This window comes from Dendrobium catenatum, unplaced genomic scaffold (genome assembly GCF_001605985.2).
Source record: "Dendrobium catenatum unplaced genomic scaffold, ASM160598v2 original_scaffold_266825, whole genome shotgun sequence".
In the NCBI taxonomy this organism is placed as follows: domain Eukaryota; kingdom Viridiplantae; phylum Streptophyta; class Magnoliopsida; order Asparagales; family Orchidaceae; genus Dendrobium; species Dendrobium catenatum.
In genome coordinates this window covers 10,114-82,202 of record NW_021585223.1, presented here as the reverse complement: position 1 = coordinate 82,202, position 72,089 = coordinate 10,114, and the positions used below count along the sequence as shown (strand labels likewise).

Here is a 72,089-nt window from a genome sequence, read left to right as displayed (position 1 = left end):
GGTCAATAAGATCAAATTGCAAATCGAACTGGCTTGTCATATACATTAAGTATCTTTTACCTTTTCTTGAGTCCAATGTAACAATGTGGGCCTTGATGCTAAGTAACCTTGCACACACACACTTGGGGGAAAATTTCTATATGTTTAGTTAGTGTTTTCTATTTTGATCACATCATCCGGGATAATAAAAAAATTATCCTAGACGATCAGTTAAAAATAGAAACCCTAATTAGGACATCCTGGTTAATGCAGTAGTAATTAAGAGAATCGTCCTGGATGATATTAGCATCATCAGAGCTGATAGGCTCAAATAAAAAAGAATCAGTCGCCGGATTTATTTAGGCATGTGTTATTTTTGGGCATCGTCTAGAACATCATCCTAGACGATGTAGTATAATTATGCCTAAATTAATTTGGTAATTAAGAAAAGTAATTAAGGTTTGATTTCTTGATCATATCATCCTAGATGTTCGCAGGATCATCTGGGATGATCAGTTAATAAACCTTAGTTCTTCATGGATGATTCATAATCGGCCTAGCTCCATCCAGGGCGATGTTCTGGCCAATATATGATGTTTTGTACTAGTCATCTCGGATGATCTAGTTAATTTTTCATCGTCCAGACATCCATCCAGGGGGATGTTCTAGATAATTTGTGATGTTTTAAATTAATCATCCTGGATGATCGTGAGATCGTCCTGGACGATAAGGTTACTTTTTCATCATCCAGACATCCATCCAGGGCGATGGTCTAGATGATATTTGTCGAATTGAACTAATCGTACATGACAATATACTATCATCTTAGTCTATTTAAAAAAAAGGAACCTTCTAATCATCTACTCTCCCAAATCATCCTAGCTGATTGAACTAAATTTGAATTTATCGTACAAGACAATTGGTCGATTATCCTGGATGATATTTGACGATTAGTTGCAAATTAGGCCAAATTTGGAGCCCTTATTTAAAAGATCTTTTATTTTCTCTAAAGGAAATATTTTGTTATTGTCATGAACTGAGAGAGCCAAGAGGAGAGGGAGAGCAAGGGAGAGAGAGAGAGAGAGAGAGAGAGAGAGAGAGAGAGAGAGAGAAGATCTTGTGAAGGGGAGTTTGTGAGGGGTTGCACAAAGGTTGCTCTAAACAAAATCTGAGTCATCTTCTTCGGTCGTCATCCCTGGTTCCTTGGAGGTTCAAGAGAGATTTACTTTAGCAAATGATCAAGGTTCTCTGCCTGCTTCTGAGAGAAGCAAAAGGAGTTGGGTTATCTATCTACTTCTGGAGAAAGCAAAAGGAGTTGGGTTCTCTACTTGCTTCAGGAGGAAGCAAAAAGAGTTGGGTTCCCTTCCTCATCGGGGTCTGTAAAAAGGAGTTTTTATATGAGCTTCTTCGCCATGTTATGGGAGAAAAAGGAGAGATACTGAGTTTAGTGCAATACACGGAGAATAGGCTCCGGGAAGTGAATGTAGGTCATGTTGACCGAACTATTATAAAATCTAGTGTGTTCTTTCTTATTATTCTTCCATATTTAATTTTCACACTTTGTTTCTCTTATGTTGAATCTTGATTTGGTTGTGTTTGAGTTTTTGGTTGGAGAAATTTTTAAATACAAATTCACCCCCCTCTTGGTTAGCCTTGGAACTAGTTTATAAGACAAACTTTCAAGTGGTATCAGAGCGGGATTTATAAAATTGAGTTTTTGAAAACTTTTGAATTTTGGTTAATAGCTAACTTTGATATTCGTAATACCGCGGAAGGGTATTCTATTATCCGAACATATTTGTTTAATAATATTTCTTTTAATTTTTAGAAAACTCGCATGTCTATATTTTTACAATCGATTGACTATCGCATGTAGATGCTTGTTAAGGATGGTTATTCACCTCCATCAGGTGAAATTAATGACATTAAAAATGAAATTCCTTTTACTGAGCAACTTTTGATGATAGAGATTTAGCACAACTGAATGCAAAATACTTAAACTATTTTTTATGTGCTTTGAAATCTAAAGATAACATTCATGTTTCAACTTATTCTACTGGTAAAGAAATTTGGGATATATTGTGTATAACCTAGGAGGGAACTAATGAAGTTAAGAAATTTAGGTTGAATATTTTATTGCATGACTACAAACTTTTTTATATGAAACCTACTGAATCAATTTCTAACATGTATACTAGATTTGCTCAAATTATCACCTCATTGCATGCCTTAGGAAGAGAGCTAACTAACTATGAAAGAGTCAATAAAATTTTGAGATGCTTGTTTTATTCCTTTGATGCTAAGATTATTGTAATTACTAAATATAAAGATTTGAATACTTATTCTGTTGATAACGTACTTGGGTCACTCATTGCTTACGAGCAAGGAGTGAACCAAAGATAACTCGATACAGGTGAGAAGAAGAATGAGAAGACTGTGGCGCTGAAGGCCAATGACACGAACACTAATTCATTCGGATCTGAAAGCAATGATGTTGCTTTAATTACACGGCAATTCAAAAACTTTCTAAGGAAAAATCACCAGCACCATCAGAAATGGAATAAATGTAAGGGTAGCAAAAATTTTAAAAGTTCTTATGAGGTTGTTTGTTTTGAATGCAGGAAGCATGAACATGTCAAAGCTGATTTTCCTACTCTTAAGATTCATTCAAGCAAGGAGAAGGGTGAGGAGAAACCCAAGTTCAAGAAGGACAAGAAGTAATTCCAAAAAGCATTCTAGGTGGATTTTGCATCTATCTCCTTTGAGACTGAAGTTGAGGAGGAGACAACAAACTTGTGCTTGATGGCCAGTAATCACTTGGTCAGTCTAACCAAGAAGAGGTATGTAAACTAAGCTACAAATAATTTCTTGAAATTTGTAAGAAAATTCATGCATAATATAGAAAACTTAAGAAAATGCATACTAGTTTGAAATTGGAGTTTTTAAATTTGCAAAAAGTGTATGAAGTTATTTTAAAAGATCACATCCAAATTGATAGCAATCACATGTCTTTACTTAAAGAGTTTGATGAGTTAAATAAAAAGCGTATTGAACTAACTGATACACATGATTTCTTGAAGTCATCTCAAGTTGAGTTAAAAAACGAGTTTAAGAAGTTAGAAAAACTCAAAGCTTTTGAAAATGATAAACAAACTTTGCATATATCACATAATGTTAAAAAGAAGCATAACCATTTGAGTAGATTATAAAATCCTTTTCCTGATGTTAGATATTTTTCATGTGGCATGCTAGGACATATTTCACATACTTGCACTGTTCACCGTTGTACACATTGGGTGTGGAGACCCAATTGCATGATTCACAGCATAACACACATGCATCGTGTTCTTCCTTCCATAAGAAGGGATCCAAACTTCCTTGGGTTCCTAAAGCTGACATCTGATGATTTTGTAGGATTGCTCTCATAAAAGGCCTCTTTGGAGCATGTGGTACCAAAACAGTGGTGGCTCGTGACACATAATTGCATAAACTTGTTGCTTAATAAATTCTGATTTGCATGTTTTCTCATCTATTGCTCGTTATTATTTTTTTATTCATTCTTTTTAGTTTTTGAGTATTGATTTTTTATTTGCTGTTATTTTGTAGTGCTTTCATCTTTGTTGTTCTCTTTTTGTTTTTCTTTTTGGTCATAATTGAAATGATATTTTATGCCTTATTTAAAAAAAAAAATTATAGTCAATATATGACATTCCTAAATCATTTAAAGGGAGAAACACCGTTGATTATTTTTCTCCCTCTAACCTCTTTTAGAGGTGTAATTTTATTTCTAAATAAAAGTCTATCTTAAATTGACAATTGGACTTTGCAATTGAGATATTTTCTATCTTAAAATAATAATCTATCTTTTATATATAATGTTCAAAGTCTTTATATTAATTTCAAACTTTTGTAATATTGTCGTTGCATTTATCATATGAATTTGATTATGTTTTATGATTTATTTTTTTTTATATTAGAGAGTGAGTTTTTCTTCTCTAATATTTGGAATATATACTCATAACTAAGAGTATTTAAGAGTTTCGAAAGGGATCTTGCTTGTAAAAATGTCAAGGGCATAAAATGAGCCAAAAAAAAATGAAAAGATGCGCAATGACCACCAAAAAATGAAAGATATACAAAGTGTATCAAAAATCAAAAGATATGTAAAGTGCGCCAATCAATTGATAAGAGGCATAAAATGAGACCACAAAAGGCAAGCTTCATTCGCTTTCAAACCTTTAAATCTTAGACAAAATTCGTGTGTCACTTGATATTTTCAAATGCTTGATTTCAAATTAAGTGATTGTGATAAATTACTTTGGTATATTATTCTATAAGATAATTTTCTAGAACCATATTTTTAACGGATCTCTTTTTCTTATCCAATTGGTTTTTCTGAGTTAGGTCCTTTATTTTAAAGGAGGATTTTCCCTGGGAGAAGTTCAAGCTAGGGCTACCCAGGATCGATTATTCTACCATTTTTTGGATTTCGACGATATTAACTCATTGTTCTTATAAATGTTTTAATTCAATCACATGGAGAATTTATCATATGCGTGCTTTGATTGAAAATTAAAAAAATTTGTTTTCAATCATTTTGTCTTTTTTATTATCTTTTTCGTATTTTATTTTTATCTTTTAATATTATTTTTTTGTATTTTTGGGACTTCTCTGATCATCTCTATCCATTTCAATATTTTTAATCTTTGGGCGCACCGTCTTAGACAATATTTACATCGTCCTTGACGATACATTCAATCCACTCTCAAAATTTCATCTAACAGCTGATATGTCTTCTCTGTTTATGATCGTCCTAGATGATCTATTATCATCTTGGATGATTTGATCATCTTCTGCTTCAATTATTTACGATCATCTTAGATGATTCTCCTCATCTTGGACGATCTTCATAACTTCTGCTCTATTATTGGTGATCGTCCTAGTCTATCCACCTGTTTATCATAGATGATCTACATGGCAAATTTTGGTACACATTTTTAATTTCAATCGGTACGATCCATTATTGCCTATCATCCCGAATGATCCATCTAATCGTCCTGGATGATAAACTTTTTCAACGGTCATCCGGCATGACTCCTTGAGATGATCGCTTGTATCTTATCATCCCGGATGATGTCTGATCAGTCAAGACGATATTATCGCCTTTTTGATCAATTGTCCTAGACGCAATTATTTCTCCTGATTGTCCTGGACGATTTTGCGATTGTCTTGGACGATTCTACGATTGTCCTTGATGATTCTGCGATCATCCTGGATGATCGGTTTTTTTCTTTAAAAATTGAAGCATTCAAATGTTTTTTCTCACACAACCTTCCTTCAATCTTCCTTGCTCTTACTCTATTTTTCTTGCTCATGACTGCTGGAAAAAAGATCTTGTATGCCTACTAGAAGCTCCTCGAGGGCTAATCTGGACCCTCATTTCACTTAGGTAGCCGACCAAGCTGGGTATCTGTGATAAAAGATAGTCGGGATCACTTTATCCTGGACTATCAACCCACACACACTTTCTTATCATATTCTCGACTTATTTACACACATATCTCTGACCTTTATCCTTACACTTACTATCCCTTTCAATTCTGAATTACTGTTTGAATTCTTTGCTAGCCTCTGTATCAACTTCTCCTACACCGCACTTTAGTCTTATGTTAACAAGCATCCTGTTAAGATTACATATCAAGACTATCACAAGCTCCTATAATTGTCCACCACTAGAGACAAGCTTTATATCTTGTCTCAAGACCCCGATTATGATTGGGCACTGACCAATCACTTTATGAGGAACACTACTATCTCTTATCATGTTGGAGAGTCTAGCAGCTTACTCAAAGATGTTAAGACAATCCAACACATCCTTCGTACCTTAGTTCTTCCAAAACCTGGTGATTATATTCACATCACTCCACTCTTTTCGATCACTACTTTTTATATCATGGCCCACCATGAATTCAATGCCTCCGATCTAATTTTTTGATACATTGAGCACTTGACTAGTATTAGGGATCCAAGACAGAGGAGGAAACCTAACCTTGCACTCGGACATATCATAGCTTATGTCCTGAAATCCAAATACAACCTTAAATATCATGCCCCTCAAAACTTTCAACCTGCCTTCTACACCAATAATTCTTTTCACATTCTTTACAGTATTCGTCTCCACCTGGAGTATGAGGAACTTAAGGGAGCTGAGGAAGAGGCAGCTCCTGCATCTGTTCTTGCATCTGCTCTGCTCTGCCAGCACTCACAGAAGCTGGATCAGTTGGTGGAGCAATTTGACTAGTGAGAGACATAGTTCACATCCTACATTGCTGCACAGGAGCAGTAACATGCAGAGGATGTTTCTCACTTCGACTCATACGTAGCTCACCAGCAGCGCCAGCACAACCAAGAGAATGCTTGGTTTTGGGAGCAGTATGCTATTCTTTCTTATTTCTTTGATGTAGTTTATTTTTATTTGGTAGTTTCTTTTTTTTATGTCAAAAGGCGGAGAAGTTATATTGTGTATTGTGTTCATTTTTTTTTAGTAAAATTTGAACTTCTTATTTTACACTATTTTTGTGATGTTTTAATTGAATAGCTTAAATTATTTTTGTTTTCCATCATCAAAAAGGGGGAGATTGTTGTGAATCTAATTTCAAAGAATATAATTTTAATGATAGCAAATATTTCTATTTTTTACGACTGTCTTGCCTACTAATGTTTCAGGTCCACAAGATCAAATTGTAAATCGAACTAGTTTTAGATTGGGTAGATTAGGACTAAGTCAGATTATCATATATTTTAAGTATATATTACCTTTTTTTGAGTCCATTGTAACAATGTGGGTTCTGATGTTAACTAACCTTATACACACACATTTGGGGGAAAATTTTTGTCTGTTTAGTTAGTGTTTTCTATTTTGATCACATCATCCGGGATGATAAAAAAATTGCCCTTGATGATAAGTTAAAAATAAAAAATCCTAATTAGGGCATCCTAGTTAAGGTAGTCATAATTAAGAGAATCATCCTAGACGATATTAGCATCATCTAGGCTGATAGGCTCAAATCAGAAAGAATTAGCAGCTAGAACTATTTAGTCATTTATTTATTTTTTGTATATCGTCCAGGATATCATATTGGACGATGCAGTACAATTATGCCTAAATTAATCTGGTAATGAAGGAAAACAATTAAGGTTTGATTGCTTGTTCATATCATCCTGGACGATCACAAGATCGTTCGGGACGATTAGTTAACAAACTTTAGTTTTTCCTGGATGATTCATAATCGGCGTGGCTCCATCCTGGGTGATGTTCTGACTAATATATGATGTTTTGTTCTAATCATCCCGGATGATCGTAAGATTGGCCTGAACAATCTAGTTAATTTTTTATCATCCAAACATCCATCTAAGGCGATGTTCTGGATGATATGTGACATTTTAAACTAATCATCCCGGATGATCGTGAGATCATCCTAGATGATCAAGTTACTATTTCATCTTCTAGACATCCATCCAGGTCGATGGTTTGGATGACATTCATCAAATTAAACTAATCGTATATGACAACATATTATCATCTTAGACGATCTGAATAAAGGAACCTTCTAATCATCTAGACTCTCCCAAATCATCCTAGTTGATTGAGCTAAATTTGAATTGATCATACGGGATGATCGATCGATCATCCTAGATGATATTTGATGATTAATTGTAAATTAGGGAAAATTTGGAGCCCTTTTTTAAAAGATCTCTTATTTTCTCAAGAGAAAATATTTTGCTACTGTCCTGACCTGAGAGGGCTAAGAGGAGAGGGAGAGCAAGGGAGAGAGAGAGAGAGAGGATCTTGTGAGGGGGAGTTTATGAGGGGTTTCATAAAGGTTGCTCCAAGCAATGATCCGAGTTGTCTTCTCCGATCGTTCTCCCAAGTTCCTTGTTGGTTCGAGAAAGGTCTACTTCAGCAACTAATTAAGGTTCTCTGCCTGCTTCTAGAAGAAGTAAAAGGAGTTGGGTTATTTGACTACTTTTGGAGAAAGTAAAAGGAGTTGGGTTCTTTGCCTCATCGGGGTTGGTGGAAAGGAGTTTTTGTACGGGCTTCTTCACCTTATTGTGGCGACAAAAGGAGAGACACTGAGTTTAGTGCAATACCCAGAGGAGAGGCTCTGGAGAGTGGATGTAGGTCAAGTTGACAGAACAACTATAAAAAATGGTGCGCTCTTTCTTATTATTCTTCCACATTTAATTTTTGCACTTTATTTCTCTTGTGGTGAATCTTTGTTAGGTTGTGTTTGTGTTTTTGGTTGGAGAAATTTTTAAATACCAATTCACCCCCCTGTTAGTTAGCCTTCGGACTAGTTCATAAGGGTCTAACATCCCTGATGAACTTTCAGATACTGTATGAACCTAGTTTAAATTGATTGTACCGTATAATGTTTGTATCATACGGTAAGAACATAAGACAAATCTCTTTAAAATTAGCATTTCTTAAAGCCCACTATTTAAGCCTCTCATATTTTTCTTATGAGAGATATTTTTACTTCTTGGACTTATGGAAAGAAAGCCTTGAGAAGAGAGGGAGATTTTATATGGGAGAAGTTGTGAGGGGATTCATAAGGTTGCTCCAAGCAAGAATCTTGCCTAGTATCTACAAGTGTCTAACTGGATTTTTTGTGGCTCCTAAGAAGAAGTTCTTTAGCAAAGATCGTAGTTCTCTGACCATCACCTGAAGGGTGAAAATAGAGTTTGGGTTTTATGACCATCACCTAGAGGATGAAAATAGAGTTGAGGCTCTCTGCCTGCAAAAGATTTACGGTTCTCTGTCGCACGAGATGGTGAAACAGCACATGTAAAGGCTTCTCCACCTTGTTGTGAGAGAAAAAGAAGAGTCACTACGGTTTAGTGAAAAAACCTCAAGAGGGAGTTTTTGAGAAGTGGACGTAGGTCAGGTTGACCGAACCACTATAAATTTTGGTGTGTTTAATTTGATTATTTTCTGCACTTTATTTTTCAGCAATTATATGTATGGTTGAAAAATCTGATTTATTTCATTGTTGTAATATTTGCTTACTTCCACATCCACTATGTCGATTATTGTGTGTGGGTGTGAATTTTTTTAAAAGGATTTCTTTTTCCCTAAATAATTTTTTAAATATCCAATTCATGTCCCCCCCCACTTTTGCTAACCTCAGATTAGTTCTTAAAGGTTTAACAACCTTCATGAACTTTTAGTTACTTATAAATTTTATAATGTAATCTTATGGTTACCTTTGGTGGTTTGGTTAACAATCTTACGGGATTCAATTTGGGTCCAAATTTAGTGGGCATGGGCCTTGAGATCAAGTAACCTCGTGGCTCATGTTTCAATGGAATTGGTGTCCATTTTGTCCACCAACTAGGAACCCAAAACTCCCCTCCTAAATTTGACTTATAACCTTAACTAATTCTTAATTAATCCATATAAAATACTAAAAATTCACATAAGGACTCTAATTTCTCATAATTGAACCCTTAATCCATGAAAAATAAAAGGCCCATGATTAGACTATTTGATAAATTAATTAGATTAATTAATTAAAAATATTTTAAAAAAAACTATAAATACTTAGAGACATCCCCTTAGGTCATTTCTAACTTTGGGGAAAATTTCAAGAGATTTGGGATCGATTTGGATAAAAATCCAAAAATACCCTTAATTAAGTAATTTAAAAAATCCAAAAAACCCTAACTTTGAAATATCTCCAATAATTCCAGCAAAATCCAATTTGATTAAACTTAAGGACATTCAACTCTAATTAAAATTTACTATTTTTCAAAAATATCAAAATTCTAAAATTAAGTCAAAATAAAAAATTCAACTCTTTGGTCAATCGTATTTTAATACTAGGTCAAAATTTTAAGAAATTAGAACTTGATGTTCTAAATAAAGCAAACTTAGAGTCTAATTACTTATTTTAAGGTTTAATATTTAAGAAAAATGCTAACATTCTATTAATCACTTTAATTTAAAAAGTTAACTTTTAACCCTTTAATTAATATATCTAAAAAATTTAAAAAATTTAATAATTAGCTAAAAATTCCATAAAATAATAACTTGATTAATAAAATCGGTTAACAAACATTTTAATACACAATAAGCACTCGAAATAAGAAGTTTCTAGGATGGAGTATCTTGAGCTATGGGGTTATGTGTCTTAAGGAGGAATGGTTCCTCGAGCCTAATATGACAACACTATGAATGGATTCAGTGAAGTGTAAAATGTTAAAATTAAATGACTCTTTATTACTTAACTAAATTAAAATTCTTAATTCAAAGACATCAACCTAGTTTATAGGCTGGACTACCTTGAGCTATGGGGCTAAGTATTATAAGGAGGCCTCGTTCCTCAAGCCTATTGTGACAGCACCACAAACTTGTTGGTGAAAAATCTAAATTAATTTAAACTTTAAAACAACAACTATTCTTTAAAATGTATTTTAAAATATACCTTAATATTTTAATATTTGAACTCTAATTAAATTCTCCCCTTTTAACTCTTAATAAACTAAAACATTAGACAACTTTAACAAACTACCCAACTTATGATTTACCCCAACCACACAGCCTTTAGTACACATTTTAGATGGTTTTCTAGTGTGTTGTAACTTAGTTTTTTAAACTATCTTTTTATATCATGTAAGTTTTTGACGATACTAAAATACTATTGTGTGATTACTATTTCTCCTAACTTATATTGGAAAATTTTTATTTATGTAAACAAACGTTTCAAGGAAATAATACTATAGACTGCTGAAGACTTTAAGATAGATCATATTAGGGTTTCTTATATTTGAAGTATGTACTTTTTCTATTTTTTCTTGAGTCTGAGAGAGTGTGATTGTAATTGGGTAACCGTGCATAGAAATATTGGGGGAGTGAGTCAAAACTTTCATTTTAAAAAAATAAAACTAATCGTACTATATGATTCTTGAATCATACTGGATGATTTGACCTTAAAGTTCCTCCATAACTCATTTAATCAAATCATACCTTGGCAATTTCTTTTGAACTGTTTGTAATGTATGAACTTTGGTTTATATAGATGACATCCATAATACAAAATGGATATGTACCAGTTCGTCTCGAATGAACTCACCATTTTTTGAAATAATCATACTATATAAAGTTGAGGTCGTATATACAATGTCCAAAGTATGAAATGAGTGCGTACTAGTTTATCCCATACAAACAGGAAAAAATTTTGAACTATTTGTATTGTACGTAATTAGTTTCTTACAGACGACGTCCAGAGTATGAAATGGGTTCTTTTATGTTTGTACCCTACGAAGCTTGATTTGATTTAACTATTTATACTGTATGATGTAGGGTTCCTATAGACGACTATCGGAGTACAAAATGGGTTTATACAAAATAGTATCGAACAAACTTGTTTAGTTTTTAACTGTTCATACTATATAAGTCAGTTCGTACATACGATAGATAGAGTATGAAATCAAGTTCTTATAGGTCGTATAATAATTTTTGAACTATTCGTACATACGAAGTATAATCGTACTGTATGAACCAAGTTCATTCAACTTAAAATTTTTAATTTTTTGGATGATTTTTCTTGTCCTTCATATATAAGAGTCCTAAAAACTATCTACCCAACTTCTTCTGTGAATTTTCTCTTGGGAGTGAGAGTGAGAGTGTTTGGGAGTGAGAATTGAGAGATCTTGCAAGTAAAATTTATGATGGTTTCATAAGATTGCCCAAACGTGAGGATCTCTTTGTATGTTCTTCAAATCTCAGTCCTACTTCTTTGAAGACTCTTGAGAGAAGATCTTTGGAGAAGAGCTTATACTCTGCCATCACCAAGACGATGAGAAAGGATGCTGGTACTCTGTCGTCACAAGGAGGGTGAGAAAGGATGCTGGTACTCTGCTTTCACCACGATGGTGAGAAAGGACACTGGTACTCTATCTTCACAAAGAGGATAAAAAAGGATGATGGTACTCGACTACACTAGGGTTGGTGGAAGAAAAGTTGTTGTAAGGTCTTCTCTATCTTACTGTGGGAATAAAAGGAGAGTCACTTTGTTATAGTGCAATACCCGAAGAAGGAGTATTCAGGGAGTGGATGTAGGTCTAATTTGACTGAACCACTATAAAATTATGTGTTCTTCTGTCTTTATTTTTATAGCATTTTTATTTTATGCACATTTACTTTTTATAGTTGAAAAATTATTTTGAAAAATTTATCATTGTTAAAAGAACTTAAATTTATTTTCTAAATTACTAAGAAATTTTTAAATAATCAATTTACCATTCTCTTGGTTAGCCTTAGGACAAATCTACTAGGTTTAATAACATGTTCAAACTTTCATCTAGGACAATCAACTCTAGTCTTGGTGAGGTTATTATTTACTTTTTACTTATGTGTGCTGGGTTTTCTGAGTTTTTATTACATGTAGTGGTTGAAAATTAATTGATGTGAGTGTTTATTTACTTTAACTATAACTTTAAATTGATATAATGGATGATAGTTTATCTATAGGTTAGGACTAATCTGGTTGCTCATAGAATTTTCTGCAGGTGGCCATGCTTGTACAGGGAAATAAAGTGGGCTAAATAAATAATAATTTAAACTAATAAATTTGTTTGCAGGTGCTTCAACTACTTAGCCCCAAAAAAAATAAGAGCGTGGGCAAGTGTGTTTGAGTTTATAATTTAATGCACATATTTAAACTGCTTAGGATGTATTTTACTTTTAAATCCTTAGGATAATCCTGCAGGAGAGTCTAGATTTTTAATTTTAACATTGATAATAATTTTTTAAAAGTTCAAAGTTATGAAAGTTAGACGTTTGACTCAAGATATATAGATCCAAATTTGGGTTCCAAAGAGGAAATGACATATCTTAGGGTAGAGTCCATTTCCACTTGGAAGCCTAAATTTGGATCATTTCACTACCCAAAGTGAAAAGAATAACATCCCCTTCAGGGAAATAGTTTTCATTTTCATTTGGGTATCCATATAAAAATAATCCAAGGAGCCTGAAGAAGAGGAGAAGAAGAAATTAAAGACGAAGAGTATCTCACTCAAAGTCAACTCGCGTCAATCCTAGGATTAGAATCCAAGTTTTTTGTCTGTGGTGCCCACCACTTTTAATTTATAAAAATTGTGGGATGTAATAAAGGGACATTTTGCCTATGGACATTATTTTATGCTATTAATTCGATTATGATTAGGGTTTCCTGCTTTTCCTTTTTTTTTGTGATTGCATGTCTTTTTTGTTTTAGCCTGGATACGAGAAGGCTCGTGAGGGTACGCTAAAAACTTTTTATATTTAAAACTAATTAAAAATTTTAGGTTAACATAGAAACTCTAATGATCTAAGAAGTAATCACGGGACCATTGTAAGTCAACTTAAGAATATTATTGACTTTCTCTTCTTTATAAGGCATCTCCCTGCCTACGAGTTTTAGCAGACTACCTGACCTTTGAGGGTGCATATCAGTCAAGGGGATATTGTAAAATCTCTAGATAAAAATAAATTTTAAGCCTTTTTTAAAATCTATTTCATATATATTTTATGCGTTTAATCGAGTGGATCATCATCCATTGTATTATAAACTAATTAAAAATACTAAAATTTTAATTGCATTCATTTTAAACATTTTTCACCCAATATAAGTCAAGGGATCAATTTGGATATGCTCTAGGCATCGGTCCCAACTCTTAAAAAATTTAATAATAATGTCCCTACCACTCTTTCATAAAAATAATTGAACATATAGATTAATTGATTAGATAATTAAATGGCTGGGATAAGTCCATGTTTTGTACTGCACTAATTAGGTTCAGGCTACTATGATCTAGTGCCCAATTTAGATTTAGGATATTGGGCAAATTTTAAATCATAAGACTCCAATCTCCGGGAACATAATTCGAAATTCCTAATAAGTTATTCAACTAAAATTAAAGATTCTCTGAATCTAAAACTTAAATCCTAACACTTTGATTAGATTGGGACACTTCTAAATTATTTCAGAATCCCAAAGTGTCTTCTACTTCTCCTCCATTGACTCCAAAAATAAGTGTTCAAATTTGATATAATCCCTGTTCAAACTCCAAATTCACTTTCTTTGATATAACTCCTGAAAAATCTTTGAATAAAATTTCTACTGTTATTTTAATCGAGAGTATTTGTAGGGAATTCAACTTTCCTATAATGTAATTAACCTAAGCACTTATACTCATAGGAGATTTAAAACCCACATCAACTTTTCAAAAATTAATTTTTAAAACTCATTTAGTCTCCTTTGAAAAAATTAAAATCAATAACAATCATTATCATTTTGTTTAAATAATCAGCAATAAGTGATATATTCTTACATCAGGGAGATATATCATTTATCGTAGTATTTTTTAATATAAAAATAATGATATTTTTATCTTGGTTATGATAACCCTGAAAGTTCATTAGGGATGTTAAGCCCTATGAACTAGTCCCGAGGCTAACTAAGAGGGGGGGGGGGATGAATTGGTATTTTAAAAAATTCTTTAAAACTAAAAGAACGATTATCACAAGCCAAAATCACCACGGAAAAATAAGTGCGGAAAATTTAAAGTGCGGAAGCAGTAAAAAGAATACAAGGGTTTATAGTGGTTCGGTCAACTTGACCTACGTCCACTCCCCGGAGGCGCCCTCCGAGTATTGCACTACCAACATGAATCTCCTTTAGCCCCCACATCTAGGCGGAGAAGCCCTCACAAAAAACCTCCTTTTTGCCACACCCGGCAAGGCAGAGAACCCAACTCCTTTTGCTTTCTCCTGAAGTAGGAAGAGAATCACGATCACTTGCTGAAACTTACCTCTTCCAACCCTTCCAAGGACAAAAGACTCTAGGGAAGAAGAAGTGGAACAATACTAGGAGCAACCCTTGTGAACCCCCTCACAAGCTCCCCCTCACAAGATCCTCTCTCTCCCTCTCCTTTAGGTTTTCTTAGGTCAAGGCAGCAGCCAAGGATGTTAAAAAATGTTGAACAAGAGATCTTAAATAGAAGAGCTTCAAATAAGCTCATTTATTGCAAGTTGCCGACTTTATCGTCCAGGACGATATTGCATTAGTCCTGGCCGATCAGTATAAATCTCATAAGATTGGCCAGAGCATCGTCCTGAATGCAAATTGGACAATTGAAAATTTGCTTGATCGTCCTGGACGATCTCACGATTGTTCCGGCCGATCAGTTCAAATCAGAGGAAAATCATCCAGAGCATTGACCTGAATTTGAGCTGTCCGATCCAAATCGTCCATGACCAACCAAGGGTTTTTGAATGGATTGTCAAGGCCGATCTTGCGATCGTCCAGGATGATATGATCGTATCAATCATCCTTAATTACTCCCATGATTGCCGGATCGATTTAGGCATAATTATACAATATCATCCAAGCTGATCAAATAATCGTCATGGCCGATATCCAAAATTACAGCATACCTAAATTGATCATGGCGGCAATTTCTTTCTGTATTGAGCATATCGTCCTGGTCGATACAGGTATTGTCTAGGACGATCAGTTAATTACGGCTTCCTTAACTAAGAAATCCTGATTAGATCTTCTGTTTTAAACTCGATCGTCCAGGACGATATAAATATCGTTTGGGCCGATGTGAGTAAAAACACAAGTTCTAAATCTCTCAAATGTGTGTGTAGGGTTACTTAACATCAGTCACTTTAAATAATTACAATTGATTCAAGAAAGAAAAAATAAAATTACAGACTGACTCAACCCTAATCTACCAGTCTTGAGCTGATTCCGATTTTTGTCCGATTTTTGAATCCTAAAAATGTCAGCAGTAAAGGAAGTCGAAAAGAAGCAAGAGTGTTTGCTAATCATTAAAACATAATTCATGGAATCTACAACAAACCAAATACAGGTAGAACCTCATTTTGATCATTTGGGGCCATGTATAGTTCTCCATTGGATTTGACTGTTATAATCAGGATGAAATTTTCAGTTTCATTATATGAACCCATTAAGGAGTGATATATTCGCTTCTAAGGGTGATATATCATTCGTAGCAACGTGCTCGATTTTGAAACTCAAATTATGACTTAATTTTTTTTAAAAAAACTAATCTTAAAAAACCACATTTCAACACAAACAATAGAGCCTTTTACACTATGGTTGTAATTTTTGGAACTTTTGCACTCTCCAATATAGCATCGTTGCGCTTATAAGCACAGCTTCGCATCTCTCCAGTTCTGACAAAATTCAAATATTCATTTTTTTCATTTTAAAATAATTTTCATAATTATCATTATGTTATAATATTTGCTTTGGCATTTGTATGCTAAAGTTTTGAGAATAGATAAAAATAGAATAAAAGATTTCTTAAATTATTCTGGTTGAAAATATATTGAAGAGAAGTTCTAGGAGCATGATTTTCATATGGTTGACCTTCATTTTCTTTAGATACGATATTATGAGGTATGACATAAAAGAGTCCCATTGTTGAAAGGTCACATCTTGATCTTGAGCATGTTATTCTTTACTATTTGTGCGCTCTAGGTGAGAAAGATTTTATTTTGGACATCTATAAAAAATAAAAGAATATATTATTGCATGGAGGTAAGAATAATAAGTTTTTAAATGTAACACATTGTCCAGACTTCTAGTATAAGTTTGAGTTTCACTTCGGTTGTTGTTTAACTCAAACTAGCTCAAGTATCATATTCTTTTGTTGCATAATGGAGACTAAGGCCTTTTTGTTCTCATTACATTATATTTATGTAGTTCTATTATGTAGGTTGATAATAGTAGTTATCGATTATTTAATATGGTTTGGTACAACTGGATATTTAAAGTAATCTTTAACCACATAACTAATTTAATATTATCATTATTTTTTATATTATATTAACTATTATATTTTGTATTAACTATACAAAAAGTAAGATATGTTAAGATTAAAAACTCATTATCTTTCAAGTTATGTTATATATGCAATATACACCATTACAAATGTGCTACAATAAAAAAAAATGAAGTTAAGTTTGTCGACACTGTGGAATAGCACCAGCTGCTAAGGTGGATCAAGTAAGCGCACACCAAGTTCATCTTTGCGACTATGTTTCCTCGTCTAAGTGTTCCTCTCCGTGACTATGTGGGTAGTCCTAGATTGGTATGCCTCCTAATAGGATTATATCTTATTGCATTTGGGATGATGGCAAGCCTAGTAGTGACATCTAGTCAGGTATAGAATATGAAGGTGGCTTCTATGAGCGACTGAAGTAGTAGTAATTTGTAGTACCTTTGACTAGTATGTCTTAGTGTTATAATATGGGAGCCCGACCTTATTTTTTGATGATTATAAATATTATTGGATGATTATGTAGTTTCTTCTTCTTTAAATACTACATATTTTTTGGTGTATCACTAACATTTCAGTCTCAACTTAAACAAAGTATCGTTAGAGGATTAGAGCTTATGAAATGGTTGTATAAGTTAGACTTGCTTGAAAGAGTGTGTAATTTTATTTTTCTTGAGTCAATGAATGTTAAAAAGTATATTTTAGCCTAGCAATCATACACACACACAAGGAAAATAAAAAATAAATATTTTAATTTTTATGTTAATCATACAGTATGATCCAGATCATACTATATGATCAGTTCAAATATAAATTAATTAAAATATTTAATTTAAATAAAAAAAATAAATTTAAATTATAACTTATAATACTTTACCACTATGAATCATACTAGAAAATTAGCTATTATCAGAAACCCCACCATTAAGTCAAACTTACTTAAAATATGCAAATTTGAAATTTAAAATTTGAACTTTCATACTGTATGGATAGGATCTATTCATATTATATGATCTTTATGATATTGCCTAAGTAAAGTTAGGTAATTGAGAAATCAAATTAGATCTGTACACTATGGGAAAACACGCGAATACCGTCGAACATTCTGGCGGATTTTTTTTGCGTCGGTAACTACGACGTTCGGCGGCACATCATGCGAAGGAAGAATAACAACGATCTTTCCGGCGCATCCTGCGATGAAAATTTTTTGGCGCCCAATGCGCCAGTGATAATGTCGAAATATACCAGCATTTCATTCTTATCGGTGGACTTTAAGGCGGAAATAGACCGGCGGATAAGACGACGGCTATTTTAAACTCAACGACTTGTAACTGGTGCAAAAGACTCCAGAAACCATTCCGGTGTACCGAAGGCCGAAAAATCTACCGGCGAAAACCCTTGTTTTGAACCCGAGCCCGTCTGGCTGCTCATTTCATTCCGCCAAGAAAGAATATCTCCGCTCTCTCTCTCTCTCTCTCGTCGCCCCAGCATCACCACACCCTAGATTGCCATCGCCGAGCCTTCTTGATGTTCGCAGGACGTCGCCAACGATCACCGCCTTCGTCGCCGGCGAAAGGAAACTTTTTTCGCAAAAATCGACTGTTAATTTTGGCCGCCTCCCGGTTTTCCGCCGCCTCCCGATTTCATCGACTGTAAGATTTTTGCTCATGTTATTTCTTATTAGATATTTGTTAGAGAATGCACATATTAGATGTTTTTTTGTTGATAAACAAAGAGCGAATATTTTTCAAAATCAATTTGGATTCATGCCGAGTAGGTTTATAGGTTTCCGACGGATTTGGCGTCGAAAAGACGCCGGAAATGACGATACAACGAATCCCTGTATCATTGCTGGCATTTTATTTTTGCCAGAAATACCGGCAAAAACACGTCGGTAATAAGCCGTAGCATTAGTTATGGCGCCAATTAAGGCGTTTTATCTGCCGGTATAATCGGCGGATAAGGTGCCAGTAACTAGTCGCAGGTTTATTTACGGCGCAGCTTACGGCGTCGTATCTGCCGGTCTTTTCTGTCGGATATGTACGTCGTAAATTCTGACGTATATAACGTCGGAATAATTAGGTAAAAATGCAGTTTTCCTAACACATTTTGCACCGATAATACGTCGGAGAGTGCGCCGGAAAGGTTTCCGGCTACTTATATACGTCAGAAGATATTTTTTGACACGCGCCAAACTGGTGTATGAAATTCTAACGACAATGCGTCGGAAACCAAAACTTTTCGTCGTATTTTATGTCTTACTGACGAATTTTGTCCGCCGATAATACTGGATTTTCCTATAGCGGTATTAATGACATATCATACTGGACGATTATATGTCGTACTACACAAATCACTCGACGACTCTTTGGAAAAATCTTAATTCATCTTATATGATTCGATGTTTCATTTGAACTAATCGTACAATACGATTATGAATCATACTAGATGATCTATGAAAGTGTTGAACCAATCATATTATATGGTACTCCTATCTGTTGTAACTCGAGCTCACGAGTTAACATTTCTCATGATAACAAATATTATGGCTCACATCCTGTTGTCTACTTATATTTGGAATATATTTTTATTTGTGTGTGTATTAACTTTTCAGGAACGCCATGCACTATCCAACGAAGACTCAAGGCTCAAGAGTGGGTAGAATAGGTTATGCTGAAATAATTTTTTGTAATATTCATTGATATATTTTTTATTTTTGGAGTCAAGTCTTGTAAGGGTATATGCCTGCTTGGTCACCAAGCACACACACACTCAGGGGGAGTGAGATTGAGTTAAAACCAGAAGTTTAATTTTTGAACTAATCATATTATATGATTTATATTGTATTATACGATAAGCTCATCTAACTAATCGTACTGACCGATTTAGATCATCTAGGATGATTAGTTATAATCATAAAAAATAGCAACCAATCATAACTTAGGTAATATTTTGAATTTTATTTTTTGTTCTAATCATTCAGGATTATATACATCGTATTGGATGATCTTTAATAATTAAACTTAAATTGATCATGTGATTAGGGGATTAATTATAATTAATTTGTTCAATACGATCATCTTGGATGATCAATGAAGATCGTACTGGACAACCTGAGAGGTATATGGGACGATACTTGATCATCCCAGATAAAATACCATGTTTTTTTCTAATAGTCTAGGATGATCCCTATTATTATATGAGACGATATATATACATTTGAACTGTTCGTACTAGATTATTCGGAGATCGTTCAGGACTATCAGGTCAAATTCTACACATTGTACTAGATGATCATGTGATTGTATAGGATGATATTAGGCACCAGAATTAAGTTTTTCGGGTTTTCTGAAGCCCTCTATTTATGCACATCATACTAGACGATCCTGCGATTATATTGAACAATCTTTAACAAAAAATTAAATTTTTAGGGTTTTTTAAAGCCTATGTTTAAGCTTTCTCAAGGCACTTGGTAAGTGTCTTTGGTAGCTAATGTGTCTTTATTCTTCTTGAGAAAATTTGAAGAGAGAACTTGAAAGGGAGAGAGAAAATGGTGGAGTTTAAGAGGAAAGGTGGAGTTTGGGAGGAAAGGTGGAGTTTGAGAGGGAGAAGATCCTTGGAGGGGGTTTCAAGGGAGTGTGGAGGAGATTTCACACGGTTGCTTCGGCAAGCTTGCGCTTTAGTCCCATTAAATTCAAGGTTCATCTCAAGGGAAGTTTTGGGAAGAAGAAGATCTCTTTGGTGTCAAAGAACCCGACTACTCTGTCACACCAGGAAAGGTGAAAGGAATTCGTGGTGCTCTACCATCTCCTGGGGGGAGAAAAAGGAATCAAGGTTTTTTCCTATGAAAGGAGTTTTGGTCCTTTGTCGCACCAGGTTGGTGGAAAAATTTTGTAAGGGCTTCTCCACCTTACTTTGGGGGAAAAAGGAGAGACACTAAAAGGTTTTAGTGCAATACTTGAAGGGTACCTCGAGGAGTGGGCATAGTTCAGGTTGGACCGAACCACTATAAATCTGGCATGTTATCTCTAATTTTTTTTTTATTTGTACTTTATTTTTTACATTTATATTAGATATAACTATTTGGTTGAAAATCTATGATTGATAAATACGTTGTATTGATCATCTATTTTCATATGTTGAAAAAGTTTTAATAATGAGATTTTTCTTTTTGTTGAAAGAAGTTTTTTTAATACCCAATTCACCCCCCTCTTGGTTAGTCTCGGGACTAGTTCTTTAGGGTTTAACAACCCTCATGAACCTTCACTATTGTTATGTACGCATAGAATTGGCTGAATTAAAAATTTAAGATTTTTAGAAGCATATTATTTAAACTATTATTAAGACTTTGAAAGAGTCATTTGACAGTCAGAGGAGTGTTTCTTCTTGAGAGAGCATTGAAGAAAGGGCATTGAAAGGGATTTTGGCTCTCCATCATACCGAGGAGGTGGAAGTGATTTTGTTAGAGCTTCTCCACCTAGTCGTGTGGGCTGAATAAGGTCACTATTATTTAGTATAATACCATAAGAGAACTTCGAGGAGTGCATGGAGGTCAAGTTGACTATACTACTATAAAAATCTTCTTTGCATTCTTTTATTTTCCATATTTATTTTCAAAATATTTACTTACTCGCACATTTATTTTAAATTTAGGTTTTAACATTATTATCATTGTGTTACATAATCACCATGAATGTTTTAGATCCGGTCTTTGGATAAAAAAGAATAAAAAAATTTAGAAAAATAAAAAGGATAAAAAAATTTGTTATATGCCTTCCCTATAAAAATAATAAAACAAAAAAATAATATTTTGTTTCGTTATTTTTTTCCACGTTAAAATCTAGATCATATGTGGATGCCATGTCATAAGCACTAGTGCCCATATATTTGAAATATCTTGGGGATTCTATACAGGAGTGTACGTACTTTAAAGTGACAATGGATCTCTGTGGAATTTGCCATGCTTGTCTTCGTTTATGCTCTCCATGAAAGCATGAATGAGCATCTAATGCTGACCTTATTAACCCTTGAGAATGATCCATATCTCTTCGTGCTCCTCCTATATGGGCGTGTCGATCAGTTGAATTATCAAAGGTACTATAATCAATATAAACTGTCCTCCTCGCCCTGCTCGATAACTCAATGATCTTGTCTATAGAATATTGCATGGAGCTTGTATTCTCCCTACAACCTCCAACTAATGGTTACACGTTGTTGGCTTTATGAAAAATGGTTGCCGCAAAATTTACTTCCATGAAAGTGATGTAACAATGGTTGATAATTGAGGGGATATAAAGCAATACATATTTGTTTTTGCAATGAAGTTGAACTCAATATTTGAGGGCTTCCTTTCAACCTGATAACAAATAGTGGTAGAAAGATGACCTCACTTAAACCATGCCTAAGAGGTTGACATGAACGACCTTTCGAGGATGTAGCAAAGGTTGCCCCATAGTCGAGAAATGTTTCTCACAGACGACGCCAAATTATTGCAGCCTAAAAAATTCGTAACAATAGAGAGATATAGAGTTTAACGTCCTAGATTTGCACGAAGATCCATCACACAAATAGATAAATTAGAGGGTACAACATTCATAAGAGACACCAAGATTTTTACATGAAAAATCTTGAAAAAGAAAAAAAAAACTACACGGCCATGCATAGTTTGAAAGAATCCACCAGTATTTGTAATTTATTACAAATGATGACTTGTTCAGGGAAAGACGCCAGCTAAATATAACAAAAATATATCATATCATTTTATATGGATAGAAGAATCCAATGTCATGAGAGTCGTCCTTAAGATAGTATTGACTTGTTTATTGAATTTGTAGGATTGTATCTGGGTGATAGAGGTCGTAAGGATCATAGTCGACAAGTGACAAATGTCAGAAGAATCGTAGTTGGGCGACAATGGTTAGAGGGACCGCAGTCGGAGGGCGATGGAGGTCGGAAGAATCGTAGTCAGACGATGGTAGTTGGAGGCATCGTATTCAATGGGCAATGGTGGTCGAAAGGACAGTAGTTTTGATGATTTTGAATTTAATTTTTGAAGTTTCATATTCATATTTGCATCGGGATTCATGTCCGATCAAAATAATTTTTGGTGACATATCAACAAGGAATATGATTTTTTGCTTGTGTTACTATCCAAATTAATCTGCTGTTTCTATTGACAGCCAAACCCTTTCATCATGACCCAACCAAAACTCAATTTGCATGCCTCCACCACAACTTATATATTTTTTTAGATATGTAAGTGATAGATGGATAATAAATATGTCAAATCATTCGGCCCATTTATTAAAACGCTTCAAAATGTGTGAAGCATTTTGAATACCCTAATATTTTGACACATTCAATAAATATGTCAATTCTCTTTGTTTTCGCACCTTTTTAAATTGTAATTATTACTTGCTGAATTTACTTATTTCAATTTAGTAATAGCTCTTTTTACAGTTTAGCTGAAATATAATAGTATTTGTGTAAATATTTTACTTATTTTTGAAGAGTTGACAATGGATTTGGTCGCCTCGGACTACCGACGCTGTGGCTTCTCCTCCATTGGTCTACACCCGGTCGCCAGCGTCTTCGTAGAAAGGAAGCCGAGATCGTCCTCTGATTCCACTCAGTTTCACTGTCCCATCAATCTCAGACCTCCTCTCCTGCTACCGATGGCTAAAAATTGCTTCTTATAACTGATTCAGATTAAAATATGCGATATTCGATTCCAGATACTACAAATTATGATCTATTCCGAAAAGTTGAGTACATATCTAATAATACAGTGAGGTAGCAGTAGCTGCGGCATGGAAGGGACCTCATGCATCAGAAAAGTGGCATCACGCTGCTCGATGGCGGACGAGGACGACGATCTGGACCTCGCGCGGCTTCTTGACAAGCCGAAGCTGAATATAGAGCGACAAAGGTCCTTCGATGAGAGGTCGTTCAGTGAGCTTTCTATAAACATTCGAGCGATTGATGGCTTTGAGAGCCTGTACTCCCCCGGGGGGATAAGGTCCGGCTTAAATACACCGGCGTGGTCGGCGAGGAACTCGTTTGAAACACACCCTACGATTGCGGAGGCTTGGGAGGCTCTTCGACGCTCGTTGGTATATTTCCGTGGCCAGCCGGTGGGAACAATCGCTGCTGTGGATCATGCCTCTGAGGAGGTCCTAAATTATGATCAGGTTTGAAATAGATTCTAGCTCACAAACCTTTTCTCTTTATTTATTTATTCCTTGTAGGTGACCTTGAAGTCGGGAAATGATTTGCGATTTTGGGGTTTGTTTGGCTGAGCAGAATTTAATAAAATAGGATTTGGTAAATTCTATGAATCCGGACTCAATTAAAATTGCAGGTTTTTAAAATCGAAAATTATTTGACATGATAAATGTCAAATTTTATTAGTTTTGATAAATTATGTAATAATTTATATTAAGATCTAAGATTTGTAAGATAAAAAAATCTTTAAATCTTTTAAATCCCATGAAAGATGGAATTAATAAACATTGGATCTAATTAATAACTAAGCTGAAATTAAATTTATCAAACAATAGAAATTAATATTCCAAAACTTTGTTTGGCAGGATTTTTTATGTTAAATCTTGCTTAAATACTGCCTAAAATAGAATACCAAGCATCCCCAGGACTTGTTAGATGAGTGAAAGGAGAAAAAAAATAATTTGGTTTAGCTGTTTATTAAATACTCTTTTTCCAAAAACTAAGTAAAAAAGTTGTTCTCAAATATTCTTTATCCGAAAAATTAAGCTAAAAGTTGTTCTTCTCGTGCTTATCACTTATCCTAAAATGTGATTCACTTCTTCTCCAGGTGTTTGTTCGTGATTTTGTGCCAAGCGCACTAGCATTTTTAATTAATGGCGAACCGGAAATAGTTAAAAATTTTCTCCTTAAAACTCTCCTTCTCCAAGGTTGGGAAAAGCGAGTTGACCGTTTCCAACTTGGGGCAGGTGTCATGCCAGCAAGCTTCAAGGTTCTTCATGATCCTCATAGGGAAGTTGACACTATAGTTGCTGACTTTGGTGAGAGTGCAATAGGTAGAGTTGCACCAGTTGACTCTGGATTTTGGTGGATTATTCTGTTGCGTGCCTATACAAAGTCCACCGGTGATCTCTCTCTAGCTGAAACTCCGGAATGTCAGAAGGGCATGAAGCTTATATTAACTTTGTGTTTATCAGAGGGATTTGACACATTCCCAACTTTACTCTGCGCAGATGGGTGCTCAATGATAGACAGAAGAATGGTAAGAAATTACGCACTTCCCTTTTTTTTTTTCCGAGTGAAGTGTGCCAAGACAGATTCAGGACTTTTAACAATGAAAAAAATATGTAAGTTACGCATCCCATTGTTTACTGTGATTTTGCGTTTTAATGATTTTTTTAACTAATCCTTGTTTTGATTTCGTTCACCTTTTTTGCTTACTTTTCAATGTCTTGCATGAAATTTGTAAATGTAATCTTAAAGCAGTCAGATAGTATTTTTGTTCGTTTTGGACTCGTTTGGTTGCTTGTAGACTGACATGTTTTAGAAAATGCTGTTTTCATTTCAGTCATTTTGCATGTGAAAGTACAATAATTACTTTTGAGGCTTTTTGAAGCTATTTGTTGAGTTTAAAGTAATATTGATTTCTAATTACATTCATCCAATTAATTAAATCTATTAATTTATAGTTTTTTTCCCCAAAATATGTTGGAAAACTCCAAGAAACCAAATGAGCCTTTGGAATTATTGCATTGACTTCTCTCTCACTTAACCATGCAATCATTCTTTACTCTTAGTACTCCCAACATCTCTTCTTCCATTTGCCAATCCAAACATTTTAGCATTTAGCTATTTCTATGTTAGCCATTTTTTAAGCAATATATCTCTTCAATGGCCTGTTGGGAGAGTGATAGAAGGTTATACTAGAAATTGTGCAGGTGTGATTATAAATAAAAGTTTGTAAGATAATATTATCGAAATTAGTAGAATTAGCAATAAAATTATAGCTTTATATATTATTATTGATGCTAAGGTTATTAATGTTACAAATGTTTATGCTCCTCAATGAGGTTTGAATATTTATTCAAAAATATAATTTTAGAATGACTTAGAAAAATTAAAACAAAGGATACCTCTTAAAAAAAGTTTTTTATTAAAGAAGATTTAAATGAACATGTTAGTAGAGTGGTAAAAGATTTTAAAAACATTCATGGTGGATATGAGTTTGGAGCAACTAATGAAGGTTGTAGAACCATGTTAAATTTTTCTCTAGTTTATAATTTTATAATTATTAATACTTTATTTAAGAAAAGAGCGGAACATTTTATCACTTATTAGAATGAATATAATAAAACTCAAATAACAACAATATCAAATCTTTATCTCACTATGCGAGGCCGACAACATGATCCTTTTACTCCATTGTGTCATATTAAAAGTAAAATTCTCATTTAAATCTAGTAAAAAAGATCATTTTTAATAATTTCCAGCAAAGTCTTTTTTAGGTTTACATCTACCTTTCTTAAAATAGTCTAAAGTTTGATACATTTACTCTCCTAATCGGGTCATCAGAAAGCGGACGCTTTATGAGACCAAACCATTTAAGGCGACTCTCTCTAATCTTATCTGCCACTGGAGCTACTCAAACTTTTTCATCTATGTACTCATTTCGCATTCTGTCTCCTAGACTAAAGCCACTCATTTGCCTAAGCGTCCTCTTATCTATAACATTTAATTTTAATTCTATGCTTCTCTTTTAATGGTTAACATTTTGTGCTATAAAGCATTGGAAGGTCTCACCACTATCTTATAAAATTTTCCCTTAAGTTTAGGGGGGAATTTCAATCACACAGTAGGCTTGATTGCTACAACCTAAAATCCTAAATTTTTTAAGAGAACACTTAGGCACTCGATTAAAAAAACAACTTGCTTTCAATAACATAAACACAAACAAAAATTAACTTCGTAAAAATAAACGATAGAAACTGATTAGGAAATCACGTAGGAAAGAAATATTCAAAGCACTTAAACAATAATAACCCTAAGAACAACCACGAATGGTCACCTCAAATGTAATAAACAAAACCAAGGTTTTAAAAGGCGAAATCGGGAATCGAGGCTTTTTTTCTAAGCGAGGCAAGGCGTAAGCCTCGAGGCGTAAGCCTCAAAACGATTAAAATAAATTAATTTAAAATTTTAAATAATGACAAAAAATAACAAAATATTATGTCAACTATGAATTTGAAGATTTATTTTAAGATAATATTACTGAAATACAAGACTTAAAATAAACTCACTTAAAAATAAAACATCCCCTTAGGATCAAGACCCAAAGCAGACTCATGCTCATACATGCTTGGAAGTTGTAATCATCTTCCATAGCTTCCAACAGATCGTAGCATATTGATCTACGACGGACTACTAACAACATTAAATGGAATTGCATTTTCATAGATGAATCTGGCGATATCTAAACAAACTCTGTTCCCGAGTTCTTTTGTAGCTGTAGGAGGCTGAATATCCTGAGTATTTATGTTTTCCTCGTTATCAATATTTAGCATAAATCTATTCATGGGCCCCCAGACTACCTCAGTCAGAAGAAACTAGATGGCTTCCAGTACTGGAACCTTCATGCTGTGATCCATAGTAAGAAGAGTTTCTTATCATCTCTTCCATATTTCTTTGTGTGACTTCCTTTGTGGTGAAAAACTTCTTTAAATAATTTGTACATTCCTTTTTTACCTCATCAGGAACTTTTGCACATGGTCCCACATTGACATGAGTGCAGGCTAGATGATCCTTCAATCTCTTGACCCCACCAGTTATGTGTTTCTCACAGAAATTACATTTAATGTAAACATATCCCTTCTTTGCACCTTCGTCTGACACTTCAACTTGAGTTCCATATTTCCATGCAGGATCTTTCCTTGTGCCACTAGTCATGCTAACAATAAGACATATTTTAATAATTATTTGTACTACCAATAATAAAACAACATGAATACAAAAATATACCAGTCTGCAGGGGGTCCAAGGGGGCGCTGCCCCCTGGAGGGGTTCGACCGAGCATGTACCGCTCAGTACCGAGCATGTACCGCTCAGTACTGAGCGTGTATTTGCTCGGTACCGAGCATGTACCGCTAAGTACCGAGCATGTACCGCTCGGTACCGAGCGTGTACTTGCTCGGTACCGAGCGATACTGGCTCGGTACCGAGCATGTACCTAGCAGTACCGAGCATGTACTGAGCGGTATCGAGCATGTACTGAGTGGTATCGAGCATGTACTGAGCAGTACCGAGCTTATACTTGCTCGGTACCAAGCTTATACCTGCTCGGTACCGAGCATGTACTGAGCGGACGAATGAAAGAAAGCCGAATCAGGAGATATTCAAGCTTTGTTACTGCACGTCAAAATCAAGGCCACAACACTGTGTACCTGCTCTTCCGACCTAACCGATGCCTGAACGTTTCCTGCACTCACAACTTCGGCTTAGATTCTTCCCCTACGTCGTCTCCTTTCGACTTCGTCTCCTACACTCACGGCTTCGTCTCCTTCCCTCATGGCTTCGTCTCTTTCCCTTACAGATTCGCCTCTAGTTCGCATTTCAATTCTCACAGGAAGCCCTAATCCTATACGCGAATACACGAACACGAATCGGCTGCGTCGTATTTACATATATACCGAAGAAAAAATTTCGAGGCGGTGCCTCATACTGAGCGGTACATGCTCGGTACGCCTCATGCGAAAAAATCGTAGGCTTCGCTGGATGGTTCGAGGCGTAAGCCCCGATACGCATGACTTCCGCCTCAACTTGAGGCGCGACTCAATGTGGATGCCTCGTTGACTTTTTTAATGATTGCACTAAACTAAGTAAAAGTGCTAAAAAAAGATCTAACCAGTAATCCACCACTGAAAATTGATCCGGCACAAGTCTATACTCCTCAGGCAAATACCAATATAACAAGGTAATAACATCGCCTTACAACTCACAAAGTTTAGAGAAGAAAGATACAGGTTGAAGGGAAACCGTGGAGGGAAGAAGTAGAAAGAAGACCGAGAGGTAGTAGTGGGAAATAGAGAGAATACTAGCTCGCAAGCCAAGAAGGAACCCTCAAGTTGAAAAGTTTCTCAAAAAAAACTCCCTTTTACAATAGAGAATCAGCCACTATATAGGGAAAGGAGTTGAAATAGTATTTAATTGTTCAATTAAATGAGCCAAAAATTCATCCAATAAAAGCAATCCAAATAACCTCTCAAAGGAGAAGCCGAAGCATCAAGCATAGGAATCAACAAAAGGGGAAAATCGAATAGCCAAAGGGGGAGGGGAAGACTCCCAGACAGATATAAAGCAAGAGGAAATCTGAACAACTAAAAGGGAGAGGGAAGAATCCCAAGCAACCATAAAGCAATGGAAAAATGGCCAAGCCCAATAAGGAAAAAGAAAAAAAAGCCCACAACTAAATACCCAACCAGCCAACAAGGAGCAAGGAAGCATGATCAATAAAAATTAAATGTCATTGTTATGAACAACCCTGAGAGCACCAAACCTAACATGATTCTTGGTTGTTTTTCATCATAGGATAATACAAAAATAAAATACATAGCACACGAAAAATAAAAAATACATAAAAAAATAAATTCTTGAGTACATCAATTCTTCTATGGTGAAAGAATCTCATCTTATGATTAGAATGCCTTAGTAATACGCTGGTAGATATCAGGACGATGAAGCTTCAACTCCTCAGCTTCAATCCAAGAATAGTCAGAGGAAGTCTACTTCATATAACCAAGAATCATCGGTGTATCACATATCTTGTCTGGGTAGTATAAATATCCATAACATCATCGATAAGATCACCACTGATCTGGATTAGAGAAGTAAGGGCCAAAGTCTCTATATCCACAGAATCAGTCGGCTGTCCATCATATGCAGTAAGATTGGCAACATTAAACATAGGAGAAGTTCCTACAGAAGATGGGAGGTCCAATAAATAAGCATTTGTCCCCAATTTTCAAAGGATTCAGAAAGGATCAACTTTTTTTCGGCTTAATTTGCCAAATGTGCCAACTGGGAAGCATTGTCATAGAATGTAAGCTATTACTAGATCTCCTTCTTGAAAATAACATTCTTTATAGTGTTTGTTGTACCTTCTCTTATATTTGGTATTTTTGATACGAAGTTTTTCTATCACGATCTGGCCCGGAACGAAGGTCAGACAGTAGAAATTAAAAACTTTTACATTACAATATATAAAACATCTCCAAATCATAAAGAAAGAGCCACTAAGTAAAAACCAAGAGAAATTTTTCTTTCTTTCTATTCATCCATCAACATATCAACATAGTAATTCAAACATAAAATTTTCAAAACATAAAAGATGTCCAAGAATCTTTCCTTACAATTCATCTCTAGTCCTTCTATCTCAAAACATCAAAAAAATAAAAAAGAAAGAACCTGTCGCCCATCATCTACCTATGACGGTACGTAAAGGGTGGTTTATCCGTCATTATCTTTTATCAGGTTCTCCTGAAAAGTGTCCCATAAGCAGGGTGAGTTAGAACTCAGTAGGTAAAAATGATATTGAAATAAATTTAGATATAAGGTAAGAACTACAATATGCTTTTACTTCTTAATAAATGAATAATCAACATGCCATAACATTTGTCTAAAGTGAATCATGCCTTTACATCAATCTTTAAATCCTCTTTCTTTGCATAAGCTTTCAATTCTTCCTCTTTAAACATTCATTCCTCAATAAAAGCCTTATATGTATATAACATAAAGTTGTAATATTCATAATATCATAATATATATAACACCTGTCTTGGAAGTATCATTTGTACTGATCAGGTACACATTAATTAGCCATTCCTTTACTATTTGGTTCAACATAACATCTTTACCATTTGACTCAAAAGAGTCTCATTACCATTTGCTCAAAAGTGCTCCTTTACCATTGATACTTCCGCATCAAACATGTACATGCATATATTTCTTATTTATAAAAGAGGCTTATGTAAACCATTCATGTGTATGTTCTCATATGGAAATGCATATTTGCTACTTTCATGAAAAAAGAGATATGCTCAAATGTATATTGCTGGTAAAGAGAAGACATATGTAATACTTGTAAAGAAAGAAACATGAGATTTACCATTGGGTTCTAATAATGCATAAAAAACTTTTCTTTTACATTATGTAATCATGAGCTTCTATTATAAAAACATGCTAGTCATAATGATATTATAAAGAGCATAAAGAGAAATGTCATTTCTATATATTTGCATATAAAGAGCTTTCTAAATTTAAGAGAATTCCATTTCGCCTACCTCACCACGAAGTGATTCGTCAAATGTCCTTACGAACCCTTCCCTTTACGCGATCAAAACTACAAGAAATATACATAAGTTGTAAACATTAATTTGTTCCCTCTTAAACTTCTAAAAGACCCTAAATTATGAACACGTAACTATTCCATACACCATGCTTTGACTTCTAAATAAAACCCCTCTCCCAATTCATGATAATTTCATTTTTATTTCGACTAAATCTAGGACTTTATCATAACTCTAACTTTTGGAAAGTCTCATTCAAATCTGTTGCTCAACTCAAGCATACAAACCTTCTCTTTCACTTAAACTCAAGCATACAACAAATTATCGAATTTATCTAATTTAAAATTTTAAAAAATAATATTTTATGCTAATGCTAAAATCCTCATTTTAAAATCTCCCTAAGCTCAATAGGAACAACACTCTTAAAGTTTGCATAGTTTTGGAAATCCCTAAACTTTAGAATATAAAAAATGTCTTCTAAAAAAAGAACTATCTTCACAAATAAGATTCATAACATCACTAGGAAACTTTTCTACAAAAACATTTTGAAAGAAAATGAAAATCGGAGAAAACCCTAAATTTTAATATTCATATTTTTCATGAAATCAACTCATTTTTGAGTTTAGAAACATCCCCCTAACCTTCCCTAACCTTATCTTAAAGAAAACTTGAATTTCCACAAAACTCTAGATTTTCCTCCTTAGAGAAAACTCCATGAAAAGAAGAGAAAACTCTTGCAAACAATGTACCTTAACCTTCCTTATGATTTCCCTTCAATCCTCCTCGCAAACCGCCGCCAGAAACCTCCCCTAGGCTCGCCGTTCCTCCTCCCGTCGCCTCCTTCCCGTGGCTTCTGCTCGGTTCAGGCCGCAAAAGGAGAATGGGGGACCAAACATTTCGGTCCTCTAATCAGAGTGGGAAGCTCATTCTATTAGTCTAATGTCCATGTGGACTCCAAAAATTCGGCCCCAGCCTCCGCCCACACTGTTGATTGCTTTTCTTCGGCGATGAAGTTTTAACGGAATAAGTTTCGGGGTAAATTTTGGAAGACAGATAGGTTTGTAGATAAGACACTACCCAGAGATTTTGCCCTCATTTTGTGAGGATTTTATGATTTGAGTTCTGGTTTCCTATAGGCGCAAGCCCTATAGTTAATTACTCCTCCTGATAATGAGAGAGAACTTTCAATTAAGGCTAGTCATCAATCAGATATGTAAAGATACATAGTATCTGACATATAGTAGCAGCATAGGCTTGAGAATTAGAAATTTGAAGGATTGGAAGATTTGATATTTAAAATAAAAATTTCACCATCTTACACTTAAAGTGGATGGTGGGGGGAATGGATGATGGACCCGATCAAGATCCCATGGTTCCGTCATCCCGGGCCATCGTGGTCCCTAGTTTACTTAGTCAAAGGAGGTAGTCGACCCAACTTGACAGAAGGATCCTTATCGATAGCCATGGGTTGCTTTGTCCAAGGGTACCTTGTAGACCTGAGGAGAATGTTTGTCTAAGGGGACAGATTTGAATCCACCTTAGCTAACAGAGGGTTTTGTACCATATCGATCATATCCTATTAATTCATATCTCAATGATTTGATATCACTAAGGAGCGTATTGGCTCTGGCCATAACCGGTATTTCGTGGTACTATTTGGCGGCAAAACCACTCGGTTCAGAGGGTCCCGGGTCATAACCATTTATCATGCGGTGCTATTTGGCAGTAAAACTGCCAGTTTGAGGACACGTACCACGCTCTTACTGGTAAGAGATTGTTTGAGAATGGATCCTAGTGATATTTTCAACTAGACATTAGCTCTATATGAGTTGAAGTAACTTTTGATTTGTCTACCCCGACAAACTGTTGCGGAGGGTGGATGGATTTTTCTTTAAGTATTCAGATTGATTTATTTTAATTTTAAATATTTTTGGACTTTAGGTTTTTCGAAGTTTTGAACTTTGTGGGTATTTGAGGTGGCATTTGAAAATGTCTGAAATTAACCCATCCGGTTGAGATTTTCATTCAACACGGCCATCATCGGGGTGACTTTGGGGTTATTTTCATTCGAAAATATTTGTATTTTGTGGATGAACCTTGTCAACTCTGTCGAGCTGTCGACAAAGAATCAGATTCGAACCCTGTCGACTCCTATTGATCCGCATAGAAGGATCGGGTTCGAACTTGAATTCACTTATTAACCCGTGTAGCATCCCTAGACGTCACGTGTGTTCCTACAACATGCTCGCCGGGGCCCATGCGGGTGTTTGGGGGTATTTTATAATTGTTTAGTTGAACCTTGTCAACTCCTATTTATTCGCTTAGGAGGATCGGATTCAAATTTAATAACCCGTGCAGCATTCGTAGACGTCACGTGTGTACCAATAACACGCTCGTCGGGGACCATGCGGGTGAATTATTGTATTACCCCTTTAGTGTACCTATATGTATACAAATTACGGTGCATGTGCAGGGATATTATAGGTATTTCAGTTATGTAGGCAATTGACATTGGAACATGCACAACATTCCATTTAACGAGTCTCCTGCTTTAACTTATAGGTTCTTGCATTTGTTGTAGTATCATCAATCTTTGCTTGTAACGAATCAGTGTACTTGCTCAACATTGGACAGTGGTGATTATAAAGGTGTTGTGACATTATGTTGTAGGCATGTTATCTTCACTTGTAGTGGATCTTCCTTGCATATTGATTGATGAATGACCGAGTTTGTCGTCAAATTCTTTATGTACGTTGCTCAATGAACTGTTGCATTTATTTGCAAAGAGTTTTATCACTCGTAGCAATAGGTTGCATATGCTACGATTCTTCTACCGATGTCTGCAGGAAATTAGTTGCATCTACTATATATTCGCCACATATTCTTCACATTTCATTCATGAATACATCACGGCGTTTATTACAAATATCACACTTCTTTCCACAAGTGTGAGTGTTATATATTGATGAAAATCATTCATAGGTGATTGTGGTTTGTTGATATTTGCATTCCATTTATCATGATAGCTCTTGGTAGATTTCTTTGGAGATTTTATGTCATTGCTTAAAAATTCCTTAAACAAACTGTAGCGGAGACTTTATCCAATACATATTTTTGTAGTTAACACCATTATCTCAAATCAATCAATTGCAAGAGTTTCCCTTATCATTTGTTGAAAAATTTGCATAATCATCTGCACTTGTATTTTTGCATTCTCTTTAGTTTTCATTGATCAACGCTTGCTAGTGGATCATATGTCCTTGATTCTTGTTTATGATTGTTACACTCTTTGTATGTGATCGTATGTTTCTTATTATGCTACAAAACATTCATGCCATGGCTTTATGACCACATTCTATCCTTCACAATCTTTTCATTGCTTGCAAACAAGTTCCACTTGCATCTCAATTGAAATGGTAGCCTCCCAATTCATTGGAAATATTGTATTCAAATGAGGTTCCTTATTGATCTTTTGTCTTAGTTATGTTTAACTTTCAAGTTAGATTTGCATTTCCACTTGATTCTTGCTTGCATGTTGACTTATATTGCTTGTGGGAAGGTTGTATTTCAATTTGAACACTTGTTGCATATTTCCTCTATTTGCTATCCATTGAAGGCATCATAGCAAGAAGTTTAACAAGTCATCATTACTTGTAAGGAAATAGTGTTTGCAAGTCTTCTCATCCACCGCAAGTTCCAAATATGTTCCTTTGTAATGGTTTCATTTTTAGTGAAATTTAAATTTGTCATCATCTTGGCTCAAGTTCAAGTCAAAATCTTTTGAAGCCCTTTGGAAATTCGAGCCTCTTATAGTTTGATTGAATTCAAGTTCAAAACAAGTCTTCTGCATGTTCAAATAAAGTTCAGGCTCAATATGAGCCTCTTCCGTTTATTCAAGTCCCCTGTTATTCAAACTGCAAGTTCATATTCAAGTTCTTTGTTCTTATTCACTATGCTTGATTCTAATCATGTCCAAGCTTATAAGTCTTTCATCACTTAATTCAAATTTAAGTTCATTTTGTTTAAGTTTGATTTTAATTTATTTGAATTCATTACATATTCGGGTTCAACTTTGATGCCAATGTACTATGTTGTTCAAATGTGTTCAATCAGGTCCAAGTATAGTTTGGCGTTCACCCGAAATTTCGGCAGCCTCCCGGCGTCTCCCCTGTTTAGGGGAAAACTACGGGAAACTGGGCCTTTCCCACCATGTTAAGAAAAACGTGTATAGTAGGTGTCCTCGGACGAGGACACCGCGGCCGTATATTTTTTTGATCCCCCACCACGCTAAGAAAAGCATGTATGGGTCCTCGATACTTGTTACAAAAGAAAGTCAGCTGTTTCCTCACAAGCGAGTACTTATGGGTATCCCCACTTCGTCGTACACATCGCACCGGGTTCCCATCCCACCACGCTAAGAAAAACATGTATAGGCGATTTTCCGGTGCGCTACGAACTCCGAAGAAGGGATTTTAGGTGATTACCCGATTCATTGAGAGCACCGCGACAAACTTACTCCCACCACGCTAAGAAAAGCGTGTATAGATGGTCGTTTTGTCGCGTTGCAAGTGTTGAAAGCGGGTTCTCGGAGTTTAGGGTTTAGGAGTTTATACCTGGGCGACGTCGGCGTGCATATCGAGGCAAGCTAAGATCTTTTCTTTCTTATTATAATTAATTATAATTAATTACAATTAATTATATTTAATAATAATGAATTATAATTTAAAAATAATTAATTATAATCAACAATTAATCATAATTAGTCATAATAAATAATAATTAATTTTAATTAAAATAACTGATTATAATTAATTTTAAGTAATTATAGTTAATTATTTATAATAATAATTAACTACAATAATGATATAAATTAGTTATAATTTATTTTAATTGAAATTAATTATTATTATTAATAATTTAATATAATAAGACGGGGTTCGGTATAGGCTAGGAGTTCAGCTAAAGAAGCAGGAGAGGAGCTCGGTCGGGTGAGGAGGAGTTGGAGGCGATGGCTTGCTGCTGGTTTGGGTAAGTATTGAGAAAGCTATATCCCCCTCTCTCTCTCTCTCTCTCTCTCTCTTTCTCTCTCTCTGTGAAGAGTTCGATCTGCAAGAGGGGAAATGACGTCGTGGGGTTGAGTGGGAAGATCGAGATGGAGGATTCCGACCAGAGGAAGATTCGGATGGCTTCGTAGGGTCGCAAGATGTGGGGGTAGGTCAGCAAAGAGGCATATGAGGTTCGTCCTTGACTTGGTGTTGAGTTCGACGAGAGATAGGCGACGGGATGGGGGAAGAGGCGTTGGAGCTTGTGGAGGTTGGGGCTTTGCGTGTTGAAGCTTGCGAATGGTTTCAGCCAGAGAAGCGTAACCGAAGGCCATGGGTTGGTTCGATATTTAACGACAGATTTGGGCACTCGATCGAGGTAAGATACGAGTCTTACGGAGGTTTTGACATGAGCGACGCCAAATCTACAGTTCCTCGGCAGAATTTCGGCAGGGATTGTGGGATCCAGACAGGTATGATGTATATTTTTTTATTTGTTTTTTTTTTGTTTTGTTTTGATGCCTACAGAGGTCAACAGTCCTAAATGCTCTCACTTAAGTTATCCAAGCTTTATTAAACACTAAGGGTATTATAGGCATTAGGGCATCTCCAACCGAAAACTTCATTTTTCACGGCAAAGTAACGCAAAACTCCAAAATGGCGCGGTGATGCTCCAATCGAACGCCATTTTAGGTGTTTTTGAGAAGGTAATGATCGCCCTCCCTTTCGCGCGTTTTTCCGGTTGAGAGCAAAAAATGGCGTGAGTGAACAGTGCGACGCCAATATTGGCGTCGCACTGTTCATCCGCGATCAAATGGCGTAAAAAATGGCAATCGGTTGGAGCAAAACAAGAACGACAAACAAGTGTTTGTCGTTCGGTTGGAGATGCCCTTAAGGTACTTCTATGAATTTTAATTTCTAAAATGGGCAAAATTAGACATAAGTTTTATACATCAAATTTCTTAGAATTTTATAAAATTATTTTTGTCAAAATCCGACGACTTTGAAAAATTCACTTAAAAACTCGTCGCGACGCATCGGAAAGCATGCATGGTCTAAAATGACATTTTTCGGGTTTTAAATTTTTAAGACATGTGTTAGACTGATTGAGCGTGTTCAATAATTTCAGTAGCTTCAGCACTAATTCGACCAGGTATAGGTAATGAAGTTCGGTCCAAGCTGTGGGGAATGTGTTGGTCATAAATAGTTTCAAATGGGGTTTTTCCAGTGGATCGATTATTGGAATTTTTATAAGCAAATTTGGCTTCGGGTAAAATCAAATCCCATTGGGAAGATTTTTTTCCTGCAGGACACCTAAGCAAATTTCTCATACTTCTATTTAATACCTTAATTTGTCCATATGTTTGTGGATGATATGTACTACTGAATTGGAGAGTAGTTCCTAATTTCAACCAAAGTGTTCTCCAAAAATAACTCAAAAATCTAGTATTACTATAAGAGATAAAAGTTCAAGGTATGCCATGCAGTCGCACAATTTCTCTAAAAAACAATTAATAACATGAGATGCATAATATGTTTTCTTACTGGGAATGAAATGGATCATTTTACTAAATTGGTCAACAACAATGAACACATAATTGAAGTTTAAGGCTGTTATATGCTATCCTAAGTTGAAGTCCATTATGATATCTTCCTAGGAGTGTCAAAATTTGACCCGATATGAAATCTAACTCGAAAAATTCTGGGTTTGGGTCAACCCATTTTCCATATAGGTCTGGTTTGTGTTCCGTTTCTCGACCCGTTGATAAAATTGGGTTTGGTTCGAGTTGACCCGAAAATCCGAAGTCAACTCGGGTTGACCTGGAAACTCGCACTGTGCTGAAATGACTAAGTATTGCAGGGGTGCGCCAAGCCAGAGACTCTCCAGAATTCTTATCTTCGTTCATTGGGAACCTCACAAATCCCTCAGGAGACTCAACAACAACAGCTTGATTGGGGCTTTTCTTTTATCTCTCTCAAAAGTCCCCAGCCCTCCTTCCTGTAAATTTCTCACAACCTTTACCTGCTTCATTTACGCTTCTCAATTCTACTGTAGAAGATGACTTTAGTTTTTCATTTCAAGGATTTCTCTTGCAACAATCTAAGCGGCCCAATCCCTTTTTCCCGCTTAAACTTTCAAGGCCTTCTCCATTTCTGATCCTTTTCTCAAGCTTTCTTTTCCTTCTAATATCGATTTCTTGATTTCACAGCATTGTCGGGAATCCTCTTATATGCGGCGGCGCCCATTTTCCGGCTGATTGCTATGGGACGATGACACTAGTGTCTCTTCCACTGCTTCTCAAATCAAATCACAATAACTGCAGTCTTTTTCTTGCTCTACTATCATTCTTTCCCAATACAATCTTTAGGAAGATTATATATTTTTTTACTCTGTTTTGCAAATAATATTGGTTTTTAGTTTCTTATTGCAGGAGAAATGAAGACACATAAACTTGCCATCATTGTGGGCTCAGGTGAGGGTGTCACCCTACTTTTCTTCTTTTATGTAACTCTTTTTGTCTGTCGCTAGAGCTATCTTAGGCGGCGCTTCCTCTTCAGTCTCAATGATAATTGCTCCCTCACGTAAGACTATTAAATTTTATGATAAATCCCATCAGGTGGCACTACCTCCGGCACGCAGTCTGCTTGCCTGCCCTGCCCCAGCTTGCACAACGTGTTTGGGTTTGCTGTTCGCGGGTCGGGTCTTTGTTGAGAAACCTGAATCATTTGCAAAACCAGGTCGGGTTTGGTTTGACCCGTTTAGACTTAGGTCAAGTCATATTGTACCTGAACCCGATTCGTTGACCCGTTTTTACACCCCTATATCATCGTGAACCCCTCAGATCATGGTAACCGATCTATGAAATCCATGGTAACCTCCTCCCATACTAGTCTGGAAGAACCAAGGGTTAAAGTAATCCCCCTAAAGCCATTGCCGTGTACTTGTTTCTTTTGGAAAATCTCACATGTAGCTACCATTTCTGCCACATCCTTATGCATTCTTCTCCAATACAATTATGCTGCCACCCTTCTGTATGTTTTTTGCACCACCCGAATGGCCTCTAACCGCGCTCCCATGGAATTTCTGCAACAATTGGGAAATATGAATTGAGGTTCCTGGCATCACAAACATACCTTGGTATAAGAGTCTCTCCTCCTCAAGGGAGTAACCTTTGTGGATGCTATCATCTTTCAATAAATCCTCCATAATCTTCCTCAGCTCCTTGTCCTGCATACTCTCTTCTTTGATAGCCCCCCAATCTACCATCAGTGGTACTGAAATGGCCATCTCCTGGAGCTTCCCCACACATATGGATAAGGCATCATCCGCCTTATTTTTCAAGCCTGACCTGTACTGTATCTCAAAATTATAGCACAGCAGTTTGGACAACTGACTATGATGCTACTCAGTCACCATCTTTTGCTCTAGTAAGTATTTTAAGCTTCTCTGGTCTATCTTGACAATGAAATGCCTACCCAGTGGTCATCAATTCCCTCTCATATACTTACTTCAACCTAGCTTTAACTGACATGACTTGGTTGAAGTAGGCTATGGGTCTATGATTCTTCATAGGGGTGTAAATTTCAGGTCACGGGTTGGGTTCGGGTCGAACCCGAAACTGACCCGGCACTATTCAGGTCAACCCGAACCCGACCCGTTTATGCAAACAGGTCGATTTTTTGGACCCGAACCGCTTTGCTTCGGGTCTGGTTAACCCGACCCGACCCGAATGACTCGGGTCAGACAAAAAACTACTAGTTTTTGGGTCCAAATTGGGTCAAACGCCGCTTTTTGGGTAAAAAATGGGTCAATCTTGGGTTCCCGGGTCAGAAACGAGTTTTCGGGTCAAAAACGGATCATTTTCGGGTCAATTTCGGGTCAACGTCTCAACCTGAACCCAACCTGTTTTAGGTTCGGGTCAACCCAAACCCAAAATTTTTGGGTCGGGTTTTCGGGTTGGGTCCAATATTGACACCCCTAATTCTTAATGAGCATGAACCCCAAACCATATCTTGACACATCTGTCACCACTATAGAAATTTGATTGAAATCAGGGAGAGCCAAAACTAAGACTGTAGTCATGGCCCTTTTCAATAGCTCAAAAGCCTGGGTAGTTGCCTCTTCCCACAAAAAGATATCCTTCTTCAGTTGCTTGTTTAAGGGCCAGCCTATGGTATTGTATCCCCTCACGAATATCCTATAATAACCAGTCAATCATAGGAAGCCCCTCAACTCTCTCAGATTTCTAGGTAGAGGCCACTTCTGCATTGCCTCAATCTTGGTTTGATTAGCCTCCACTCCTCGGATACCACACGCCCCCAAGTATTCCACACTTGCCTGTGCGAAGTTGCACTTTTTTAGGTTGGCCCTCATTTGATGCTCCTATAGAACTCCTAAAACCACCCTCAAGTGCTCCAGATGCTCCTCCTCAGACCTGTTGTTTACTAGTATGTCTTCAAAGAAGACTAATACAAACTTCCGGAGATACCGCCAGAATACCTTGCTCATAAGGGACTGAAAAGTAGGAGGGGCTTTAGTAAGCCTAAACAACATCACCAAGAACTCGTAGTGCCCCTCGTGTGTCCTAAACGCCATCTTCTGAACAACCTCCTTTTTTCGTTCTGATTTGATGGCAGCCTGACTTTAAGTCCATTTTGGAGAACAACACAGCTCCATACAACTCATTCAGTAGCTCATTGATCACCTGAATGGAAAACTTATCCGGCACCATCTCCTTATTCAAAATCCTATAATCCATACAAAACCTCCAGCTCTCATTCTTCTTTTTGACCATTAAGACTGGACAAGAGAGAGGACTTACACTCGGCCTGATGATCCCCGCCTCTAACATCTCTCGAATCTGCTTCTCAATCTCATCTTTTTGAATTTGGGGGTAGCGGTATGGTCATACGCTGATTGGTGACACCCATTCCTTCATATTGATTGTGTACTCCTGCTATCTTGTTGGTGATAAACCCTGAGGCAGATGAAAAACCTCACTGTACTATTGTATGAGTGGTTGTACTAAAAGAGAAATGCTCCCCTCTTCTCCCAGTCTGACCCCTTCCAAGCACTATAATTCCACCAAGAACCCTCCTCCCACCTCCTGTATGGTCTTGATCATAGATTTGGGAGACACCCCAGCCCTGGACAGCCCTGCATCTCCCTGAATCACCATCCTCTTTCCCCCCCACCACCGGTTCCATCCTTAGTACTTCCAAATTGACCTTGGTATCCCCCCAAGGTCTGCAATCACTACATCCCCAAGATGACGTCAGTGCTCCTAACTCTAATGAAAGAAAATCCCCCCTCACCTGAATCCCCTGAATCTTCAACAGTACTACTATACACACTCCTCTACCCATCTCCACCTTCCCCGTGCCCATTATCATCTCATATCCTCTGGTGTCCACTAATTTCACCCCCAACAGATCTACAATCTGATTGGAGATGAAATTATGGGTAGCCTCACTATGATCAGCACCACCACTTCTCTGTCAGCTATCTCTTCATTTAATTTCATGATGTGATTTGGGGTGAATCCCACCACTGAGTTCAGAGAGATTTCTGCCATATCTAGATACAACATCCCCTCTTCTCCCACCACCAACCTACTCTCACCTCCTTCCTCAGCATCCTCGTCATCACAGACGGTGAGAACTTGAAGAGTTCGGTCCTTACACCTATGCCTTAGCGTGTACTGTGGGCTCCGAAAATTCAGCCCCAGCCTCTGCTCGCTCTGTTATTTTCTTTTTATTTGGCGAGGGAAGTCTTAACGGAATAAGTTCCGGGGTAAATTTTGGAAGGCAGATGGGTTTAAAGATAAGACACTACCCAGAGATTTCGCCCTCTTTTGCGAGGACTTTATGAACTGAGTTCTGGTTTCCTATAGGTGCAAGCCCCTATAGTTAATTACCCCTCCCAATAACGAGAGAGAACTTTCGATTAAGGCTAGTCATCAATTATATACGTAGAAATACGTATTATCTGGCATATAATAGCAGCATGTATTTGGGTATTGAAGAGTTGGGTTTGGATTTGAAATTTGGGTTAGAAGATTTGATATTTAAATAGAAATGACACCATCTTTCACTTAAAGCGGATGGTAGGGGAATGGATGATAGACCCGATCAAGATCCCATGGTTCCGTCATCCCAGGCTATCATGGTCCTTGGTCTACATAGTCAGAGGGGGTAATCGACCCAACCTGACAGAAGGATCTTTGTCGGCAGCTATGGGTTGCTTCGTCCAAGGGGACCTTGTAGACATGGGGTGAATATTTGCCTAAGAGAATAAATTTGAATCCACCTTAGCTAACAGAGGGCTTTGTGCCCTATCGATCATATTCTATTGATTCATATCTCAAGAATTTAATGCCACTAATGAGCGTATTGGCTCTGACCATAACCGGTATTTCGTGGTGTCATTTGGCGGTAAAGCCACTCGGTTCAGAGGGCCCCGGGTTATAACCGTTTATCCTGCGATGCCATTTGGCCTCAAAATCGCCGGTTAGAGGACACGTACCACGTCCTTACTGGAAGGAGATTGTTTGAGAATGAATCATAGTGATATTTTTGTCTAGGCATTAGCTCTTTGTGAGCTGAATTTATATTCTAATTTGTCCACCTCAACAAACTGTTGCAGAGGGTATATGAGTTTTTGCTTTAAGTGGTTAATGGGTTTATTTCAATTTTAAATATTTAAACTTTTGGGATTTTTTTATTTTTGAGTAGTAGAGTGGCATTTGAAAATATTTGTAAATCCCTCCAGTTGAGATCTTCATTCAACACGGCCATCATCGGGGTGTTTGAGGTTATTTCCATTTGAAGCTTGAACCTTGTTGACCCTATCAACTTGCCGATAAGGGATCGGGTTTCATAGGTTTTGTGTCCTTATTTGTGAATTTTCTTTGTTAAAGGCCTTGAAAGCCTAATATGAATGTATAAAATAAATATTCCAGTCAACTTCGTGACCGTATATTTATCCGATGGTTTGAACCCTGTCTACTCCCATCTACTTGCTTAGGAGGATCGAGTTTCGTAGGCTTTGTGCCTTTATTTATTGAATTCTCTTGATTATAGGCCTTGAGGGACTAATATGAATGTATTAAAACAAATATACCGGTCCCCACAACTGTATATTTGTTTGAAGGTTCGAACCATGTAGACTTCTATTGATCTACATAGAAGGATCGGGTTCGAACTTGAATTCACTTATCAACCCGCGCAGCATCCCTAGGCGTCACGTGTGTACGAATAACACGCTCGCCGGGGCCCATACGAGTGTTCGGGGGCATTTTATAATTAAACCTTGTCGACTCCTTTTTACCTTATTAGGATGATCGGATTTAAATTTGTTGACCTGCATAGCATCCCTAGACGTTACGTGTGTACCAATAACATGCTCGCCGGGGCCCATGCGGGTATTTGATGTTTCATTGATTGGACATACACCTCGTGTACCTATGTGTATACAAACTATATTGCACGTGTAGTGGTATTTTGAAATAATTTAGTTGTGCAGGTAATTGCCATTTGAATACACAACATCTCATTTGAGAGCTTATACATGCCTTCTGTCCGCTGGTACGAGTGTTGCGGATCCGGTGGCGGTACCTGGATGTCACGAGGCATCCCATTATCTTGATGTTGACTCCCCCTTTCTCATTCACCGTGGAGTTCTTTTTGAAGTTTGTAACAGTTGCTTTGAAATGGACTCTTTCAAGCTCTTTAGTGTAGTAGACTTATTACTTCTGGTGTTTCTGGATACTAGAGTCATTTCCTTCCTAAGGTTAGAACCAAGAAGAAACTTTGGAATACCAGGAAGTTTAGTTCTAATTTGTTCAACCATCCCTTCCGTCCTGCCAGGATGTGTCCTTTTTCATACATCAAGTTGCCTTAATACCCGACATAATTTGCAACATCTCAATCACCATTATTGTGGGTGACATCTATACTTGTGCCCACAGTGATTCGTTGTACCTATGATATATCCACTGTTGTTATCCACAAGCGGCTCGTATTCATTTGCAGGGAACCCATTGTATCCACTACGATCTCCTAGAAGATATTCATAGAAGAGCCGTTGTCCCTACATCACATTCACCTTTCACCAATCTCATGTGGTATTAATGATTGCATTTGTTTTTAGGGACGGATCCTCCACTATCAAGTGCCAGCATTGCCATCTCAATCTACAGGCAATTGTAGGGATTGTCATAGGAGTCTGTTGCATTCATCAGTATCATCCATTATGTACGTTATCTCATATATTCATAGGTTTTGATAATTGAGATTTTTTTGTGATTGTTCAGATACTGTGAATTGACTATTGTTCATTGTTTGTATGCATCGAGGTCCTGTTCGTCACGAGTCCCCTGCTTGTTTTCTTATATTTGTTCGAATGCATTGAATTGTTATTTGACATTTGAATTTTGATCTTGATTGTGCATTTTAGGATTTGGGATTCCATTTCTTGTAATTTGGTTCATGTCCAAGTATGGGTCTTCTGCATTGTTTCCCAAATGAGATCTTATTGTTCAGGCTTTGTGCACTTCAGTGAAAATTTCGGCAGCACCCCGGCATATCCCCCGTTTTGGGGAAAGTAGGGGAGCCGGGCCTTCCCACCACGCTACTCGAGCGTGTATGCTAGGTGTCCTTAGACACTGCGACCGTACATCTTTTCATTCCATCACGCTATAAGAGCGTGTATGGGGCCTTCAACAGTACCCGTACAAGAACACCAGTGTCTCCCCACCACGCTACAAGAGTGTGTATAGGGCTTACCCACCTCGCCGTATGCGTCGCACTGAGCTCCCTCTTACTGTGCTACAAGAGCACGTATAGGTGGTTCTCCCTCAAAATGTGTGACTTCCAATCCAAACAGGAAGGGAGAGTTGTTGAATGAGCGAAGTCTATCGGCGACCAAGGAGCCCAAGAAGTACTGAGCTCCCGTTGTTCCGTCCGATCAAAATGTCGTGACTTTCGATCGGATAGGAAGGAGTCGTTGAAGGGAGCAAAGTCGGAAAACACGAAGGAGCCGAAGAATTGTGTGTAAGGGTGAAAATTTCCTCTATATCGAGCAAGCTCCCGTCGTTTTGTCCGATTAAAATGTCAGAACTTTCGAACCGACGGGATGGGAAGGTCGTTGAAGGTGTGGAGTTGAACGATAACCATTAAGGAGCCGAAGGAGCACGCTGAAGGAAGAAAGTTGCTTTCACAGCGAGTAGAGCTCCCTCCCTAACTCCTGATCAAAGTGTCGTGGCTTCCAACTCAACGGGAGAGAACGTCGTTGGAGGAGGTCTCGGGCTAGGGCAGGGGGATTTCGCGAGAGGGGACCGAATGGAATCACTCCACCCAGCGACTTTCATCTCTTCGGCATTTAACCGTGAGCGGAGACGCACGCTGAAGGAAGAAAGTTGCTTTCACAGCGAGTAGAGCTCCCTCCCTAACTCCCGATCAAAGTGTCGTGGCTTCCGACTCAACGGGAGAGAACGTCGTTGAAGGAGGTCTTGGGCTAGGGCAGGGGATTTCGCGAGAGGGGACCGAATGGAATCACTCCACCCAGTGACTTTCATCTCTTCGGCATTTAACCGTGAGCGGAGACGTGCGAAGAAGTGACGCGACCTCAAACGTGCACGAGATGGCGATGACGTGCAATTCGGGCAGGTATAAGATTTTTTTTTGTATTCCGCATTATAGGTCAACATGTACTTCTCCTCACATCTGAAGCACAACCCCATTGCCCATTTCTCCTGCAACTGCTCAGTGAGCTTCTTGAAATTTCCCCCAAATCCCACTCCTCTCGTCTTCTCTTTTGATTCTTCTCGCAGACTTCCCGGTGCGGATCCCTTGGGAGCTAAGACGATGGTGGTCATCCTGTATAACCCTTCCCCCTGATAACTACTACTCCTAGCCCCCCTCTTCAGATACTTATGGTCCTTAACCAACTGTGCTAGCTCTATGGCCTCCCCCAAGTCACGTGGCCGTTATCACTCTAACAACTGCTTGGATCTCTGATTTAAGCCTCTTCATGTTGTTTTCCTCTAGCACTGTCTAAGAAAGTCGGTCCAGCCTACTGGTAAGGTACTCAAACCTATTATGGCACTCTTCCTTGGTCCCCTCCTATGTTAGGGCAAAGAATTGCTCATAGAAGTCTCCTCCCTTATTAGTTTGGAGACGTTCTAGTAAATAGTCCTTGAACTCCCTCCAACTCCGAATGGGTCGCCTCATCTCCCTCTATTGATACCAAGCCAATGCTTTCCCCTCCAAACAGAGTTCAGCCGCTATCAATTTCTCCTCTGTCAACCCATTGACGGCAAAGTATCTCTTTACCTTGTAGATCCGCCCATGTGCATCTTCGCCCTCAAAGATAGGCATCTTCAACTTCCTTACTCTCGGGTCACTTCCGTTTCCCCTGAACCCTCCAAAGCCACCCATTTCTCGCAAAGGAGGTGCTCCCAATGTGTCATGATCTTCCCTTCAGCGTTCAAACCCAAATCCTTCTTTAAAGTGCGATCTCCTTTTTTCAGAATTACCACTGACGATCGTAATCCTCACCCCTTATGGCTAAATTACACCCCTTCGTTCATACCCGATACTTATCTCCTCCCTAGAAAGCAGCTCTAGTGGAGGCATCCCGTCTCCTCCCTCCAGAATCTACACTTTTGGATTTTACCTTCCCCTAAACATGTTAGGGTTTCCACCTTTTTCATGGCCGTCGTTGGTTTCCTTAGCTTCAGATGTCACCGGGTTGTGTTTAACTTCAAGCAACTTCCTTAACGTGTATTCCACTACTGCAAACCTTCCATTCATCTTTCATGGACGGATGCGAATTGATTTTGAAAATAAGAAATTTTTTCTTCAAAATTATATTTTAGTTGACCTAATTCTCCCTCCAAAACTTTCACTTTCCTTCTGGCCAGTACTCCTTAGATCTACATGCTTTGATATCAATTTGATAGGAAATAGTAATCAAAACAGAAAAAACTTGCTAAATTTCAGAGAAATTAAGCAAAACAACATGCAGATTTTACAAAAATCTGTAGAGAAATTGCAAAAATAGCACTTCAAATTCAATAAGGGATGAAAAGAAATGACTCGATATAAGGAATCTTCAATTCGAGAGGAAGATTCAGCTCTCCAATCTCTAGCCGTAGTCTAGAGCCCAAAACTACACCAAGATCTTAAATTTCAGATTCAAATTCAAGATAACCCTAACCCTAGTAAGAAAGAAATTACTTAAAAGCAAAATACATTTACTTAATCCCTAAACAGGCCTTAATTTTGAATTTTCTCTCGTAAACCATTGCCACAATCAATATGTGGGCCCCAGCCATGTGTCCGCCCCCTATCATGCTCCCCCCCTTTGGCCCACCTCCTGTAGAAAAGTACCGGTCGAGGAGGGACCGGTTCAGTCGATCTTTGGGCCAATCTAACAATTTCATTGAGTGTAATTGTTTTTCAGGAATCCATTTCATTTGAAAGATTGATCATCTCAAATTCTCTACTTTATTTTAATTTGATCTTAATAATATAACTTCTTATGAGTATTTTATGTAAGTCGAGATAAGATTTATGTTCAATGGACGTCTTTTCTTATCTATTCTCTTAAAATCTCTTATACAAGAAGAATATCGTTGCATCATCACATATCAAATAGATTCTTGAGGGAAAAGGGGGAGAAGTCTTTGTTGAAGGGAGATTCCTAAGGAAGGATTTGAGGCTACGAGGAGTTGATGCAAGGATATAGCAAATGAGTCTTTAAAGCATGAAATTATTAGATAGAGTGTGAGAGAAAGAGACAAATAATCATGGGTGTCTCGGGAATAAGGAATATTTTTATTCTAGAGAGAGGAAGAGGGAATTGTAAAGGCAAGCAAAGAGAGGAGAGAGGAATAGGAGGAATCATCTTCAATTTAATTCATCTTAGTCCCATTAAAAATAATAGAGTGGCATTTAAATTAATTGAAATTGTAAATTAAGATAAGTCCTTAAAAATAGATAAATTTTATCATCTAATTTTAAAAAGATAATCCTTATAAAAGAATTATTTCAATATAATATAATTAATTAATAAAAGATATTCTTAATAATGAAAATACAGATTAACTAGCTCAATCTCAAATCAACTTGGACTAGAATATTGTTAGTCTTGGGTTGCATTTTTTATGAGTGCTTTGTGCTGCGTCAACATCCTCGAGCCATAAGAACTCTTCACTGAGAGTCAAACTATGGTACTCTCCTAGAAGAGCAGGTGTGTATTCATTAGTTTGCCATATGTGACCAAAAAAAAATTTAACAAGTTGATTTTTAAACGTACTAAAGCGTATATGTACTCCAAAAGCACTTCTGATTTCATCTTTAGTTATATGTTCCATGTTGCAATTGTTTGCGCTAGTAATGGAAAATGGAAGCATACGGGCAATAATATCACTCACAGTAATAGAAATCCCACCTACAAAAGGCTACTTTAAAGTACAAAAGGATTGAAAGTTCCTCAATATATTCTTAGATTTTCAATGTCATACGTTAGATTGAAATTAAATTTTTGAAGCACAACAATCAAATAATTATTTGAATACATATTGATAGCCGTTCTTCCTCCAACTGTGGTAGTTCTACTTTTTAACATGTTCTTGTCTTTTGTTTAGCGAAATGATAATTTATCGATGAGATGCTACTGGGGTCTTGTGTTTCAATTTTGCTCCATCTAATGATTTATATTAAAATTCAAATTCTAGGGCGTCTATGGGTATCCAATTGAGATTCAAGCCCTTTTCTTCATGGCATTGCGATGCGCTTTAATAATGCTCAAATATGATGCTGAAGGGAAGGAATGTGTTGAGCGAATTGTGAAGCGTTTGCATGCTTTGAGTTATCACATGAGAAGTTACTTTTGGATCGATTTCCAGCAGCTAAATGACATTTATCGTTATAAAACAGAGGAGTATTCTCACACAGCAGTCAACAAATTTAATGTTATTCCGAACTCAATCCCAGAATGGGTTTTTGACTTTATGCCTAATCGCGGTGGTTACTTTGTTGGAAATGTCAGTCCAGCAAGGATGGACTTCAGATGGTTTGCCCTTGGTAATTGTGTTGCTATTTTATCATCACTTGCTACTCCTGAGCAGTCCATGGCTATAATGGATCTCATTGAAGCGCGTTGGGAAGAGCTGGTTGGAGAAATGCCTATGAAGATTACTTACCCTGCCCTTGAGGGCCATGCATGGATGACTGTCACTGGCTACGATCCCAAGAATACAAGATGGAGTTACCACAACGGGGGATCCTGGCCAGGTTAGAGGTTTTTTTATCATTTTAATTTGATATAAGTTGCAATTTTCTAGCCTTAGTTTGATAAATGGTGGAGCAGTTTTAAAGAACTCAATAAATAAATAAATAAATAAAGCGCTGATTGAAATTTTTGGCATATTGTCATCAAGCGCAAGCTCTAGGCTAGTCTTATAGAGCATGCACCTTGTAATAAAATTCTTCGTCTGATCTAAATCCTTTTTTTTTACGATTCCTAAATTGCCATTGTTTTACTAAATGATAATATTGGCCATATCTAACCTCTTACTGTTCTCCTTAGCCAGCACTCTACTGTTATTATCTTTTTTAATCTGTACGTTCCTTATCTGAATCCTCGTAGGACCTGGATTTGTTTGTCCAAATCTGTTCCATCATAAAAATTAAAAATTATTATTGCATACAGATACCAAGAGACAAACAGAGGTATTTCACATAAAAGCAAGAAGGTTGTAAAACAGAAATATTGACGCTAGCGATGCACATTTACTCTGTTAAAGGGCAAACCCAACCTTGTTCAAATGGTTAGGTTCTCCTTTCAGTTTGCAACTTGATTACTTTTGATTTTAATTTAGTTCATTTATTGAATTTGGCAAAAGGAACAAGTAGAAAAACTGACATGATACCAATAACATGATGTTTTAAATACTCATTTTTAAAGCATATACTAATTAATAGTAGATGACAAATTCGTGTCTGTATGAGCATATCATGCAACAAGGAAGCGGAAGACCCATATTTTGTTGGATGATAGGGGGCATCTGAAAAATTACTGTTAGTTTATATCTGCTTCATCCTTGTGATGTTGACCATTATCCGCCCAAGACACTCAACCTGGAGGCTAAAAAGTGTGGGGTAAACAGGAAGAGGCGGCAACCTCATCTGGCATAGTTCATGTCATGCCAATTGAATTGGCTTGTACCTCTTGCAACATGGCTCCTCTATTAAGGGAGGGGTGGGGTGGGGCACCGCATTTTCTTTAAAAATCATGGATAATGTCAAATTCAGGATTCTTTCCCTGTAAAGTTTCTGGTGCAACACCAGTGATGTTGATCATGTGGTGATATTTGAGGCCATTATGACCTCATACAATGTTTTTGGCTTTTTTTTTTTTGGTTTTGAGTCACTGTCAGCCATCTTGCGGGATGCCACCTTGATAGTTCATTTTGTCAACCTCATGAACTCATGTAACTCATGTGTAGCTCAATATTAATTTGAAGATAATAAATGTTGTATGGTGTTATTTAATGATTTACTAACATTTTCTTACATAGTTCAAAATTCTTTTCTTAAGAGGTGATTTAGAGACTAAGGCTTCCTTTGGGATTGCTTTCTTAATGATTTCTAAAATAGTTTTTTAGTTAAAAAAATTCTTAAATTAGAAATTTGTACTAGAAAGATGTTTTAGAAAGTAAAGAGAAAGTTGTCCCAAACAAAACCTAAGAGTGAGAGAAAGAGAGACCATAGGACCCACCAACCACTAGTGGTGCTAGAGGGCGAAAATGAGAGGTGGATGGAGATAATCACATCGTTACAAAGAACTAAAAGGTTATGTAATTTGGCTTTGCATCCTACATCCACTGTGTGAAGGGGAAATATACTACATTTAAAAAAAAAAAAAAAAAAAAAAAACAAAAAACCATCTCGGGTCTTCTCCTAGTTAGGGAGGGGAGTATATGAGAAGGGGAAATAAGAGCTTACACAGAGTTTGTTGTCTTAACCAAAAATTTCAACTTATGGGAAACTCTAAAAAGACCACTATATATGTAAGGAGAACATGACCTGCCTAATAGCGTTGATAACAAGAAGTAAACATGCACAAACATGTTGGGCTAGGCAGATAGGGAGGACACTTGTCATTTTCGTGACGTTTGATGGGTTATCAAGCGGGGACATGCATTGGGCCATACTACAGGCATCAAGGGACACATGTTAAACCCTAATGTTTAATGAGACTTGTCTAGCGGTGGATGGCTTTGTAGGCTATTGAGTGATAGTGGCTCATTGGGTAAGCCTGCGGGATGGCAGGGCTTAGGTGTCAAACAGGCATTGATCTGTGCGGGTGATGCAAATTAGCTAGCAATAAATCATGGGTATATGGGAACGGTCATTGAACGTGAGCTGGTAGGCGGGATCCGATAGGTGAGTGCTGGGCAAGATGGTGTTGGGCAGTAGGTGATGGCAATGGCAAGGAGGTGTCAGGCTGTTGAGAACATGCATGCATGCATAAAGGTGCTGGGCTGGTGGACATGGTTCGGCTTGCAGGTAAGATGGATGGTGAGATGATAGTGAGTTGTATGGAAGTCTTTGGTAGGACGGTTGTCTTCAGTTGGAAATAGTATCTGGGCTAGTGTTTGATACATCTTAGTCGGGGTAAAATGTTTCTAACGATTGGCTTGGTTTATTTATGTTAGGATACGCGGGTGATTAGGATTGAGTGTGGAAAATAGGCGTTATAGTTCTAGAAAATTTAAAGATTATTTTTAAGCACATTCTTTTTTTATTATTATTATTATCAAAATTATATTCATTGTTCAATAACTTATTGTATTTTCATGTTTGTTTTGCTAAAAAAATTATTCATAACTCATTGAAAATATAATTGATGCTAAAGAATGAAGCGACAGCTAAAACCTTGGAATCTTTTTAAACTTATCAAAACAAAAATCCATAACCGAAAGCACTCCTAAATTAGTAAATTCGCGGAGCTATATTTTCAAACTATATGTCTCAAAAAAACATGCCTGAATTAGTGCCCTAGAAGGTTTTTACTGTCTCATCCATCAATATTACATTTGAATCTTATATTGATCAACTAAGACCCTTTTTCATTCAGATATCCAATATGAATAATGACTTTGCCACTGAGGCTGGTGAGTTTAAAGAGATGCGTATTACAACTATTGCATTTATTTTTGTGATCATTTCTCCATTGTTTTCTGCAGTGCTTCTATGGCTGCTCACCGCAGCTTGCATCAAGACTGGTCGGCCGCAGATAGCTCGACGAGCAATAGAACTCGCTGAGATCCGGCTTCTGAAAGATTCCTGGCCTGAATATTATGATGGAAAGCTTGGCAGGTTTATAGGAAAGCAGGCTAGAAAGTTCCAAACATGGTCTATTGCAGGCTATCTTGTGGCCAAGATGATGCTGGAAGATCCCTCACATTTGGGAATGATTTCCCTTGAGGAAGATAAGGCAATGAAGCCACTCATCAAGAGATCTACTTCCTGGACATGCTGAGGGCCTCAAGTTATATGAGAATCCCCTCAAAATTTCACCAGCATTTGGCAGCAATTTTACCATAGAGTTGGCTTGTATGATATAACATAATTGAAGAAATCCTTCTTCCACAGTAAGGTTTATAAATTTTGAATAAAAGTGGAGCTTTGTTTATAATAAAATTTTACTGGTTCATGTAGCAAGATATTTGGAACCAAATGATAAACATAGCTCAAGGAAGGCGATTGGTTTTTATTTGCTTTCTATACTGCAAGTCTATGATTGGTTTATCTTGAATTTAGATAGGACATAATTTATTTCATGTGAAGACAATGCATGGAAAATGTGAGTTGCAATGCGAGATATGGTTAAAAGAAAGAAAGAAAGAAAGAAAAAATGACGATTCGATGCTCATTGTTCTCAGACTCGCAGAAAGTCTTAAAATTGATGAAATAAGCATTCAACATTATTTATCTTTTTGATAGCAATTATTCGCCACAAACACCTTACAAAATATAAGGCCGATGAAAGTTGCATTAGCTTCAAAAAATTAGAAATTTATCAAATGATTTGTGCAGTAACTAGTAATGCTATATAACCTTTCTGTCTCTATCAGCCACTAAATGGAAGAGCTACTCCTGCCAACTATTCATAGCTAACATGATCTCAAGTAATTCCTGTCTCTTGGACCGTCCAGGAAAATGATGGTGGTGCTCTCTCAACAATCTTTCTAATGCATTTTTCTACTTCCTTATGAGGTTAAAGTTTTTCTTAAGGATTGGTGAGTTCTACAGCTGCTTCTATAGATGTCTCCCCCTCAAGTTGATCTTTATTCCTAACCTCTTCTAACTCTCTCTCAATCCTCAATTGAATAGCTTTGCACTACTCCTTACCTTTGTTCTTAAGGTTTAACTCTATATTTCTAGGCAAGACATCATGGGGTCTATTATTTATGGAACTAGCTAACTACCCTAATTAATTTTTAATATTTCTTATAGTAGCAGCTTGACTCTGTTATTAGGTCCCCATTTACAAAACTAGGTCTTCTAGAGAATGATTTTTATCCTTAAACTAATTGTTAGCAATACATCCAAGGGCATAATTAGGCCTTGGGTTTTAAATTTTGTTGTTGAGGTAGGTTCCAGGTTCCTACTTTGTTGGGTTGGCTAGAGTTTTAATTACTACCCACATTAGGATTATTATTCAATTAAAAAGTGGGATGATTCTTCCAACCTAGATTGCAAGTGTTAGAATAAGGGTTAATTTATTTATTATTAATGGCATTTAAGGATTCAACCCCTGAAGCATTTGGGTCACTAGATGCTCCATAGATATTCTCCACTACTAACATGGGTGTCCCTTGAGATGTAAGAAATCTAATATTATCTAATTTCCTAAAGATAACATTTACTTGTGCAGTCAAAATAGATGAGACATCTGATTCATATACACTAGCCACTTTTATATGTTCACTCTCTTAAAAGGCTATTGAAAATTATTGATGGTCATTTCTTCAATCAAGGCACATGCTTCATAGAAAACTTTGGACATCAAAGTACCTGTAATAGCATCATCTATAATTAATCTAAGAGATTTTATAAGTCCATTATAAAAGTTTGGATGATCAGAAAATCAAGAAAGTTAGTATGGACACTTCCTAAGTAGATCTTTAAATTTCTCCCAAGCTTCATTAATTAATTCTCTATCTAATTGAGTGAATGAGGTAATATCATTCTTAAGTTTTACTGTTTTGAAAGAAGGAAAATACTTGGCTAGAAACTTATGAGCTAAATCATTCAATGTGATAATTGGGCATGGGGGTAAGGAGTTCAACCACATCTTAGTTTAATCCCTTAAGAACAACATGAACAATCTAAGTCTAAAAGTGTCATTGGAGACCTCATTATACTTCAATGTGGCATAAATTTCTAAGAAGCTTGAATTTTGTACCATTTGAATGACAACATGATTTAGCTCAAAATTTTTAGCTTGGATATTGGGCTTATTAATGCTTTGTTGAATGCCTTCTATCATGGGATTTGCATATTCTCTAAGTGGTCTAGGTTGGTTCTTTCCTTGGATTGGGTTAACCATTTCTAAGTATTTTTTATTTCTTTTTAACTTTTTAATTTTTTTTCTATCTCAAGATCAAACAATACTTCTCCTAATTGTGCTCTACTATGATATTTATAATTATATTGATGAAAAGAAATAGAATATTACAAAGGACAAGAATTATTAAGACCTATCACTATCATCCCTCAAAACTTATAAAAAAGAAGAGTAGTCCTATCATTTACATCTTTCCAATATATATATATATATCAACTGAAGCACAAAGTTCAACACCTTATTATCTTTCTCTTGGAATATGGTGAAATAAAAATTTCTTGAACTATATAAGGAAGCTGAGATCAACTTGAGATAACTTCCTCCCATTATTGCTTTGACCCCCCATGGACCTTTGGAGCCAATAAACAACAGTTTGATTATCACTTTCCACAATTAAGTCTTCAACATCATACATCCATTCTTTTATAGCTTCTTTAAAGCTCTAAACCAGAATAAATTCTGCAGTATTGACATCCCACTAAACTACTTCAGTCCCTTTAGTAGCAAATAACTTTCCTTTATCATCTATAATCACCACAGCCAAACCAACACTATTAATATTGAGAATTAAGGCATCTGAATTTATCTTAATCCAACAAGAAGGGGGACACAAAAAACTAATAACAGGCAGCCCAATAGGCTAATTGGGGTCCCAATTCTCCTTGATCAAGCTCAGCTAAGTGTGAGAAATGAAAAAAAAAAACATTAATGTAGTCGAAACATATAAAGAGCCAATCGATCCCCAATGCTCTACTATACGTACAGTAACAACAACAACTACTAAATGAAAATATTAATCAATACACAATTGAACAATTTCACAATGCAACAATATATAGAATGTAATAAAAATAAATAATAATATTAATAAAGAGCATGATAAACTAGGATAATGATAAAATTAAACCATTAATTCTTTGAACAATATAAAGTGAATATAAAGATAGTTATTCCAGATCCCCAACAGCAGTGCAAAAAATTTGATCAACAGCCACTACTACACTTCAAAAAGACAATTATATGTGTAAAAATACTTTTATACAAGTGTACATGTCATGTAAAGTAATAGAGTAATGAGTATAATAACATTCCCATGAGGATTGAAATTACCCTAAGTTCACTCTAGTATTGCTTGCATGAATTAGTAAATTTATTTTATTGGTTAAATATTAAGATTGTGCTAAAGAAAACTATAAAATATGTTTTGAAATTTAAACTATTTTCTCTCTCTCTCTCTCTCTCTCTCTCTCTCTATGTTTGAAACTATGATAGTTAAAAACTCATGCAAGCTGAAAATAGATTTCTCATAATATTGTTGTGAATCAAGGAATAAAATACTCCTCATCTCTGACAAGCTTGTTGGAGTGTCTAGTTGAGATTTCTCTCAAATACAATGATTATATCACCTTAAGATTTTAAGATTCTATCCAATATGTCTACGCATGATAAAATCTCATTTTAACTCCCCTATTTGTTCCATTATTCTTTCGTTGAGGCTAAAAATCACACTAAATTTTAAGTTTAAGAAAGGCCTCCATGTAAACTAAATTAAGCATGAAGGAATTAAAACAACATTTAAAATCTTTACAATTCAAATCTAATCTTAAGCAAATTTAGTTTTAACATAACATAAGCCCAGAAATATGATTTTGGCAAGCTATACAAATTAAAATAGCTAAAATACCATTTATTTTAAATAAAACAACAATATAAGTCAATTAAGGAAAAATAGTTTCCATTAAGTTCTTTTACAAATAGATTATAAACTCTCCTTCCCTTGAAATTGATTTCATGGGCTTACTCTCCCTCTATCTCACTCTTACTCTACTATTCCTCTCCTTCCCTTGAAATTGATTTCATGGGCTTACTCTCCCTCTATCTCACTCTTACTCTACCCCCCCCCCCCCGCCTCTCACAATCATCTGGCCAAATATTAGCAGCTTTGTTAAATCCCACTACATCTACATGGAAATAACCTTCATATTTATATATTTAATAAATAATTGAACTAGCACCGTGATACTGACCTATGTAGTGTCATGGTGCTATCGAATTGATGTGTTAGCTTATCAGTCATCGCATCAATTTGCTGGTTCAACTATCAGTAACTATTACCCACTGTGGCACTTATCCTAGCATTGTAGCCATCCATCCCTAGTACTTTGGCACTTTACTTTCTGACTTTTTACCACTATTATTCTGCCTTTCTATGCTCCAACATTAAGGATGTGCTTATCATAGTGATGCTATGTCTGTTGTGCTATAATGCTCCTTCAATTATGGGGAGTTTTTACATCTTTCATGTAACATCTTTCATGTAAAAAAAAAAAGATTTTAATATCATTTATATGAAAATAAGCATAATTTGGATGACATATTTTTTACTTATTATCTATTCAATTTGACCTTTCCCTTTTATAAAAATTCATAAAATATATGGAATGAGCATTCATATGATTAGTAGGCTTACACAAGTCCTCTTATAGAATTGAATGCTCTTATTTGGAGTACACAAATAAAAGATCAAAATGATATTTATAAATAAAAAAAAAACTTTACATCAAGAAACATGAATATAGGGATTACTTTATTTATTAGTTTATATTATAAGAAGAAAAACATAAATACATCTTAAAGTTGAATATGCATAAAAAACAACCTTTCAAAATTTATTAATTGAATTAAAATATTATAAATATTAACTTTCACTTTCACATCTACTTTTACATAGGTGTTAGAATATACTTACTGATAGAATATCACTCATACTTTCACAAAAGCATCAGAGTATACTTATTAACAGAATATTATTTATACTTGAACTTATTTCATTTACTAAAATATGCAACACATGATTTATGATATGCACTTGTCCTATTGCCTGCTTATAACTCTACTTTTACTTACGCCTCCAAAGGTCAACCCACACTGGGTGAAAAAGATCTTACTCGATTCCCCTTATAGCTCCACTTCTATTTATACCTCTCTTAATTCTTCCACCCTTGCATAAGTAGATTGTGTAATACCCAAAAAGTTTCAGGTAAAAAATATAAATTTTTATTAATTTAACTAACCTGAAAACTTACATGAAAGTTAAAGGGTTAATAAATGCTAATTATTGTAAATAGATAAGTACTGTAATTATTAAAATGAAAATAGTTTTCAGAATAGATGCTTTCTTTGGGATGTAAGGCTATGAAAGCAGTTATAGTGTGGGCCCTCTCATCCATTCTCCTTATGTTCGGAATTAACCCAAGCCAAACCAGAAAATCATGCAAGCAGAAAGTTGAGGCACTTTTGCTGTAATAGGCATAGTGTTGTGGAAGAGAAGCATGACACAATGCATTGGAGGAGAAGCACGGGTTACGGAATTGTAGCAAAATTTGGCACAGTGTAGAAGGAGTTTGGCACAGTGCAGAAGAAGGATCTCGGCATAGTGCAGGAAAAGAAGAAATGGAAATTTTGGATCTGTTGAGAGCCATTTTATGGAAAGAAAAAAAATTATGTAAGTTAGCACATCAGTTGAAGGAATATTGACTGTGTGGAGATTAGGAGAAATGGAAAGGAGTAGAAGAAAAGGACATTAGAAGAAAGGAGGAGGAGGAAAGAAATTTTAATGTTTATTGTTATCTTTTAGATTTTTAAAAATTTGGTGAAAGTTTCTAAAGCAATTATACTTAATTGTATTTTAGGATTTATTGGGTATATACAGAAGGTAGGTTTTGACATAAATTATTATGTTAAATATAAGTTTATGTTATGCAATTTATTTGAGTTATATATTGTGAAATTTATAGAATTTAAAAGAGGTGATTATATTTTACTTACAAATGTAGAGGAGTAAGAGGTGGAGGATTGGAGAAGACAGCTCGTCATGGAAGGTATGTTATGTAAATTCTAAATTATATATATATATATACAATGTCACTTGACTAATTTGAACAGATAAATGCACTAAAAGGATTTCGATTAGTGAATATGAGCATCATACATTCAAGTATTCATGTACAAGAAATTGCATATCCATATGAATAATTGAAGATTGAAATAAGATCGTGTATGATTGTTTAAAACTTTTCTTAGTTGGTAATATTATGAAAAGAAGTTCAATTCTTTACCTATTGTAAACATATTTTTTTTAATGAAAATAGTATGACAGAAAGATTGTTATGAAAGTATGCAATAATATAAAGTATATATGTATGACTTATGAATAATTGAAGTATGTTGAATATCAAATTAGAAAAGATTGGCTATAAAATAATATGATACATGCATTGTAGGTGGGTTAAAAGGGACCCATATATGATACATGCATAGCAGTTGGGGTAAAAGAGACCAGACTTCCAATGAATTAAAGGTTAATCTTAAATAAGAATATATGTTATTTTTTATAAAGAATGACAAGTTTAATTCAGTTATGATTTCAATACTGTTAACTCTTATAATCTTGCATCTAAATTATTATTTAATTTTCATAACTTTATGAGACTCAAAGTTTCAATACTGTTAATTCTTATAATCTTGCATCTAAATTATTATTTAATTTTCATAACTTTATGAGACTCAAAGCTCGCCAATTTTTTTATATATTGGTTGTTATTATAGGAAAGGAAAGGAGAAAGTTGAGATTGATTAGACAAATTATGGAATGCTTAGGTTTTTTGTTTAGAAGTGTTTTTTATGTGTTCCTTTGAGATATGTAAGTTTTCTAAATGTGATGAAACATTCTGAATTTCTTAGTGGCTCTATAATATTTGTGTGATGTCATTGGAGTTATTTGATACTTCTGTTTATTCAATAAATGCAATTATTTGTGGATGTTATATAAAACTATTTAAATCCTTAAAAGTACCATATAATAAGAATGAATGTTATGTTTATTGTTGTGACATTCTACATTACTGATAAGAGGTATCGTAGGATGTTACCAAAGTGGTATCAGAGAAAATATTTAATAATATGAGGATTTAATTATGGAAGCTTATGTAAATTTAGTGTTTAAGAGAAGAGAATTCGATCTAATGGAATTATTATAGAGCCTAGGAGAGAGTTATGTTTCTATGTTAGTAATAAATATAACTTCTATCTTGCTTGCAAGTAGTATATAACAGTAACATAATAATATGTATGCACAATTTTATGAATGTATAAGGTTGCAAATCTAGGATTCCTAGCCTATGATTTTGATGATGACAAATCTTATTGATTGAATTATATTTTCTTAGGAGATATGTTGGATATTATCTATGTTTTGTGCACTAATGATTGCAGATACAATACTTAAGAAGACTAAAAACTCAAGATTGGGTTGGTTAAGATGTCAAGTCAAAAGTGTCTATATTTTTGTTTTCTATTTTCTTGAATTGGGCCATATTTGAGTACATTAAATTGGGTGACCATGCACACACACACAGGAGGAGAGAGGGATTTTAGAAAAAAATAAATTTTCTGAACTAATCGTATTGTGCGATTAAAAATCATAGTGTACAATCAGCTGTTTTAAAGAATGGTTCAATGGCTAATTGAAATCTCACGTTCTGTATGATATATATAGTATTGTATGATTTGTTTCTTTATCAAAACCCTTGCAACAAGATTAATTTAAGTAAAATTTTGAAATTGATAATTTAAGCTAAATTGTACTACGATGCAAATTATACTGTACAAAAATTTGAAATCATGATAAAATTAACCTTCGTGATTAGTCAATCAAATCATAATTTAATTAATGATAGTCGATCGTACTAGATAATTGATAGAGAAAAAATTTGGTCATCCCGGAGATCGTACAAAAAAAAAAAACCATTTTTTTACCTAATCATATTGTATGATGATGATTATACAAAATGACTAATAGAGATGAATTTGGCCGTCCAGAGAATTATACCAGACAAAGAAGCAATTTTTGAACTAATAATATTGTATAATAGTCATATTATACTGGATGATTTACCTAAAAATAACTAACTATATTGTACAATGAGAACAGTACGGGATGGGTGACACAGATGAATTTTTGTTATCCTAGGAATTGTCTAGTACGAAAGGAGGAAATTAAAAAAAATCATACAGAAGGATCTCTGGATCGTATTATATAATGTATTCATAAGAATTGGATGGTTCATTTGAATGACTATTTACATCGTACTATACGGGACTAGTTTTAAATTGATCGTACTGTACGAACAGTGATGACCAGTTTAAATTTTTAGGATTTTTTTAAGCCTATTATAAAAGCAATTCTTTAACCTTTTTTCAATATAATGTGAGGAGAGGAATGCGATTGAAGGAGGAATTCTAAGAGGGAGTTTTTGAAGAAAATCAAGGTTTATGAGAGGAAGGAGAAAGTGAGCTTGAACGTGAGGGATAAGTAGTGTGTGGGGATCACACGGTTGCTCCAAACTAGATGCATGCTTGCACCTCCTATGACCTTGGTGAGTCTCGTGGAAACTCTTTAGAGAGAGAGGCTTCTTGGTCCAGTCCTCTAGATTCTCTTCCTTTTCTAGGAGGGAGAAAAAGGAGTCAAGGTTCTCTGCCTGTGAAAGGAAGTTTTGGCCCACTATCCCATTGGGTTGGTAAAATAGAGTTTGTAAAGGTTTCTCCACCTTACTAAGGGAGTAAAAGGAGAGTCACTTTGTGTTAGTGCAATACTCAGAGTAGAGGACTTTGGGAGTGGACGTAGGTCATGGCTTGACCGAACCGCTATAAAATCTAGTGTGTGTGTTTTTTTTTTTCATATTTTACTTTTTGTACCTCATTTTTGTTATAACTACTTGGTAAATTTCTAAAAATATTATGTTGTGTAATTTAGAATTTCATCATCATCACTGAAATTATTGTTAAAATTATTAGCTTATGCATTATGAAATTAAATTACCTATTTCAAAAGTTTGAAAAATCTATAAAAAAAATCAAAACTCCTATTTAGGATTATTTTTAAAAGCACCAATTCACCCCCCTCTTAGCGCATCTTAAACTTTCAACACTACAGGAAAATAACATATTTATGGCAGAGGTTCCAGCAGATCTGAAACTGTCGCTTAAAGCGACGGTTTAACTGGCGGATATTACACCAAAATTCTTCCAGCATAATTACCGACGTATAGTACACTGGTAACTTTTCATCATATATAACGTCTGTTGATTCACTAGTGCGGTGATATACCGGAGTAGAATCCACTAAAAATTATCTGCATTTTCGCCATCGTATTTTTCGCCGGCGTATTTATACACAATGACTTATTACCGGCATATAGGTCACCGAAAATCTACCCAGCGTAATAGCCATCGGTAAGTCCGCCGGAAAGAGCCCTATTTCCACATTTTGGCCTGTTCTTTCTCATTTGCTTTCATTCTATTCTATGTTCGTTGTCTAGCTGCAATGACTCCTCATCGACCTCAGCCGTCCATTCGCTGGCGTTCTTGGCCTCCGCCACTGTTATTGGTCTCCACCGATGTTCTTGGCCTCTACCACCAATAAGGTGAGCCGGTATTCTCCTGTACCGATTCTTGTGACGGTTTCCATCTCTAACTGTAATACTCAAAACTAGTTCTTTTTTTTGCTTCATTCATGGATGCTCTCACTAGACATTTGCAAGAGGTATTTCCCTAATATATGTTATTTGCTTATGATATTCTTATTGTTTATAAGACTATAGAGGGAGGTGAAGGTAAACTTGAATTATGGATGTGAAAGTCTAAATGCCTTTATTTGAGTAGATATATAATTGAACATATTGAATGTACTTTTAGTAATAGTAATTTTAGGGGGGATTGTGACTTTTAGAATTAAAGTTGGATGGTTGAAGTGGAGGAATGCATTGTGCTTGTTTTGTGATAAAAAAAGTCCCCCTCAAAATTAAGGGAAAATTCAGGCGTTTATATGTTGTAAATCAGATGTTGATTGATATTATGTGATGTTTAGATGTAATGTGAACATTTGTTTGCAGGTATGAAAATTCATTTTGATTGTTGGAAGGCAAAGTTTTTTTTTTCTGTTTGCTACAGGTCTCCGAAGAAAAATATGTTGGTACGTGCGCCGCCATACGATACCACGACTTATACTAGATATTACCGACGTAATAATGCGTTGGTAATACCAGCGGAGTTTACGCAGTGTTTTTGTTAAATCAAGATTTGACAACAATTATGGTATAAGTTCTGTTGCTTTGACCGGCGCAAATATACATCAAAAATATTATCCAAACTTATGCCAGAAAAAGGGATTAAAAATGATATATATGCCATTCATTTCCGCCAGTGTTTCACCGGAAGTACCGCCGAAAATATTTTCGGCAAACTAATTGCATCGGAATGTTGTTTCCGACACATGTTTTATCGTCGTACAGTTTTTCGTCGAAAATTTGTCATAAAAACATAATTTTTGGCATTTTTTCATTATTTTCGTCGGAAATATACTGTCGGTAATCACATATTTTTCCTGTAGTGCAAGTGGTATCAGAGCGGGCTCTCAAAAAAGTATTTTAGAAAACCTTGAGATAAATGATTAATAACACATTTTGGTAATGATAACACTACAGAGGGTTATTCAATAACCCATCCACCTTTATTTGAAAACGTCCTATTTCATTTCTGGAAAATCCACATGCCAATATTTCTGTAATCCATTGACTACATAATTTGGCATATGATTCAAACCGGTAACTCACCTCTATCGCATATTATTAATGGTGTCAAAACTGATATTCCTTTTAATTATTGGAACAATGAGGATAGGAAACTCGTACAGTTAAATGTTAAGTGTCTGAATTATTTCTTTTGTGCTTTAAAATTTGAAGAATATATGCGAGTTTCTATATGCACTACTAGGAAAGAGATTTGGGATAGGTTATGTATCACCTACGAGAGAACTAGTGAAGTTAAATTTTCTAGACTAAATATTCTTTTGCGTGACTACAAACTTTTTAGCATGAAACCTAGCAAGATTGTGTTTAAAATGTACACTAGGTTCACCCAGATAGTAACATCCTTGCATGCACTAGGTAGAGAACTTTTAAATTCTAAAAAAGTTAATAAAATTCAACAATGTTTACCTAGCTCTTACAATGTAAAAATAACTATAATTACTAAATCAAAAGATTTAAATATTTATTTTATTAATAATTTGCTTGGATCACTTATTGCCTACAAGCAAGGAGTGAGTCAAAGGCAAAATGATGTTTGAGAAAAGAAGGAGAGAATTATAGTACTAAAAGCAAATGATTCTGATAGTGAGAATTCTTCGGAAAATGATGATGAGAAAATAGCCTTGATGACACGCTAGTTCAAGAGCTATCTGAAATAAAATAGAGGCATCATCAAAATAATTGGAGAAAAGGTAAAGCCCATAAATCTACTAAAGTTTTATTTTCTATAATTTGCTTTGAGTATAGGAAACCAGGTCACCTTTAATCTGACTACCCCAACCTGAAGACTCATTCAAATAAGGATAAGGGTGAAGAGAAGCCAAAGTATAATAGGGGCAAGCAAAAGACACAAAAAACTTTTTGGGTTGACTCTGCCTCAGAATCGTTAGAAGAAGAAGTAGAGGAGAGAACAAACTAGTGTCTAATGGCTAATAATAATCTTGATCAATCAAATCAAGATGAGGTATGCCAACTCTCCTATGACTAATTGCTTATTATTTCTAAAAATATTCATCATTTGTATAAGAAGCTTAAGAAAATGCTACTAGTCTTAATACTAAATTTTCTATTTTACAAAAAGAGAATGCTAGTTTAATTACTAAGCACTCTAGTTTAGATAGTGATCATATGAATTTAGTAGTTGAGTTTGATGCATTAAATAAGATGCATATTGATCAATCTGATGCACACAATTTCTCAAAAATATCATATTGAGCTAGAAAAAGCATTTAAGGATTTATAAGAACTTACATGTCAATTAGATAGCAGTGAGTATGAACTAAAACTCGAAGTGGCAAGATATGAAATTAAAAATAAATATTTAAAAGCAAAAATTATTGCACTTGATAATAATAAACTACCACCTTCAATAGCTTAGTGGTACAACCCCTTAACATAGCATGCATCACATAAACCTAAAAAGAGGCACCATCACCCACATAGATCATAGGTTAGTAAACCCATTCCTTGGAGTAAGGTGATACTCTTGTGCCATGTTAGGATACATAACTCACACTTACAGTATCACTACTAGGACACATTTAGTGTGGAGGCCTAAATTATATTCATCACAATATAACATGCATACATCTCATTCATTCAAGCATAAGGTGGAACCCAAACTCACTTTGGTTCCCAAATCTAACCTTTGAATGACATTGTAGGGATGCTCTTATAAAAATTCTAATGAGAGTATGTGGTACCTGGACAGTAGATACTCGAGGCATATGACTGGTGATATGAAGCAATTCATCACACTGGAGGCCATGTTAGGAGGTAAAGTAACATTAGGAGACACCTTGATTTAAGGATGGATTAAAACATTTTTGGGATGATTGAGCTTGTTGTTTGTCCACGTATAATCCCCTAAAAGACTTTGTGAACTGAAAATGCTTGGATCAATCAATCCAAGCCTTAGATGGAGTTGACCCTTTGTTCATCAAAGAAACTCACCAGCGATAGCTTTGACTGGCCAAATTTGGGTGGGGAATGTGGAGGAAGGTATGGGGAGCTTGAATGAAATCTCAGAGAGGCTTTAGAGGGCTAGATTGGAGAGATAGTGCTTGGGTTTGAATGAGAGTTCAAATGGGTTTTTTGCCCTATTCAAGTGTCCTTGGATTGAATTGACGGATGTGATTAAATGGGGAGACTCCTAGATGGATTCCACCTATCTTGGGGGTTGTTGGACAATTTGTGAGGGTACATCTCTAAATACATGAGGTGTAAAGGGTTCCTTTGTTCCCCACTTGTACATGGGAGCCTTAAGGGTTGTTTGATCTTGATCCAAGGGTTGAGGATAAATTTGGAAATGTTCTAGAATATCCCAAAGCTGCTAGAGTGAAGGGAATGAGTTTGGGTTAAGCCACTTGAACATTTAATCCCTTTAGAGAAGTTTATTAACTATGTTGACTAGTCAACTAGTCAACAAGAGGTGAGGTGGCACCTAGGTGGCCCACATGCTAATGGGATGTCTTAGGAAGAGTATCAAGCCAAGGGATTTGATATTTAAATAAAGTGCTGACCACATACACTCATTTAAAGGTTTTGTTGACTAGTTTAACTAGTTAACAAGTCAAAACATGGTGAGGTGGCATTTAAGTGATGTTTAGGTTGGAATAGTTGGATACATTGCATGAATGGGATAATTTGTATGCAAGGGAGTTTGACCACTTGTGATGGTTTGACCAAGTTAAAGCAACCATGGTTTGACTCAAAATGATTTAGAGAATGCTCCAAACATTGACTAGAATAAACTTGAAGGTTTTGTGGCTTTGAATGAGTTAATCTATTAGGAGTGATTGATTTGACTCAAATTGGTCAATGCTGATTGGACTTGGATTTAGTTGACCAAGCCAACTATTAATTGCATTAGGGTGACCAGTCAAGCCCAGGTTATTACAATAGGCTATTAAAGGGTTTTGAGGAGGTTTGAATGCATTTAGAGTTTGATTTAATACACAAATGGCTTAAGGGTTAATTTAGTCAACCTAGTTTGACTTGGTCAACAAAGTTGACCTAGGGACATAGTTTGGACTTGACATGTTTGATTTGATGTTTTGAGATCGGACGGTGGTGATCGAGTCGGATGGGAGCCCGTTCGTCAGGACCAAGTACACGGATCGGATCGCCCGCGGTATGGCGCGATCCGAACCGTTGATCATGTGATCAACGGTTCAGATATCCCGCAGGCCATGCAACGCCCGATCCGAAACCCTAGAGCTATTCTTGCTTCGTTCTTCCAAACAGCTGGACCAAACGCAATGAAACTTTAGATCTAGCTTCTACTAGTGAAGAGCATCTACGGGGGGTGGGGGGATTTTATTCGAATTAATATGCACTAATCATGATGCTAATTAACCCTAAGTTTTTCTAACTAGGGTTTGCGATATACCTCAATCCACATGGTGGATTCGAGCGATCTTGGGCTCGTTGGACTCGTGGAATTTGCAGGAACAATCTTCCTCTTGGGCTTGAACTCCGAAGCGGTCTCGATCGACGGGAAATTGCCTTGGAACGATTTCTCATTCGGGTTCGCCGGATTTCTCGCCGCCGGCGATCCTAGGACGCCGGGATTTGGTGGGGGAAGGTGGATGAAGGATGTGGGAGCACTCTCGCAAAATCTCAGAGCCTGAGATGGTCTTTAGATCGAGCAAGAGCAAAAAGATCTTTTGAAAACCCTAAAATCTCCTATTTGAAGCCTTAGACTCTAAGGGAACGGTCTTGATTGCATCAAGGCTTGATTAGGAGGGAAAAGGGTCGGTTTTGGCCGTGATTTCAATTTCAAAACAAAAGGGAATCAATTGGAGCCTTTAAATCCCCTTAATCAGGCTCCTAATAGGCTCTAATAGGTCATTATGACCCATTAATGGCCATATTTGACTAAGTCAACATTTGACTTAGTCAAATCAGTCAATTATGTCAAAAGGGATGTGGGATCAAGCCATGAAGCCAAGAAATGGATTTAGAATTGATTTTAGGCTTAAAGGGGCCAAACTGGTCAACCCTGGTTGACTCGATCAACTGGGTTGACTCAGGGTCCAAGCCCAGGCTCAACAGACTCGACTCGACCCAACGAGCCTATTGGAGAGGGTCTTGGGGTCTGACTTGGTCAATTTGACCAAGTCAACCCTTTGACCAAGGGTCTGGGCAAAATCGAGGTCAACAGGATTAACCAATGCCCTAGTAATATTCATAGATATAATTAATAGAATTTTCAAGCCTTATTTAAATCAATTTGTAATTATTTTTATCGATGATATTTTGTTCTATTCCAAGAATGATGAATAGTATACAGATCACTTAAAAATTATTTTGGGTTTATTGAGGCAACATAAATTATTTGCTAAATATTTTAAATGTTAATTTTCGTTGAAGATAATTTCATTCTCGAGGCACATTATTAGTGAAGAAAGTATATTAGTGGATCCAAAAAGATAAAAGTAGAGGTAGAATGGCCAAGGCCAACTAATATGATAGAAATCAAATGTTTTTTTGGGGTTAACATGTTATTATAGAAGATTTGTAAAGCCTTTTCTTAAATTTATTTGCTTTTATCCAAATTGACTCGAAAGGATATTAAATTTTAGTATACTAGGGAATATGAGTAGAGTTTTTTGGAGTTAAAGTGTTGTTTAACAACGATACCAATATTGATAATTCCATTTGGAACTAAAAGTATTTAATTATTCAACGATAGTTCTCTAAAGTGGTTGGGTTATGTGCTGATGTAAAATAATAAGATGATTGCTTATGCTTTAAATAGTTGAAGCCTCATGAAAAAAACTACCCAACACATAATTAAGAATTAGTTATAGTTGTGTTTGTATTAAAAAATTGGAGACATTTCTTATATGCGGTGAGATATGAAATATTCAAAGATCATAAAAGTTTAAATTTAAGTTGAGAAAGAGAAGATGGCTAGAATTGATTAAAGATTATGATATTAGCATCCAATATTGCCCAATCAAGACTAATGTAGTAGCAGAAAGTCTAGAGATTACAAAAATTAGATGTTGACTTCAAAGGAAGAATCAATTAAAGATATAGAAGCATTACAATAAGAGATTAGAATGTAGCGTAATCATGATTTAGATAGCTTAAATCAAATGACAATTTATCATTCTTAAAAAAAAAGAATTAGTGAAGCTTAGAAGACTAATATTGAAATCAAAAGCTTATGGAACAATGGTAATCAGGAAAAAGAAACGATCTCAGTGTAGATGATCAGGGAAGAATCATAAGCAATGGGCATTTATGCATGCCAAAGAAATCATACCTAATTTATGAAATTTTATATGAAGTGCACAACTTAGGTTATTCAATCAATTCATGAAGCATGAAGATGTATAAAGATTTAAAGAATTTATTTTGATGCTTTGGAATGAAATGAGATGAGGCAGAATATGCGACTAAATGTGAGAAATGTCAAGTTGTTAAAGCTGAACATTAGAGACTTAGTGGTATATTACAATGATTACCAATTCCAGAATGGAAATAAGAAGATATAACTAAAGATTTTGTTACAGGATTTCCTAGATCAAGACAAAGGCACAACTGCATATGGGTGGTGGTTAACAAATTAAAAAAATCAACATATTTTCTACCTATTTGTCAGAAAAATTTAATGGAGAAATTAGCTAAATTATTTTTGAAGGAAATCATCAGATTGCACGAAATTCTTAAGATTATTGTGTTAGATAGAGATGAACGTTTTAGTTCCAAATTATGGAAGATTATTCATGAAAGTTTGGGTACAAAATTAAAGTCAGTGTTGCATTTCATCCATAGATAGATGGTCAATTAGAAAGATTGATTCATGTGCTAGAAGATTTTGTTAAGATTAAGTATGTTGGATTTTGGAGGTAGTTGGGAAGATCACATTCCATTGATAGAGGTCGCCTATAATAATAGATACTAATCAAGTATCAAGATGGCTCCATATAAAGTATTGTATGGCAGAAAATATTGAACTTTGTTTATCTGGTTTGAAATTGGAGAGAGACAATTATTGAGTTCGCAAATTGTTAATCAAGCCACTAAAAAGTTAGATTAATTAGAGACATATTAAAAGCAGTCTTATACCTTCAGCAAAAATGCTATAATCCCCAACATAAAATGATAGAATTTGAAATGAGAGATTTTGTATTCTTAAAGGTTAGACCAATGAAGAGTTTTTTTATATTTGGTCAAGGTGGGAAATCCAGACCTTGCTATATTGGCCCATTTGAGATTATTGAAAGAGTGGGATAAGTTACTTTTAAACTAGCATTAATTATATATATGTCTGAAGTGCATAATGTTTTTTATATAGTAATGCTAAACAAATATGTTACAAGTGAAATTCAGAAAGTTCCTTATAATGAAATTAAACTTTAAAATTATTTGGCATATGTAGAGGAACCTGAAATGATATTGAAATAGAGTTTCATAAATAGAGAAGCAAAATGAGTCCTTTGCAAAAATAAAATGGAAGCACATGCCATAAAAAAAGGCTACATGGGAAAAGAGGCAAATTTGAGGTAGAGATTTCTTCAGTACCTATTTGAAGAAGTATGAAAAGTTAAATTTTGGGGATGAAATTCTAATATGGAGGGAAGATTTGTAATACCCAAAAGTTTTAGGTACAAAATTTAATTTTTTATTAATTAAGTAATCTAAAAAATTATATGAAACTTTAAGGTTTAATTAATGCTAATTATTGTTAATAGATGAGTACTATAATTATTAAAATAAAATTAATTTTTTGAATAGATGCTTCATTTAGGATGTAAGAGTATGAGAGAAGTTATAGTGAAGGCCCTCTCATCCATTCTTCTTATGTTCAAAATTAACACAAGCCAAACCAGAAAATCATGCAAGTAGAAAGTTAAGACAATATTGTTGTAATTAACACAATGTTGTGGAAGAGAAGCATGATACAATGCATTGGAGGAGAAGTATGGGTGAGGGAATTGTAGAGAAAAGGAGGAGTTTGGCACAGTGAAGGGAAGAAGGATATCGACATAGTGCATGAAAAGAAGAGGCAAAAATTTTGGATCTATTTAGAGCCATTTTATGGAAAGAAAAAAATTTATGTGAGGTAGCACATTAGTTGAAGGAATATTGACTATGTGGGGATTAAGATTAGTGGAAAGGAGTAGAATAAAAGGGCATTAGAATAAACAAGAAGGAGGTAAGAATTTTTAATGTTTATTATTTTCTTTTAGATTTTCAAAAGGTTGGTAAAAGTTTCTAAAGCAATTATACCAAATTGTATTTTAGGATTTATTTTGTATATGTAAAAGGGAGGTTTTGAGATAAATTTTTATGTTAAATTTAAGTTAATGTTATACAATTTATTTGAGTAATGTCACTTGACTTATTTAAAGAGATAAATGCAATAAAAGGATTCTAATTAGTGAATATGAGCATACATTCAAATATTCATGTACAAGCAATTGCATATCCATATAAATAATTGAAGACTGAAATAAAATCAATTATAATTGTTTAAAACTTTTCTTAGTTGGTAATATTATGAAAAGAAGTTCAATTCTTTACCTATTATAAACACATATCTTTTTATACAAACAATATATTAGAGAGATTGTTATAGGAGTATGCAATGAATAATTGAAGTCTACTGAATATCAAATTAGAAAAGGTTGGTTATAAAATGATATGATACTTGCATTACTGGTGGGGCAAAAAGGTCCCCATATATAATGCATGCATAATAGGTGGGGTAAAAGGGATCCCTCAAGAGACAAAAGGAACCTCTATGTAGTTCAATGATGAGAATTCTTGGTTTACCTGAGCTCCATTGAACATACTTATAAAAGTTTAGCAAAATCTTTAGAATACTAATATTAATATTTTGTACATACTTCAAAGGAATTAAAATTTAATCCTAAATATGATTTTATGTTATTTTTAAAATAATGATAAGTTTAATTCAGTTATAATTTCAATGTTATTATTTATTATAATCTTGCATCAAAATTGTTATTTAGTTTGTTTAACTTTATGAGCGTCATAGCTCACCAATTTTTTTATATACCGATTGTTATTACAAGAAAAGGAAAAGAGAAAGTCGAGAATGATTAGGCAAGTATGAAATATTTAGGTTTTCTGTTTAGAAGTGTTTGTGATGTCCTCCTTGAGATATTTAAGTAGTCTAAATGTGATGAAACATTTTGAATTTTTTAGTGGCTCTATAAGTATTTGTATGATGTCATTAGAGTTATTTGATGTTTTTGTTTATTCAGTAAATGCAATTGTTAATGGATATTTTATACAACTATTCAAATCATAAAAAATATTATATATTGAGAATGGATATTATGTTTATTTTTGTGACACTCTATATTATTAATAAGAGGTATCATGGGGTGTTACATATTGGGCCAGACATAACCTCCCACATTTACACAAGACAAATGGGGCCAAAAATAGAAACAAAATAGAATAAAAATTTGTACCCATGCAATAATACTTGTAGTGTACTTAAATATCTCCACACATTAGAATTTACTCCATATGAACATGAGATGCACATGCAAAGTTTACCATATTTGACATGTATGCATAATGTTGGATA

General features: G+C 35.6%; 1 protein-coding gene across 1 annotated transcript; it reads left to right on the top strand.

The window, feature by feature from the left end:
- The first annotated feature begins 23,332 nt into the window (after positions 1-23,332).
- Positions 23,333-53,017, top strand: LOC110105828 (probable alkaline/neutral invertase D). The gene is made up of 4 exons (XM_020835477.2): positions 23,333-24,026; positions 24,668-25,099; positions 48,961-49,519; positions 52,477-53,017. The coding sequence occupies exons 1-4, from the start codon at positions 23,646-23,648 to the stop codon at positions 52,770-52,772; spliced, it is 1,668 nt and encodes a 555-aa protein (XP_020691136.1). The 5' UTR covers positions 23,333-23,645; the 3' UTR covers positions 52,773-53,017.
- The last annotated feature ends 19,072 nt before the right edge of the window (positions 53,018-72,089 follow it).

Bases quoted from the DNA above. Each gene is read 5' to 3' on its own strand.
- LOC110105828 (XM_020835477.2), top strand. From the start codon at position 23,646: ATGGAAGGGACCTCATGCATCAGAAAAGTGGCATCACGCTGCTCGATG. The intron at 24,027-24,667 runs GTTTGAAATAGA...CTTCTTCTCCAG, and splicing joins AGGTCCTAAATTATGATCAG to GTGTTTGTTCGTGATTTTGT. The intron at 25,100-48,960 runs GTAAGAAATTAC...TTCAAATTCTAG, and splicing joins CAATGATAGACAGAAGAATG to GGCGTCTATGGGTATCCAAT.